General features: G+C 44.1%; 3 protein-coding genes across 4 annotated transcripts; 1 reads left to right on the forward strand and 2 right to left on the reverse strand.

The window, feature by feature from the left end:
- Window positions 1-10,751: 10,751 nt before the first annotated feature.
- On the reverse strand, window positions 10,752-31,497 carry LIN52 (lin-52 DREAM MuvB core complex component). 2 transcript variants are annotated; one of them, XR_011848922.1, is made up of 6 exons: window positions 31,308-31,497; window positions 25,924-25,998; window positions 25,779-25,816; window positions 24,855-24,921; window positions 24,632-24,780; window positions 10,752-11,628 (listed from the first exon to the last, which is right to left on the reverse strand). XR_011848922.1 is itself a non-coding variant. In XM_072116868.1 (6 exons), the coding sequence occupies exons 1-6, from the start codon at window positions 31,330-31,332 to the stop codon at window positions 11,573-11,575; spliced, it is 345 nt and encodes a 114-aa protein (XP_071972969.1). In that variant the 5' UTR covers window positions 31,333-31,454; the 3' UTR covers window positions 10,752-11,572. The 2 variants fall into 2 exon arrangements, 1 of the variants encoding a protein (XP_071972969.1); XM_072116868.1 differs by having other exon boundaries at window positions 24,632-24,715; window positions 31,308-31,454.
- On the reverse strand, window positions 18,796-20,653 carry LOC140070395 (uncharacterized). Its single transcript, XM_072116867.1, has 2 exons — window positions 20,335-20,653; window positions 18,796-19,883 (listed from the first exon to the last, which is right to left on the reverse strand). Exons 1-2 carry the CDS (start codon window positions 20,651-20,653, stop codon window positions 18,796-18,798), a joined length of 1,407 nt encoding a protein of 468 aa, XP_071972968.1.
- Window positions 31,498-31,581: 84 nt separating the features above from the next.
- On the forward strand, window positions 31,582-38,350 carry ALDH6A1 (aldehyde dehydrogenase 6 family member A1). Its single transcript, XM_072116866.1, has 12 exons — window positions 31,582-31,734; window positions 31,966-32,010; window positions 33,437-33,511; window positions 33,589-33,750; window positions 33,828-33,906; window positions 34,009-34,311; window positions 34,563-34,684; window positions 34,754-34,943; window positions 35,057-35,238; window positions 35,352-35,531; window positions 35,935-36,033; window positions 38,065-38,350. The coding sequence occupies exons 1-12, from the start codon at window positions 31,708-31,710 to the stop codon at window positions 38,167-38,169; spliced, it is 1,569 nt and encodes a 522-aa protein (XP_071972967.1). The 5' UTR covers window positions 31,582-31,707; the 3' UTR covers window positions 38,170-38,350.
- Window positions 38,351-57,272: the final 18,922 nt, after the last annotated feature.

The following is a 57,272-nucleotide window of genomic DNA, read 5'->3' on the forward strand; positions in this document are numbered from 1 at the left end:
CGTCTTCATCTATTAAGGGGAAACATTTTATGAACATTCTTCAGGATAATTTTATGGTGCAGCTGGTAGAAGATCCCACAAGAGGTGACGCATTGTTGGACCTTGTGATTTCTAACAATGAGGAGATTGTCCAAAATGTCAGTGTCAGGGAACCCCTTGGGAACAGCGATCATAATATAATTATTTTCCTCTTAAACGTTAAAAAGCCGAAACAGTTGGGAAAATCGAAAACTTTGAATTTTAAGAGGGCCAATTTCCAGAAATTCAGGGCTGCAATACAGGATATAGACTGGGATCAGATACTGTCACATGGTGATACTAATGTTAAATGGGAGAAATTCAAATCTATCCTGGGTTTTTATACTTCTAAATTTATTCCAATAGGTAACAAGTATAGACGGGCTAGATCACATCCCGCGTGGCTTACAGCTACAGTTTAAAGGGCAATTAATGAGAAAAAGAGGGCATTTAAAAAATATAAATCTGATGGGTCACCAGAGGCTTTCAATACTTACAAAAAACTTACCAAAATCTGTAAAAAAGAAATCAAATCAGCCAAAATACAAAATGAAAGACAGGTGGCTAAAGATAGCAAAACAAATCCCAAGAATTTTTTTAAGTATATCAATGCAAAAAAAAATGGGTCAGAACAGGTTGGACCCCTTTATTCTGAAAATGGGGCATCGGTGACTGGAGACCAAGAGAAGGCGGAGTTACTTAATAGGTTTTTTAGCTCCGTTTATACAATAGAAGAGAGAACTTCTGACTTGGGTGGTGCCAGTGCGGTTCATGCACCCTGTAATATACTAGACTGGCTAAATGTAGACATTATCCAATCTAAGCTCAATAAAATCAATGTGTACAAAGCTCCTGGACCAGATGGGTTACACCCCAGAGTTCTTAAAGAACTCAGTTCTGTTATTGCTGTACCACTGTCTAAAATCTTCAGGGATTCCGTAATGTCTGGTGTGGTGCCAAGTGACTGGCGCAAGGCAAATGTGGTGCCAATATATAAAAAGGGCTCTAGAACTTCGCCAGGCAATTACAGACCTGTAAGCTTAACTTCCATTGTGGGGAAAGTATTGGAAGGGTTAGTAAAAGACTACATACTGGAGTATGTGGCATCAAATAGAATAATAAGTGATAGCCAGCATGGGTTTACTAAGAATAGAAGTTGTCAAACTAACCTTATCTGCTTCTATGAAGAGGTGAGCAGATGCCTGGATGGAGGAGCAGCTGTGGATATTGTGTTCTTGGACTTTGCAAAGGCATTTGACACTGTTCCTCATAGACGCCTGATGGGTAAAATTAGGGCTATTGGTTTGGCAGAAATCATTTGCAATTGGATTGAAAACTGGCTGAAGGATCGTATCCAGAGAGTTGTGGTCAATGATTCCTACTCGGAATGGTCACCAGTTATGAGTGGTGTACCTCAGGGTTCTGTGCTTGGCCCACTACTATTTAATATATTTATTAATGATATAGAGGTAGGAATTAATAGCACTGTGTCTATTTTTGCAGATGACACCAAACTGTGTAGTGTAATACAGTCTATGGAGGATGTTCATAGGCTGCAGGGTGACTTGGACAAACTGAATGTTTGGTCATCCACTTGGCAAATGAGGTTTAATGTGGATAAATGTAAGGTTATGCACCTGGGGGCCAATAATCCAAAGGCAAAATATGTCCTTGGGGGAGTAAATCTGGGAGAGGCCCTTGTTGAGAAGGACCTGGGGGTACTAGTAGATCATAAATTGAATAACAGCATGCAATGTCAATCAGCTGCCTCTAAAGCTAGTAGGATCTTGTCGTGTATCAAAAGTGGTATGGACTCTCGTGATAGGGATGTAATATTACCCCTGTACAAGGCACTGGTTCGGCCTCACCTGGAATATGCTGTCCAGTTCTGGGCACCGGTCCATAAAAAGGATGCCCTGGAGCTGGAGAGGGTTCAACGTAGAGCCACAAAAATGATAAGGGGTATGGAGGGTCTTAGTTATGAGGAAAGATTAAAACAACTAGATTTATTTAGTCTGGAAAAGAGACGACTACGAGGGGACATGATTAATTTATTTAAATATATGAATGGCCATACAAAAAATATGGTGGTAAGTTGTTTCAGATTAGATCAAATCAAAAGACGAGGGGGCACTGTCTCCGTCTGGAGAAAACAAGGTTTAATCACCGGAGGCGACAGGGCTTTTTTACTATGAGAACTGTCACTCTGTGGAATAGCCTGCCTCAGGCGCTGGTCACAGCAGGGACAGCAGAGAGCTTTAAGAAGGGTCTAGATGCCTTTTTACACCTAAATAACATTGCTGGTTATGTTATATAGAATTGTTTCCCCTAAATCCCTTCCTCATCCAATCCCTTCCCTTCCTTGGTTGAACTTGATGGACAAGTGTCTTTTTTCAACCGTATAAACTATGAACTATATACTTGCCGTAGGTCCCAACTGTGTCTAGAAATGGGTTTACTGACCCCCCTTCCTGCAGCATGGGCAAAAGGATAGTTTGTAGCACTATCCATTCATGTCTAGTGTAACACCCCATACACAGAAGGGCAGAAGCTCCATGACAACATTTTATTATGGACAACCAAAAGGTATTTTGACATAATAAAAATGCCTTCACTGACTCATAGTGAATGAATGTTATTTTGGATACTTTTCTTGTTTTTTTTTGTGCTTTTCTTTGCGAATTTGTACAATTTATGGAAACTTTTTCATGCACATACAGGAGTTTGGCATGCACCGGTTTTGCGCCTTATTTATCTTTGTATTTTCCCCAATTCGGGACGTTGGCATAAATATGATTTAAAAAAACTTTTTTGGGTCAGTGCAAATTATGAAGATTAGTTTTTATTATGTAAAAAAAAAAAAAAAAAAAAAAGCCATAATCTAACACCCATAACTTTTTAATACATTGATTTCAGGATGCTGTGCAAAGTGTAAATTATTTTTTTTTCAGAACAGGCTGATGTTTTCATTGATACAAGAAGCCGACATGGCTCGAGTAGATTGTGCCTTCAGATTTGTGGGAACCTCTTTCCCTTGCTCCATATAGCAAGTGGCGATAGCAGTCCTCAGCCATCTTGCTATTGATGTTTTGGACGCCTTCTTCCCTTTCTTCCCCTGAAACTGAATAAACAGATTATGGTCTATGTGCCAAGTGTCTGTGGCCTGTATATAGGCTAAGATTGCACGCCTTACATCTAGAGAATGCCACGAGGATTCTCTGCTTGAAGAGGGGTTATTGCAGAAGGACAGAAGAGTGATCTTCTTGTCCTTGTGGAACTTGGACACCACCTTGGGGGGGAAACTTGGATCTAAGGCGAGAATGATCCGTTCAGACAGTATTCTTATGTAAGGTTCTCTAATCTAATAGAGATAGCCTGAAGTTCCCCCAATCTCCAAGCTGAAGTCACAGGAGTGTAGTCTTTAGAGTTAGATTTTTAATACTAGCGCCTTCCAAGGGTTCAAAGGGAGACTTAGAGGGCGTCTAGTACGTGAGATCCCAGTAGGTGAGATACCAGGTAGGAACCCACTTGAGGATCTGAGGTCTGACCCTGGATAGAGCCACAATTAATCTTTTGACTCTAGGGAGTAGTACAGATGGCATTTTGAATTTCCCCTTGTGGCAAAGAGGTAGTTTAGAGGCTTGTCCCAGATGCTGGTAAACTGACGGAAGACCTCCTGATTGAGGCACCAGTCGTTTGGTAAAACATCTCTTCTACTAAGGTAGTCTGCCTCCCTGTTTAGGACTCTCCCCAGGTGGGTGGCTGAGATGGACAGGATGTTTACTTCTGTCCAGGAGGATAAGATACTGCTGTGGTGTTGTCCGATAGGATGTGGACGTGGCGGTTTATCAGGTGAGCAGCATTCAACCTCCAGACTTTGCAGACAGCACTAAGCTCCAGGTAATTTGATGGTTTCTTGGATTGGGATAGAGTCCACCAACCTTGGGCGAAGTGAGAAGGGAAGACTGCTCCCCAACCCGTACTGCTTTCGTCAGTCATTATGGTGACACACGGAAGGCAGTGCCAAGGAACTCCCTTTCCCAGATTTTCCGTCATTTAGCCACCATTGGAGGTCTCTTTTTTACAGAGGACGGGATGAAGACTTTCTGTCTAGGCCGGAAGGACTCCTGTTCCAAGACTGGAGAATCCAGCCCTGCAGGAGACGAGAGTGGCTCTGGCTCCAAGCTACCGAAGGGAGGCAGGATGTGAGAAGGCCCAGAATCTTCATAGCTCCTCTGATCGATATGGAAGTCCTCCTCCTGAAGGATCGGATCTTTTATGTTGCCTGCTTTTCCCTGAGGGAGGAAAGACATCTGATGAGTAGAACTCAACAATACACCTAGAAAAATCTTTTGAGTGGAAGGTGTCTGATTTCTGTGTGTTGACTAACCACCCCAGGTCTGAGAGTTTTTCCAGGGTAAGCACTTTTGCAGCAGTTAGACCTGGTTTGGCCCTTCCCTGCTATTAGGAGATCGTCCAAGTAGGGGACAATGGAGCCATTCTGCAGCCACCTCTACCATAACCTTGGTAAAAACTCTTGGAGCTGAAGAAATGCCAGGGAAGGGAAGAGCACGAAACTGGAAATGAAGAATAGAGCCCTCTGGAGAGAAGACTGAAAATCAGAGATATTTTTGAGATAAGGGGTGAATTGGGACATGATAGTAGGCATCCCGAAGATCTATAGTGCACATACAGAAATTTGAGTGAATAAGTTGGGTGGCGGATCTTCCGGACTAAATACGAAATTTCTGGTAGGTGATGAAGTTGTTCCACACCTTCAGATTTATCACAAGCCAATTTGAACCACTGGGCTTCTTGAACAGGAACAGAGGAGAGTAGAGACCCGAATTCTCTTGATCTTGAGGAACTGGAACCACTTCACCCGGAGTCGATGAGGGAAGAGACTTCCTGCCATATAAGAGAGTGAGTGGAGGGGGAAGCAGAAGATAAAGGGAGGACCAACCTTGAAGGGGGGGCGGGGGGTGTCAGGTTGAATTCTATCCTGTATCCCGAATGGATAATGTTCAAAACCCAAGGATTCGATATAATACATGACCACTGGATGTGAATCCGTAGGAGTTGCCCCCCCACCCTGGTGTCACTGCTTGTTATTCCCGGAACCATCAGGTGGGTTAGCAAAGAGAAAGCCCCTTCCTCTTCCTCCCTTAGGGTAGCTCCAGAGACCCTGTTAACCTTTCCCACGAAATGAGTCCTTGGGGTTCTTGAAGGGACGAAAAGAAAGAAGTCTTCTTATAAACTACCTTGTTCTCTGGAAATCCCTTCTTTTTGTTGGAGGCCTTCTCCAGGATGGCATCCGATTCTGGACCGAATATACAAATGCTCCAGAAAAGGGGACGCAGCAGAACTTGGTTTTAGAACGAATATCACTGCCCCATTGCTTTAGCCAAAGAGCCCTTCTTGTAGCTTTGGTTAGGGCGCCTTCTTTGGACGCAAACCGAATACCTTCAGCTGCTGCATCCGCAGAAAGGCAGTGGCGGATTTCAGCAAAGGAACGCTTTCTAGAAGAGGATCCCTGGGGGTACCCTTCTGGATGTGAGACTCTAGCTCTCTTAGCCAGAAGAAGAGTGTTCTTGCTACAGACGTAGCAGAAAGATTTGACTTGAGCCTGAGCATGGAGGTTTCCCAGGCTTTCTTCAGGAGAGCGTCAGACTTCCTATCCATAGGATCCTCAAGCTGCTCTGAATCCTAAAAGGGGAGGTCCGTCTTCTTAACCACCTTAGTCACCTTGACGTCCACCTTTGGGAATGGATCCCAATCCTTGGAAACCTCTTGATCAAAGACCAGATGTCTTCTGAAATTTTTGGAAATATGATCTTTTTCTCGGGGTCCTTCCACTTCTCCATGATCAACCCCATCAAGGTACTGTTTACAGGAAACACACATTGCTTCTTGGTCGTAAGACCGCCAAACAGCTCGTCTTCCTGAGACATGGCGGGAACCTTGTCTTCAATTATTAGGGTCTCCCTCATAGCCTTCAAGAGGTTATCAATATGGAACAGGTGACGAGATATGTTTCTCTGACGAAGTTCTTGGGGATCCCGATCATCGGCATCAGCTAGTGAACAAGACGTTGCCTCTGAGTCACAATCCTCATCGTCCGAGGAAGAATCTAACACTAGTCTGGGCTTTTTCTGAAAGGGATCTGTTTGCGTGGCAGAGGGGACAGAAGAGATCACCTTTTCCTCGATAAAGGACTTTAGCTTGTCCATAAAGGACGTCTTCTCCTGCATGAAGTTCACGGTACAAGACCTGTAGATAGGTTTCTTATACAAGTCCGGCATGGAATGGAGACACGTTGCATCTTCTAGCAGTGATCTTACTCAGACATAAGATCTCAGGACCGCGGTTGCAGGGTGCGCAGGAAGGAGAGTATTGATTTTTTTTTTTTTTTACATTTTTATTTTTTTGTCTGTGATGCATATACAGTTAGGGCCAGAAATATTTGGACAGTGACACAATTTTCGCGAGTTGGGCTCTGCATGCCACCACATTGGATTTGAAATGAAACCTCTTCAACAGAATTCAAGTGCAGATTGTAACGTTTATTTTGAAGGGTTGAACAAAAATATCTGATAGAAAATGTAGGAATTGTACACATTTCTTTACAAACACTCCACATTTTAGGAGCTCAAAAGTAATTGGACAAATAAACATAACCCAAACAAAATATTTTTATTCTCAATATTTTGTTGCGAATCCTTTGGAGGCAATCACTGCCTTAAGTCTGGAACCCATGGACATCACCAAACGCCGGGTTTCCTCCTTCTTAATGCTTTGCCAGACCTTTACAGCCGCAGCCTTCAGGTCTTGCTTGTTTGTGGGTCTTTCTGGATTTGAGCAAGTGAAATGCATGCTCAATTGGGTTAAGATCTGGTGATTGACTTGGCCATTGCAGAATGTTCCACTTTTTTGCAATCATGAACTCCTGGGTAGCTTTGGCTGTATGCTTGGGGTCATTGTCCATCTGTACTATGAAGTGCCGTCCGATCAACTTTGCAGCATTTGGCTGAATCTGGGCTGAAAGTTTATCCCGGTACACTTCAGAATTCATCCGGCTACTCTTGTCTGCTGTTATGTCATCAATAAACACAAGTGACCCAGTGCCATTGAAAGCCATGCATGCCCATGCCATCACGCTGCCTCCACCATGTTTTACAGAGGATGTGGTGTGCCTTGGATCATGTGCCGTTCCCTTTCTTCTCCAAACTTTTTTCTTCCAATCATTCTGGTACAGGTTGATCTTTGTCTCATCTGTCCATAGAATACTTTTCCAGAACTGAGCTGACTTCTTGAGGTGTTTTTCGGCAAATTTAACTCTGGCCTGTCTATTTTTGGAATTGATGAATGGTTTGCATCTAGATGTGAACCCTTTGTATTTACTTTCATGGAGTCTTCTCTTTACTGTTGACTTAGAGACAGATACACCTACTTCACTGAGATGTTCTGGACTTCAGTTGATGTTGTGAATGGGTTCTTCTTCAGCAAAGAAAGTATGCGGCGATCATCCTCCACTGTTGTCATCTGTGGACGCCCAAGCCTTTTTGAGTTCCCAAGCTCACCAGTCAATTCCTTTTTTTCTCAGAATGTACCCGACTGTTGATTTTGCTACTCAAAGCATGTCTGCTATCTCTCTGATGGATTTTTAATTTTTTTTCAGCCTCAGGATGTCCTGCTTCACCGCATGTTGTCTGGTCACAGCAACAGCTTCCAAATGCAAAACCACACACCTGGAATCAACCCCAGACCTTTTAACTACTTCATTGATTACAGGTTAACGAGGGAGACGCCTTCAGAGTTAATTGAAGCCCTTAGAGTCCATTGGTCCCTTGAAAAAGAGGAGGCTATGCATTACAGAGCTATGATTCCTAAACCCTTTCTCCGATTTGGAAACTCTCATATTGCAGCTGGGAGTGTGCACTTTCAGCCCATATTATATATATATATATATATTTGTATTTCTGAACATGTTTTTTGTAAACAGCTAAAATAACAAAACTTGTGTCACTGTCCAAATATTTCTGGCCCTAACTGTATACTTCTGGGGCATGCAGGGGCTACTATATACTGCTAGGGCACATGTGGGGGCTACCCGTTTACTGCTGGGCATGTACCGAGACCCTAGGGCTACATATATACCTGAGGGCATCTGTTGGGGCTACATATATACTGCGGCGCACTGCTATCTAAATTATGATTTGCTGGTGTTAAAGGAAACCTACCATTTGATTTGATGCATTATGAAGCAAACATACCTTGAGAATGCTGTAGCTACACTGATGCAGAAACATATCTTGGTTAATCCCTGAGCTGAGTGGTTTTGCTGAAAAAAACAAACAAAATTATAACATTCAGGACCTTGGGAAAGCTGGGTCAAGCTGGCAGACATACATTACACACGGGAGCTTGTAATTACAAATGGAGGTTAATCAAGACATGACTAATCAACCTGAGCTGAATCACTCATACACAGCAGCTGGGGGATGGTGCAGCAATTGATTATTTTGCCTTCAGGCACAACCCAGGGATTACATCATCTTCTCCTGCAGAGAATAACTCACGTGCTAGGAGAAACGCTGAAGCAGCCATAGAAGCGAGCAAGCTTCATTATCATAATGTTATATCTGTTTTATCAGCAAAACCACTCAGCACAGGGATTAAACAAGATATGATCCTGCATCAGTGTAGCTACAGCAGCCTCAATGGATGTTTGCTTCATAATACATCAAATCAAATGGAAGGTTTTCTTTAAATATGAATTAATGAGGGGGAAGTATATGGTATTATCTATTATAATGTATTTAGGGGTTGCAGTTTATTATCTGTATATGCAGGGGGCGCATTGTGTGGCACTTAGCTGTTATTGACAAATATATATTTTTTAGGGAAGCAGTGTGGAGATGTTATCCAGGAGTCACAGTCACCAGGGTGGCAAATTCTGCAGTGATAAGTCATGGCCAGGAGAAGTTTCAATGATGTTTTCTACCTGATGGAGATTGGCAATGAGTTGACTACAGGAAGAGCGGGACGGACCAACATAGGAGACAGCAGCAGCCTAACAGTGATGTCTGTGTCCGAGTGCAGCCTAGATGCACAATCTATTTAATGCTGGCATATATTTATCAGTGGTTATTTACTGCAGATTTATATTTATGCTTGTGGTATACAGAAGCACGCAGGGGCATACAGAAACACGCAGCCTCCGTGCCCTCATGTGCAGCCTCTGAATGGACCAGCGGCTCCTTCACGAGGAAGAAGAAGCTACACCTCTACCCAGCACTACAGAGGAATTGATCCCATCGCCATTACGGTACCAGGTACTGTAACCCTATGGGAGACAGTGTGTGGGATACTGTATGGGGCTGTAACCCTAAGGGAGATGTGTCGGATACTGTATGGGGCTGTAACCCTAAGGGAGATGTGTGGGATATCGAAATTTTTTTTCCAAGACATACCCCGAAAGTAAGACATAGTGGGACTTTTGAGGGTAAAAAGAATGTAAGACACTGTCTTACTTTCGGGGAAACACGGTATCTATATGCTTGGTATATTCATTGCTGGAATATATTTAGATTATGTGGCATATAGATTTCAAGAGTATATATGCAGTATTTTCGCTGGAGGGACATATTAACTGTCTTGTCCCACCCCTGCTGGGACCCACTACGTAACACTATTGACCTTTTGTGAAGCTCCGGGTTAGCAGGAGACACAGGTGATGGGCGTAACACAATTACGCTATGAAAATGCAATTACATTAAGCTCTTGCTTTTTTAGTTGGTGCATAAAAGTTGCGCAGGCTGTGCTGACCTGCGCCCTGGGAGCTTCATGATATTCTTTTTCATGGATGATCAGCTGTACCCAAGCCTCGCAAAAACTGTATTCTACACCTGTAATTTTGTTTATATGATACCATATACAAAGTATGTGTGCATTTATATGTGATGTAGTGTTAGAGGTGAAGATTCATTACACATTGGAGCTTATTTACCAAGGGTCGTGGATCTTTCGGATTGTTCGCCGTTTCGGGATTTGAGCAGCATTGATAGGGGCATTTAATAGAGGTCTGCGCTGGCATTGTGTCGTAAGCAATCAGCTTTCATGCGGCAGAAATCGGGGGCGTGCCGTCAGATGATCTGACCGATTCGGACTGAGCGCAGGATTTAGTGTTCAAATTGTGTCACAAGACAATGCACCAGGAAGAAGAAGGTGAATCTAATACACAAGCCCCTCTGCAATTGATCTAATGATGGCACATAAGGTGATCCAAGAATAGCAAACTAAGAATCTCGACCTCCAGAAACCAGTTCACTAAGAGAATGGATGACACAAAGCGAGAGTATCCAGGATTAATGTGAACTGGCATCAAATGAGGGCAAATAGTCGCCGTGTGTTTATGCAACATAATTCCCTCTAATCAGCCATTATGAGAAATTATATTCATTTTTAATTCATTTTCAGACCACTAGTTGCAAATCTGGACATCTGGTCACTTAATTGAAAATATCTAATTTATGTAAATGAGGAAAGAAGGGAGGGGTTTGTGCTTGCAGATTATCAGTGAATTAGGTCACAGCAGTAAACAAGTTTTCACCATGGTGGGGACCACACTACTTGGGCTACATGAATGTCCCATTTTTTTACTGCATATCACCAGGGAAAACCGGCACAGCCAAATAAAAGTCTTTTGGGTCACAAAAACAAAGAGAATCAGCTCTGATATAAAAACATTTATTTTACATTTTGCTGTAATGGGTGACAATGTGGGACATATACAAAGTCTCACAATACACCCATGAGATTCTAGGTGATAACATTTAGCTTAATGAATAATACATTAACAAAACCTAAGCAAAATATTCACAATTAAAAAGAGTCCTAGTCATGTGACCTTTGATGCCTCCCCTGTCCCAGGATGGGCAGAGGTTTCTGGGAAAGCAGGGTGGACTTCAGGCCTGTGTGCAGGAGATTCTAGTCTTTGATCTGTTATTACTAATGCCATAATCTATATGCATATTAAAATGAGGTCTGGATGCTGGATGGAATAAGCACAGATTAGAAGATTGATGGAGATTGTCCTCCATCACCGTGCAGATTAAAGGCAACAGATGCTGGTTAGAAAGCTCTGCTAGGGGGTGCTTGGTGTTTATAAGCCCCCTGAGTTTACATTGAACAGATCAGAGCTGAGAGGTGATTAACATGAGACTCAATTAAGAAGAAAGAAACCTCCAATCACTGGCCTGGGCCTAGATATTACAAGCTGCCCACCCTCTGGCTGCTTGATGTTACAGGTGAATGCTATAAAAGGAAAAACAAACAAAAGCTTGTATGACAATTAAAAATAAAACCTTCTCATTTAGGCTTATAACTTAGAGATAGCCAAATAGTGCAGAGTAATATGGAAGTGAATAGTGAGAAAGAGCTGGTAAAATGACAAACAGTCCACTTCAAGCTGATGGCCTTTACATGATGAAGCACAACATCTGGACCTCTGACCAGGAGCATCAGGAAATACTAAACGCAACTTGGATTCATCCTACTTCTTGGGTCTTTCCAGAATGTTAAGGAATTTTCCACGGGTCATTTCTCTGGCTGCAAGATAAGACAGAAGTTTAATCCAAAGCTACTAGAGGAGACCTTCAGAAAAGGGGGTGAAGTGGTCATACTAAGCTCATCATGCCATGCCACCAATCTCTCCAAAAATACAAGAAATGTTCATAAATGGATGGTAGGCCCCAGGAGGAGCCACAGCCGTGACTCTGTCCCTTCCCGAAGCAGCTCCTCCTCAATCTCCTTCCTTCATTGCCCATCAGGATGTTTAGCGATGCTGAGCGCGCTTTTAATTTTCAAGACGTCAAACACGAAGGTAATTTATACCAACATCTGTTCATTCACACAGGCTGCTCCCAAAATCCCATCAGACAGCGGAGGCTACAATGTGTATTCTGAATATGACTCTACACACCGGCAGCAGGGTAACAATGGCTACCGAGAGTCATCATCCACTAGTGTCATCCTCGCCCAACAATGTCTTGGAGTCAGCTCCACACTGGTAATATGTACGTAGCACACAGAGAGACACACTGGAAATATGTACGTGGTAACATACATGGGTAATAAGATTACACAGGTGTATGGAAGTGGTACAGTCCGTGTACGATAGATGCCGCTTGTGTGAGAAGAATGGTAATGAGGACACCAGTAGCTTCACCTTGAGACATCCTTCAAAGGGTTAAAATATGATGCTAATTGCATTTAGATGGCTTTATTTCCTGCAGTCCTGTCAATTTAAAAATACTCACAGCCAAGAGAGGGGGTCTACAATGATCACTACACGGGTGGCATTGAGCCAACAGGATAGACATTACACCCTTTGTGACTTATAATAAAGCCTTAGGTTTACAATCCTGTATGACATTTTGTGCCATGAAATGGTTTGCGTCGAATTCACCACAAAACACGCATGTGTTACATCAGCGGTCCGCACAGGACCACTGCATTATTTAACCTTAGCTCTGAACCGGCTTCAATCAGAATTGCAGCAACTTTGCACAGTGCAAACTCCGATGTGAATCCACCCCAAAAGGTTATTAAATGGTTAAATACAAAAATACTCCAAATAGCCTGCATTCTAGGAATTACTTTAGTCCAGAGCCCCAAACCCACAACCCCAGACCAATGCGTGTGTTATAGGGGCTTCAACATTCACAGCAGTATGGTCTCCAGGTGACCTGTGGTGGTGGGGGCTTTCTGGCCATGACCCCCAGTGAGACACTGATGAGACCCATTAGCTGTTTAACTGCCTGTTCTACTGCCTCTCCCCTCCTAATCTTTACTGCATGGATTTAGCATCCATCTTCCATGAAGAGCCCCCTCTCCCTCCCAGTCATCCATCGGGCATCATGTTTGTGCTCAAAATTCAATTACCTCCTTATTGATAGTTGAGCGAGATGTTAAAGCTGCAGACACGAGGATCTGATTTCCCAGGGGGGCGAGCCCCTCTCTATTTCACTGCTCTGCTTCCCCCTGGGTGAATTCCTAAGGCGTCCATATTAATAGGTAATCAGTCACAATTCATTTATTAAACAGCCGCCTATGATTAGCCACAAGCCGCCAATGAATTCTTAATTTACTTATGGAAATGTTTGTGTTACAGAGGCCATGGCCCCAATAAAGTCCAGAGTAATGACAAGAGACCCCAGTAACAAATCTGAAAAACTCAGCAAGAGCTGAACCCCCAATATCCTTGGCTCCATCACCAGCCTGTGGCTGCACAATGTCTCATCTAGACGGCGCCACTTGTTGTCTCCTCCACTCAGGCCACTATATCCCAGTCTTCATCATCACAGCTGAAGAGCACATCACAAGTCATCTCAAGGGACAAGCACAGATGAGGCTGCCACGTGCCAGAGACCTAACTACACCCCCCCCTTCCAGCCCAGACCCCTGGCCCTCATTTCCCATTCACCCTGCATATGACAGCTGGACGGCCCCCCAGAGACTCGGCATGTAATCACAACTTCCAGCACAGCAGGCAGCAGGTGAGGCCACAAGACCCCAAGCACCAGCAGTCAGCTCATCAGCATGTCAATGTCCCCCGCCAGCCACAGGCGACCCTCCCCTGTATACATCACAGTCCTGACACCAAGCCGCTCCATAATTCCCCTGTATACATCACAGTCCCGACACCCAGCTTTCCTGAAGCTATTCTATAATCCATGTGGATTTCTCAGTTTTGTCACCAACATTTCCTGCAGCACTTTAAAACATACAAACATTTCTAGTAATTTTCAAGGTGCTGGGCTAAAACTTTCCTGTCCTGACACACAGCTTCCATTGAGTGGCCCTACAATATCACTGTATATCTCAATCCTGACAGTATATTCTGCAGCTGCTTTATAGATCCCCCTAGCGACATCAGTCTGGACACCCAGCTTTCCCGGAATTGCTCTAGTCTCCCTCTACGTATGCCAGTCATCACACCAAGCTTTGCCGCAACTCCTCTATATCCATTATGTGTCAGTCCTACAGCTGCTCTAGTTTCCCTGTATACATTACAGCTTCTACAAAATCCCCTAACCTCAGCTTTTCTGCAGTCGCCCCATCATCACCATGACACTCCACTTTCCTTTCTGTAATCCCCAGGAACAGTGGACAGAGGAGCTGACTGCTTTGGGGGGTCTGTGTTGTCTGGAGGCAGCTGACAGCAACACAATTGCCTGCACAGTCACACTTTATAGACGCCAGTTTAATCTCTGCTGTAAATCCAGGTTCTCTGCAATCCTCCAAAGCGCAGAGTGATCGGGCAGATGATGAAAAAGTTCAGGAAATTTACAACATGTCAGAAACCTCAGAGAACCAAGTAAAATTAAAGAAGTGCCGGGCAGTAAATCACAGATGATAATGAGATGTGCGGGGGATGGAGGAGATGCAGAGGTCATTACGTCTCCGCCTCTGGGTGCAAGCCGTTTACTGGGAGTTGTAGTCCATATTCCTGTTACCAGCCACCTCCTTTCTAGAAATCAAGGGTCTGACTGCAGAGATAAATCTGGGGTCCTCATAAAGCCAGGATTTACAAAGCTGTGCTATAAAATGTTGTCGATCCCCGCTCAGAACCATAGCACATAAATACTGGTTACTGTGCCAGTGCTATATTCTGTCACTGCAGCTTTACCACTACAGGGACCCCGGAAAGCAAGCAGCGCATGGACCGATGTACACCCAGGGCATCATACTGGAATCAGGAGACGGGGGGCAAACAAAAACCATCTACTGTGCTCCATCCCTGACACATGGGGAGACGAGTGTTGTCAGATTGACAACTTTGCAATACAAAGTGGGGAGAGTAAGTGTTGTCGGACTGACACCATCCAACATTGACCTCGGTAGCTTTTAAGATCGTTCGTCATTCCCCAATTCAATGAATGTATAGTTACAGGTAGCTGACATACATAATAAGATGCCCTCATGTAGTCACAGGCAAAACAGCAACAAGAAAAAAAAAATAAAAATAACCACTAATACTACCTTTTCAATGTGGCCACTAAGGGCCACATTTTTTGAATAGTGTCCGGCAGTGGTCAGGTGTCTAATATCCAAAATGTTATATATATATTAAAAAAAACCTGCAGGTCTGTTGTCATTAGACATCATAGCCTTTGTGTGGTTTTGGAGAACAGTGGCTTCCTATGGCATCAGACATCTGCCATAGCACATAAATACATTGCCGAGTGCAATACCAATATAAGTTATCCAGAAATTTAGTGCAAGGTGCTTTTTCACTTTGTAAATTAATTTAAGCTGACCAGCTGACTTTTTACATTACTCTAAACCCCCTTTCATAGCCTCATGTAATTTTACTCTTCCTTTGTGTCAGTTTCACCACCATTCCAAATGCAGGAACACCGCAGGCCAACCCTGCTGCTGCTTATAGAGGTGGGATGCAGACAATGAGGTGCAGAGACAAACGGTACAAAAGGAACTAAGAGGCTGAATTAGAACATACAGTTGTGTATTCTCTGAAAAAGGCCACGAAAACCAAAATACTGCAGGAATATGCAAACTTTTGAGCACAAGTGTAAGAAATGAGGCTCAGTAGTGTAAGTGATCTCCACGTGCCTCTAAGACCTCCCTACAACGCCTCAGCATACTCCTGATGAAGTAGTCAATGTTCTCCTGAGGGATCTCCTCCCATACCTGGAGTAAAGTATTAGTCACACCGTCAGACATAGTGTGGTGCAAAATAGCATTGGTTAATGGAACAAGACATGATGTTCAAGACGGGTTAATTGGATGGAGGTCTGAGGAACGGACAGGCCAGTCCATAGCATCAATGCCCTCATAATGCAGGAACTGCTGACACACTACAGCCACATGAGGTCTAGCTTTGTCAAGCATAAGAAAGAACCCAGGGCCGGCTGCAAATGCATACGTCTCAGAATGGCCATTCGGATCTAATCCCTATAGCCAATGGCAGTCTGGGTACCAATGGCTAGAGGATTGCACTGCAACATTACTGACAAACTGGTCATGCTGGAGGATGTTGCAGACAGCAGAATGCTCACCATGACATCTCCAGACTCGCACGTGCTCAGTGTGAATCTGCTCTCATGCGTGAAGAGCACTGGACGCAAATGTACGAAGGAGGAGGTAGCAATCCTACTACTACGTTGTTGTCCAACTACAGCCCCCACCACTTCTCCTGGTATCTTTTCCATGCTCTGGACACTGTGCTAACAGACCTTCTTGCCACAACTCTCACCAATTTTCCATCCTTAATGACCTGCACTACCCAAGCAATTTTAGGCACACCCTCAAGGTACCTAGAGGGGCAATATCAATTTACTATCATTTCTACCCATTGTCTGTTCTATTTGCCCAACAACAGGAGAAACTGATTCACAACTGGACAGGACGCTTCTACTGAAGTGTGATTGATTTGGAGTAATACCGTGTTGTTTAAGTGTTAAGGTACTGAGCAGTGCATCTCAAAGTCTGTTGTCCCATCCACTTCAGACAGATAAAAAAAGGCTAATGTTTAACTCTTTCCATACCTAGGAAATATTTCCCTTGACGATTCAACGCTCTTCAGTAAATTACAAAGTCATGAGCACTATTGATTTACACAATTTTATTGAAAGTTTGATTAAAGGGAACCCGTCACCACATTTTCACGAATACAGCTAGTGACAGGTTCCTATATAGCACTATTAACGGACACCCTACTTTTAGCTAAAAAAAAATTTTCCCTCACATCAGAGGGGGCATGTCTTGCTCGGCCAGCCACTCCCATCTACTTTGCCTTATGCCTCCTTACTATTCGGCAGTTCATCTCATATGACCAAGCTGATGTCAAAGATCTTGTACACTTTACATTTGCAAAACGTACCCCATGTAGGTTTCTGATTACATGAAATCACAGAAGCATCTGTGGAATTCTACTCCTCTCCATCCACTTTGGAGGTTTCTGTGATTTCATGTGATCTAGTTCGTACAGTATGGGGTACAGTTTGCTGATGTGATGAGGCAAAAGGACCTGAGATGAGGTCCCTCTGGTCACATGACAAATATAATCCAAGGCAGAGCATCAGTATAAAATAAGGTGATGTGGTTAACTGGCAGCCTGGGAGAGAGAAGAGTCAAAGTCAGAAGATATGAGTCAAGAAAGATAATTTGCATATCAAGAAAACGACTAATTATGGTATAGTGCCTCACTAGCGGCTAATTTTAGGGGATATAGGGAATACATGTAACCCTTTATCAGCAGGCATTGTTAGGGTGGTAAAATGCTGGTGACAGGTATTCTTTAAGCTTTAATAAAGAGTCTCACTGCGGAGAGTTACATTTGTGTGCACATGACCACTTTCATACTGGAAAAATGGTGAATTAGTACTCACCGGTAATTCGGTTTCCATCTAGTCCTCCATGACGGCCCACTTGGAGGATGCCCCTTGACCTCTGTAGGGACAGGAAGCAGAGAGGTTAAAAGCCTCCCCCCCCCGCATCCTCCCGCCAGTGTCTACCAAATAACTACACCGGAGGAAGGTAAAAGAAAAAATTTTTTTTTTATTTGTATGTTAAATATTCACATACATTTACAGTATAGCAAAACATAGGGAGGGAAAATATATAGGCCGTCATGGAGGACTAGATAGAAACCGAATTACCGGTGAGTACTAATTCACCATTTCCAAAACGTCCTCCATGACGGCCCACTTGGAGATCTACCAAATAAGTAGAAACTCTAGGGTGGGATGACTGCTTGTAGAACCTTCCTTCCAAAGGAGAGGTCCTGAGACCCCGGTAGGTCCAGACGATAATGTTTTATGAAAGTCGAAGGCGAGGCCCAGGTGGCTGCCTTGCAGATCTGCTCAAGTGATGCGCCTCTTCTTTCAGCCCAGGAGGCTGACATAGCCCTGGTAGAATGAGCCCTTAGATTGGTAGGAACCTCTTTCCCTTGTAGCGTGTAGCAGGTGGAAATAGCCAACTTCAGCCATCTTGCTATCGACGTTTTGGAGGCTTTTTTCCCCTTATTTTTCCCCTGGAATTGAATGAACAAGTTATGATCCCTGCGCCAGGGTTCTGTAGCCTGCAAATAAGCTAACACAACACGTCTTACATCCAGAAGATGCCACGAGGCTTCCTCATTAGAAGAAGGATCCTCGCAGAAGGACGGAAGGGTGATCTCCTGATCCCTGTGGAATTTGGATACCACCTTGGGAACGAAGCCAGGATCTAAGGTAAGAATAATACAGTCAGGAAGAATGCGCATATAGGGTTCCCTGATGGAAATAGCCTGAAGTTCCCCCAATCTCTTGGCTGTAGTAACAGCAATCAGAAGGGTAGTCTTTAGCGTTAAGTTTTTAATGTTGGTACTATCCAGAGGTTCAAATGGAGGTCTGGAAAGTGCATCTAAAACTAAGGTGAGATCCCACGTAGGGGTCTTCCTAAGGACTTGCGGTCTGATTCTGGAGGAGGCTACGATAAATCTTTTGACCCACCTGTGGTCTGCAAGGGGAAAATCGAAAAATGCGCCCAGGGCCGAGACCTGCACCTTCAGAGTGCTAGTGGATAGGCCCAACTCCAATCCCTTCTGCAGAAAGTCCAGGATCTGGAAAATATTTGGGTTAGGTTGAGATGGGGGATTGTCCCCACAAAAAGTCACAAATCTCTTCCAAATTTTGTGATAAATGGCAAAAGTAACTTTTTTCCTACTTGCCTTAAGTGTGGTTACCACCGCTCTGGAAAGACCCTGCGATCTTAAGAAGTCGGACTCAGGATCCAGGCCGCTAACTGAAGCTTCTCCGGGTCTGGATGCAGAATAGGACCCTGGTGCAGAAGATCCTTCCTTGGAGGCAGTATCACTGGTTGCCGGAGGGCCAGGGATGTCAGCAAGGGGTACCAGCTCTTTTTTGGCCAGTTCGGGCAGATGAGTATTACCCTTGCCTGGTCCATAAGGATCTTCCTGAGGACCCTTGCGACCAAGGGAATAGGGGGAAAGGCGTAGGAGAGAGGTTCGATCCATGGGTGACTGAAGGCGTCTAGTCGATCCTTCGGCTCCCTTGCCTCCAGAGAGAAGTATAGATGACACAATGAGTTCTCTCTTGTGGCGAAAAGGTCGATTCGCGGAGTGCCACAAAGATCTGTCAACTGGCAGAAAATTTCCTGATTTAAACACCATTCGTTGGGAGAGACCACTCTCCTGCTGAGGAAGTCTGCCTCCGTGTTCAGGACTCCTTTTAGATGAGTTGCCGAAAGAGAGAGTATGTTCTCTTCTGCCCAGGAAAAGATGGTGCGAGTCAGGGAGGAGAGAGCTATCGACCTTGTACCTCCTTGTCGCCTCAGGTAAGATACCACCGTGGTGTTGTCTGTCAGTATGTGGACATGCTGATTCTTCAGAAGAAGAGAGGGTTGGTCCTTAAGGCTTCCCAGACGGCTCGTAGTTCCCGATAATTTGATGGTTTCTTTGCTAGTGAAGGGGTCCAGGATCCCTGGGCGTAATGCGAGGGGAAGACTGCTCCCCAGCCCAGACTGCTTGCATCGGTCGTGATGGTAAGACACGGAAGGCAGTGCCAAGGAACCCCTTTTTCCAGATGCTTTACCTCCAACCACCATTGCAGATCTCTTTTTACCGAGGATGGAATGGTGATCTTTTTGTCCAATCCCGAGGTTCTCCGGTTCCAAGAACGGAGGATCCAACTCTGTAGAGTGCGACAATGGCTCTGGCTCCAGATTACGGATGGAAGGCAGGCCGTAAGAAGACCCAGGATTTTCATAGCTCCTCGGACTGTAATGGAGGTTTTTCTTCTGAAGGAGCGGATCTGAAGTCTTAGACCGTCGGCTTTTTCCTGAGGGAGAAAGGACATCATAAGAGTAGAGTTTAACATTACTCCTAGAAACTTTTTGTGCGTGGAGGGAGACAGATCTGACTTTTGGGTGTTGATTAACCACCCCAGATCTGAGAGTTTCCTCATGGTAAAATCTCTTGCGGTAATAAGATCTGATCTGTCTCTTCCTATAAATCAGAAGGTCGTCTAAATATGGAACGATAGACACCTTCTGTAGCCTCAGGAAGGCAACAACCTCCGCCATGATTTTTGTAAAAACTCTCGGAGCTGAGGAAATACCAAAGGGGAGAGCCCGAAACTGAAAGTGGAGGATAGAGCCCTCTGGAGAAAAGACTGAAAATCTGAGGAATCTTTGAGAAGAGTAGTGAATTGGAACGTGGTAGTAGGCGTCCCGAAGGTCTATTGTGCACATATTGTGGTCGGTATATATAAGCTGAGTAGCGGATCTTACCGATTCCATGTGAAATCGCCTGTAGGTGATGAAGCTGTTTAGGGATTTCAAATTTATGATCAGCCGATTCGATCCATTGGGTTTTTTGACCAGGAACAGTGGAGAGTAGAAGCCCGTCCTTTCTTGGTCTTGAGGAACTGGAACCACCACTCTCGAATGGATGAGGGATGAAACTTCCTGCCAAATAAGAGAATGGGTAGAAGAAGAGGTAGAGGGGGATGGAGAAATAAATCTTGAAGGGGGGTAGGTGCTGAATTCTATTCTGTAACCAGACCTGACAATATTCAAGACCCAAGGGTTTGAAGTAATATCTGTCCATTGAGTGGTGAATTCTAGGAGACGCCCCCCCACTCTGGCGTCACTGCTTCTTTCCCCCAGAGTTGTCTGGGGGATTAGAGAACAGGAACCCCCTACCTCTGCCTCCCTTAGGGTAGCTCCAGCGCCCCTGTTTACCTTTCCCACGAAAGGAATCTTTAGGGTTCTTGAAGGGGCGAAAGGAAGGTTTCCTGGAAGATGCTCTGTTTTCAGGAAACCCCTTCTTCTTGTCAGAGGCTTTTTCTAAGATGGCGTCCAACTCTGGACCGAAGACGAAATCATCTGTGAATGGTATGCTGCAGAGTTTGGACTTCGAGCGTATATCACCGCCCCACTGTTTGAGCCATAAGGCTCTTCTTGCTGCATTTGTTAAAGCCTTCTTTTGCAGCGAAGCAAACACCTTCGGTGGAGGCGTCCGCCAAGAACGCGGTGGCAGATCTTAAAAGTGGAATGCTGTCCAGTAGAGATGCTCTGGGAGTACCCTCTCTAATATGTGATTCCAGTTCATTCAGCCAGAAGTAGAGGGTCCTGGCAACGGATGTAGCAGATATGTTGGATTTTAAACTAAACATCGACGTCTCCCAGGCTTTTTTAAGAAGAGCGTCAGACTTCCGGTCCATGGGATCCCTGAGTTGTGCAGAATCCTCAAAGGGAAGGTCTGTTTTTTTGACCACCTTCGTCACCTGCACGTCTACCTTCGGGACTGAGTCCCAAACCCTGGAGACCTCCTGATCGAAGACAAGGCGTCTCTTAAAGCTTTTGGAAGTTAGGATCTTTCTTTCTGGGTCCTTCCATTCCTCCGTGATTAACCCTTTCAAGGTTTCGTTAACAGGAAAGACGCGTTGTTTCTTAGCCCTTAGGCCCCCGAACAATTCGTCCTCCCTAGACATACAGGGAACCTCCTCTTCAATGTTAAGTGTCTCACGGATCGCCTTCAAGAGGTTATCCAGATCTTCTATCTGAAACAGGTGACGGGAATCCAATTTCTGACTAATGTCCTGGGAATCTTGCTCCTCAGTATCCACTAGGGAACAGGACGGACCCTCAGAGTCATAGTTTTCTTCATCAGAAGAAGAGATATCCGCCAGTCTAGGTTTTTTAGGAGGGGGATCTTTTTGTGTCGCTGACGCCACTGATGCTACCACCTTATCTTCAATAAAGGATTTTAGCTCATCCATAAATGATGCTTTTTCACCCCGCATAAATTCATCAATACAGGGCCTGCATATAGGTTTTGTGTATGATTCGGGCATAACCTGGACACACATATTACATTTCCTAGCAGAGGTCCTACTCTTCATAGTACGGTCGGACTTGCTGGATTTCTCAGACCTTTCGGGTCTGTCCTCTTTGCCTTTCCCCTTAGGCCCTTGATCCTTATCCTAAGGGGGAAAGGTGAGGAAAGTAACTAACTTGGGGTTCACTATGTATCATAGATACTATAAGAACATGCCATACAGCACCACTTACGTGACCAGGAGGGTGGAGTAGGCCCAAGTCTGCCTCATCAGCCATAACAACAAAGTCTGGGACGGCAACCAACCAACAGCACGCTGTACAATCACAAACGGACGCCGAAACAGACAACCGGATGTTTTAAATACCTTATCGGGGAGCCCATCCCCCATGCAGGTGGCAATCTGCTGTTGCTGGTGGTTTCCGTGACGCTGCGGCCCCACTTCCGGTCGCGGCCGGAAGTCGTCACGGAGAGCAAAGGACGCCTGGGAACGGAACCTCCCCCAGGCGCCGCGCGTCCTCGCGTGAGCCCGAGTCGGCCGCGGGTGAAGGACGGATGCCGGATCCGCCGGGACCAGGGAGGAAGCATCCGGCTGCGGTCCCGACCCGGAGGGGAACTACAGCCTGCAATAGGCTGGCGTAACCCCAGGTAAATATAAAAATAGAAAAAAACGTCCCTCCCCCCCACTTGGAGGAGAGAGAGACCCTCTCTTGCCTGCCCTCTGTAGGGACAGGAAGACACTGGCGGGAGGATGCGGGGGGGAGGCTTTTAACCTCTCTGCTTCCTGTCCCTACAGAGGTCAAGGGGCATCCTCCAAGTGGGCCGTCATGGAGGACGTTTTGGAAACTTGGCTTTTATCCAATATGGCAGCTTTCAAGAATGTGGTAATTTTTCAGTCTTAGCCCAAAACACAGCCCCTCAGCTATTACTTGCCGGAGTATTGATTTTCCCTTTTGTTTCAGAAATAAAACAGTGCCCTTGAACCTTTGACTCAACCTGTAAGTACGTGCATGGTGTGGAGAGGGACTACAGAAGAAAGAAACCTTCTGCATGGACCAGGTAGTCTCTTGACTTTACAGATCAAATCCACCAAAGCTGCTTCAAGTTCAGTACCGAAAGTTGTCAAAGTGGAACAGTTCTCTGATGACACATACAGTAGTCATCTAATTTGTAGACATCGACAATGGGTGCCAATTATGGATTAGGGTTCCCACCCCAGGTGAATCAACAAGTAAATTAATCCAAGCACTCCTTTTGAGTTTTAGATGCCAGAAAATGGTATTTATTAACATGCAAGTGATCAGTTGGTGTGACGTTTCGGCCTGACACAGGCCTTTGTCAAACACGATCAAGATGGCTCACACCAACTGATCACTTGCATGTTAATAAATACCATTTTCTGGCATCTAAAATTCAAAAGGAGTGCTTGGATTAATTTACTTGTTGACACATACAGTAGGTTAGCTGGACTGGCTGTCTCCTCCTCCAGTGATGGATACAAATGTGGCTTTAGCACTCGTTAATATTCTCAGTTAGGCCATTAGCCCAGTAAATAAGAACCCTACAAGAAAGGAGAATTATGCAATCCAATCTAAGCACTGAACTTTCCCTCACTTGAGGATGTACAACTGGAGGAATTGAGGCCAAAGGACTCCTGGGATAGCAGCTGTGAATAAACCCAACAAAGATTATCTCTATATAGTCAGCTGGAAGAAAAGACCTAAAAAAGTTGGAACCTGGGCTAGTATCAGAGGAAAATTTAACAAACTTTGCAGTCTGAATAGAAGTCCGCTGACACCAATACAAAGTCAGAAACAAGCCAAAACTAAAAATTCTGAGGTCAGGTCTTATTCTCAAGTGGTCTTATTCTCAGGTCTTATTCTCAAAATATTGTGGGGCAGATTCATTAGACAGGATCGTTCTCTATTTTGCATGGCAGATTTATCATAGTGGCTTAAAGGGGTATTCTCGTTTGGGCACTCACATTCAGTTTCATTAATCTGTCATATGTAAACATTTCTTCAATTGGATGTTATTAAAAAAATGTTCCTGTGTGAAGATAATTTCTCATAAATGTAGCCATGTTGTCCCTTAGAAACGAGATAGCTTCCTCGGATACGGCCACCTCTACTGGAGAGATTGCATAAAGAAACAAAAAGTTTTTGTATATGAAATGTCTGGGAGTTACTACATGTCCCACAGCCGTCCTGTGGTAATGAACGCTGAATCCTGGTGGTCCGGCAGGACTCTATAGCGCAAGTCTGGCCACCGCTGCCAGAGTGTGACGTGGTCGTATCCGAGGAAGCTAAGGGCTAACATGGCTGCATTTATAGGAAATTATATTCACACAGGAACATTTCTTTTATTAACATCCAATTGAAGAAATGTTTACATAAGGCAAATGAATTTAATTAAATGTAAATGCCCTGATGGGAACACCCCTTTAAGACTGCTTGATAATTGTGGCGCTTGAAGTGCAGCGACATGCAACTTTTTTTTGTAAAAAAAGAAGCCCTATGGTACTAATAAAGTAAGTTTTCTGAAGTGAAAAGTGGATTGGAAGAAGTTACAAATTTGTCACAAATTGGAAGATGAATTGAGAGACATTTTGAAAAACCAAACCCATTTTCGGGAAGCAGCAAGGTAGGCCTAAAACAGGGTTTTTTGCCTTTTTGTATGCCGATAAGGTGTTCATACATGCATCCCAGAGGTTGTGGTGTAATATGAGTTAAGTCTGTTACTTACATTCCTCCAGTCCTAGTTGATATGCAAGATTCTGTAGCCCCCGCACCTTCTCCATCAGGTTAGCAATGGTGAGACTCCCCAACTCTGCAGACAAAGGACCGTGTCATTCAGAGGTAAACTACTAGGAAAATGAGCATAGTCCCCTGTACCTGCAGGTCATACGATACCATGGTCATCAGTTATTGAACACAAGATCCCCCCCCCCCATCACAGGACATGTTACCTTTCAGCATGTCCATGTCATCGTGCTCAAGCTCAGCCATCCACTTAGGAGGAGAACTAGCAATTGGCTGTCAAAACAAAATTGGCAAGAATTAAATAAGCAGGTATATGTAAGGGCTTATTCACATGGCCAGGTGCTCACCCGGGCCAGATCCTAGCACAGGGTCAGGAGGAGGGGCGAGTGCTCTTCACCCCTCCTCCCTCCATAGACAGGCGAACGGCTGCGCCACAAATCTGCCAGATTATAGGACAAGTCCTATACTTTGTCGTGCAGCCCCTGAGTCGGTCACGGTGAAGCACTGTATGCTTAGCACTCTGTGACTGGGAGCCATAGAAGTCTATGGGGTCCATGATCTGGAGGCAAATCATGATACCAGATCATCCCCCCCCCTCCGCCCATAGCGGCCTTTTGAATGTACCCTAAAGTACAAGGGGAACCAACCCACTGGTTAATGTAACCTAATGTGCAACACTACCTAGAATAATGCTTGGTTGAAAAACCTGTCTAAATTGTTGAAGGCGATTCTCCATTAGGAAATCACCATTAATGACAGGTGTAAACCTGTAGGCCGATGTCAGCAAAATGTCCCTTAAAAAAGCCTAGCTGCAACATATGCAGAATATCCAACAGGGGACAAAAGGTAAAAACGGTTAAAGAAATTTGAAAGCCCCTCCTTTAGAAGTCCCTGTATGAAATCAGAGCCATCTAGAGTTACAGGACAGAGCTCATGCCTGCAAAATCATCACTCTGTATGCATCACCCTCTACAGTAATGCTGGACAAAGGCAAGGCCAGGAAAATTTGATCTGTTAGCAACTCTGGGCTCAAAGGATAGACACTTATCCAGGAGCATGTTTTCTCCTGGGGATTTAGGTTTGGTAGACGGAGATCACCATTAAGCAGACAAAAGGGATAACATACTTACACTCTTAAAGGAGGCTGCAAATTCTGCAACTCCTGGAACTGTAGAAGTAAAAAAAAAATGTTAAAAAAAATTGTGAGATTGAACATTACTAGAGATGGACAGAAACATAGGTCCACTCGTCTCCAATTCCTAGTGGTACACTCACGCTGCTCAGGCCACAGGTCTGGGGATGCACGATCCAGCTTCTCAAAGCTCAACAACGATGTTTCCAGATCTACACCTGAAAATAAACATAAAAATAAAACAGGTGAGACATTAATACAGAAACAAAAATTACAGCTTCTCCATACTCTCATGATAGAGAAGAAATGGCAGAAAGAAATGCACTACAACCCGCTGACAGCTGGGATGGGCAGCTGGCGAGGAGAGGCTTTGGGGAGGCCAGAAGCATACACAGTTCTTATCAGTGGAGTGTACCAGGCACAGTATATATGGTTTAGGATTGTTGCCAATCACCAGAACAGTACAATGGCTTGGTTATTGTCATTGGTTACAGCAATGGATGGTGACTGGCACGATGTGTAGCAGGCTTAGTAGAGTAGGCACTTTGTGCTATGGGCTCAATACTGTATGTTATGTGCTTGGCCTCCAGTAGGGCTGGCACTGCACATCTCAGGATTGGCATTTGTGGGCATGGCACTGCCCTTCGGGCTCATTATTGATGTCCTGGAGCAGGGTAATTGTATTATAATTGTGCCAGCGCTTCATCTTTTGGAGCTGCGGTCAGGGAGCACTTTCAGTTTTTCAGATACAGTTTTTGAAGCGGAAAGCAGGAGGGGATTATTATAGGCTATAATGATAGACTTATAAAAGATCCAGGGCATGGGCCCCAGTGTATATACACTGCATTCTCAGTAGTATCTACTAACCTACACCCACATGTGTTCCATCACGCCAAAAACAATACCAGTTATACGAAGCTACAAAATACACAGGAGAAACCCCTACTTATTACATCTAATGCCTCGGATTGTAGTTGTTCTTGTTCCTACTCTTCTTCATCAGTTCCAGGCCACTATTTATCCTCTTCCAGCCACATATTGTACCTGTGGAGTTAACCACGCAGACATCTTATGTTTTTCACTCAACCATTATCCCCTCTAACCTAACAGTTTCATCCTGCTGCTGCTCTGCCCTTACCCCCAATACTACATGCTCTAAAAAAAAATGCTTTTTTTGTGACCCCCACACTATGAAATACACTCAATTACAATACACTCCTTATTGTGGCACCCACATTTTATAATCACTCCCCCCACCATTACTACCTCCACACATTGCACTAATTATAAACATACCAATGCACTCTCAATAAGGCATTCACACTGTATAATACCCCTATCTTGTGACACCTATGACACCTACCCTTATTCACCCCTAATTGCGGATGTCACGCTTAATAATTTCACCAACACTTACTATTGCTCATCTTTGTGTCTGAAACCCTTAAAGGGATATTCTCATGTATAGTATTTATCATATGTCCAATGCACTAGAAGATGTACCTGCATTAAAAAGTAGTCTATGAGAGCACCAAAAATGTAAGCAGATTGTTGTGTTGTTTTCAACACTCCCACAGACTCAAATAGAGAATGGCCTTGCATGTGTGGCAGCTCAGCATCAGCCTGCTGTGGGAAGGGGTCAAGAGACCCCAGTTTTTGTGATATGCATTCCACACCTTTCAAGAATTTATGACATATCCTTTGGATACTATACATAATACACCCTCAGACAAAATAAAGCCCCGCTCAATCTTCCACCCTCATGGTACAAGTAGTATTTAAAGGAAACCTACCACTTTAAAATTAGACTTACAACCCACAAATACCTTGCAACAGCTCAGGGTGAGCTGATGCTGGACCATATCTTGACTAGTAGCAGAAACCGCTGTATTCCGGATAAAGTGTATGTAGCGGTATATTCAAAACCCCCTTCGGCGCACCAGAATATCGCTGTGCGCACCATGGGCCACATTTATCACTTGTTTTTTCTGTTGTTTTTGCGCCTTTACGTTTAGGCGCACCGTTTTTGCGCCATTTTTGCGATTAAACGTCAAATTAGCCGCGCAGCTAAAATAACCACCTTTCCCTCATCTATCGTTCAATTCCAGATGTTTTACTGCGCCTAATGATATTCATCACGTGCGACTTTTGCATTTAGGCGCAAAAACACTCCAGCCCGAAGGTGGCGTTATCTGAGAAGAAAGCACTGAGCCCCTTTGCAGAAGAGCTCATTTCTAGCAGCAAAGCTCAGCCAGACACTAGAACATATAATAGATACAATTAGATACATTACAGACAGGAGCTGCAGACTCTATTTACAGTTCATCACCTTCTATTTACAAAATATTCTGCAAAACGCTGAGCTCACAGCAAGAGAAGTTTGCACAAGTTTGCAGAAGCTTGCAGAAGTTTGCAGATACTACAAACAAGTGTCCCCCATGTAATTCTGCACAGTGTCTGAGGGGGATACTGTGCAGAATTACAGGGGTGCAGCAGGAGACCAGCACTGGGGGATCCCCTCTAGGAGAAGCCCCTGCTGAGGAGATCACTGGTTGCAGGGTGTCACACACCTGGGTGCTGCTGTGAGTGTTATCTTCATTCTGGGCTGTGGGAGAAGCAGAGAGGAGCTTGTAGCAGGATCACATGTAAGTGCCCGAATCTAACATTGCGCCTAAACTGTGTTAAAGTAAAGTGATTAATAAGAGGCAGAAAATATACTTATCACAGATGGTTGTAGCTTGTGATAATTCTTGCAAAGCAGTGCGCCCGAATTTAGGCGCAACTACTACACTTAGGCGCACAAAAGTGATAAATGTGGCCCCATGTGTGCGTCCGTCCAAAGCTGCGGTTGTTGGAGCAGCCGCACTGCAAGCCGGCCGCACTCGAAGAGGCACCGTGTTGGTGCGCATGCGCTTGTGTACCCGAGAGCTCAGTGACTTCACTGGCTCTCAGGCACCTCATAATAATGCGAACGAACGGTCGCGTGCATGGTGCACACAGCAATATTGTGGTGCCCCGAAGGGGGATTTGAATATACCGCTAAAAACACTTTTTCCCGGAATACAGAGGTTTCTGCTACTAGTCAAGATATGGTCCGACATCAGCTCACCCTGAGCTGTTGCAAGGTATTTGTGGGTTATAAGTCTAATTTTAAAGTGGTAGGTTTCCTGCTCACTTTGACCACTGGTAAAATTCTCTAGATGCTGGAAATTTACTGAACTTTATCCCCAAGCCAAACATAAGCCCCAACATAAGTGCTCTTTCACACCGCCGTTTTACAAATATGCAGTTTAGAGATTTTCACTGAGCCATTAGGCGGCTCCTTGGGGGAAGTTCTGTGTCTATTTCTGGAGCTCCGCTGCCTATTCATTAAAATGGCTTTGGTCCTATTATAAACGTTCTTATGGTCTACTTTCTGTCTGGGATTTTGTTTTCAAAAAGTTCCCAAAAAAGTCCCAGCACATAGACCTTCAGGGGACTGAAGTAACTAAAAGATGTTTTGCAAAAGTCCCAAGTCATGAATCTGGCTTTGCACCATGTTGCACTGGCAGCAGTTCTATGTTTGCGCAAGATTAATGAAGACGTGGAAATGGCCCTGTGAGACTTTTTAGCAGTGAAAAAAAACAAAAAAAAACAATTGACTTTGAGACTTTTACAAAAAGCCCAGGAAAACCAATAATAAATAACCCCCATTTGTTTCTATGGGTATTTCACAATTCAGTTTTCCACTGATCAAGTTTTAAACCTGTCCTACGAATTGCAATAGAAGTTTATAGGTCTACAATAAAAAAACTACACTTTTTTTTTTCCTCAATGATGATTCAATGGAAGCAGGTACTGTATTTTCTAACCAACGTTAAACCGCTCTTTTTTTTGAAGATGTGAACAGAAGTGTAACAGTGTCACGGATACAAAAACAGATGCCTTGTCAATTGACACAACAATATGAAATCTCCCTATAAGTTATGAATGGTATCTGAAATGAAGGTTTATTGTTCATTCCTGTTTCCATGTCCTCCCAAAATTATGAAAATCCAGGTGTCACAAAGTTAAAAAATAATTTGACTTAATTACAAATTCAACTTAAGAACAAATCTACAGAACCCATCTTGTATGTAACCCAGGGTCTAAACTAACAACTACCTCTTTTCCTTTTTGATGCATTGTGCAGGATGAGGCACGATGACATCACTACATCATGTCTCCTGCCCCAGGCCACCGTATTATGCTGCTTGGAGCGCACCTCCTGCTAACACTTCCTTACCCCTGCCCAGTTTTCCTGTTTATACATCCTGACCTGCCCTTACCTCTTCCTCATAGATCCTGATGCCTACTAATACCTCCTGACCGCTGTCCATACCTGGTCACACATCCTGACCCTTGCACATACATCCTAACCTCTTCTCACATCTCCTGACCCCTGCTCACATCTCGTGACCTCTTCTCACATGCTGACACCACCAGACCCCTGCCAATACCTCCTGACTGCAATTATTGTTCACACCTACGGTTTCACCTGGCCAGCTGTCACTCATCCAGGCTTTTTCCTGTTTTCTTCTTTATGGTTCTTCCCACTACTTCTGGGTCAGACATCTTCTGCCTTCTTGCTCCCCCAGGGATGCACTTGGCAGCTGTTTCCCAATCACCCCAGCTATGACGTGGGGGCAGAGCCAGCTGAAATCATGGCTCTCTTCTGGTAATGGGAAGTCCGGCTCTTCTTAGCGAGCTGGATCATTAGGCTCCACTCACGAAGAAAAAAACATCTCTTTTGGCTCTTGAATGGCTCCCTATTAAATATATAATAGGGTGCCTTAGGCCAGTAAGTCACCCCACACCACTCTACTTTTAACCCAATTTATCAGGTTAAATGGGGCATGATGGGGCATCGGCTAACAGAGGAGAGAAGACTCCTGTCATTCACACAAAAGAGCCGGCTCATTCGCAAACGCCATCTCATCTCTATGCCATCTGCCTGTGTGGTAGAGTGCAGAGCTCACCGCCCCATAGTGGGCTTGTAGGGGTGCACGGTACGGGGTCTATGGGCTCCATTACAGCAATCCACTGTCAGACAGACTTTCTATCTGGAGATTCTGGCCTGAGCACCCGATCTTTTGACCTGGCGACGCTCCCGATTATGGGTGAGAACATATCATTGAGAGAAGCTGCTCCTCCTCTGTTTTCACTCTGCTCCTGGTTTGGACATCAAAAACTGCATCTGAAAACCTGAGCGTGTGAATGCAGCCTCAAGGTCTCCATGCAAGGCAGTAATAAGGAACCGGTGATACCGGGATAACATTGCGCCACACGCAACACCGGGGGCTGCCGCAATTCACTACAGAATAAAACAATATACAATGGGATAACCGGGGTCACAGCACAGTGTCCCTCAGCTGGAATGTAGCCACTGCTGTCGCCATAAGATGACATTAGTAATATGTTATAACATATCAGCGCTCCCCAGCTCTGTTATTTCGGTACCTCACGTCCTATCACCCACTCCTCCTCTCTCACAGCTGACGACACTCACCCTCAGCAGCAGCCGCCGCCATCATTTGAAGCAGCGCACGTCACGTGATGTATCCGCGCATTGTGGTTTGAGGAGAAGGGAGGTGGGAGGGTATTAGACCGCAGCCATGTTGCTACACCCTACTGTGGCAATAGTGGAGAAAAGAGGTGGACAAATCCCGCCTCTATCGCCATAGTAACCTAAACGCCCCTTCCGCCAGAAGTCATAATGGCGGGGTGTGAGTTGAGTGTTGAAAAGAGAAGCCGCGCATATTCTACGTGACCTGCCCCGTATGAGGGGAGTAGCCAATAGGAGAGCAGATAGAGGGGGCCGTGCCGCCTAGGGCCAGTATGAAGACGCGGGGCGGAGCCTTGTGTCTTTCTAAGGTTGTCAGTCTGTACAGTGCAGAGGAACATCCAATATGCTGCAGCTCGGGCGCATCCTGAGGGTGAGTGACCTCTGCCACAGGTGCCTGTACCTGGGGCCATCAATACTTTGGGGTTTGAGGGGTTGATCGTTATTGGACGGTAGATATACATGGGGATTGATATCTGGGGTCAGGGGTCACAGATATATGGATTCTGACTCTACTGGAGTGTTGTTCTGGTGGGGCTGGGTCTTCCTAAAGCCCTCTAATATTTTTGGTTGGCTTGCCCTCTGACCTTTCTTTCTCCCTCAGGCCTCCTCTAGGATTGGACGTGTAAATTATTCTTCTGCAGCAGCGGTGAGTTCTCTGCTCTTCATTCTGTGTCATTTTTGTCACCCCTGAAAGCGTGATGTTACTGGGGGGAAACACCCCTTTTCTTCCAGCATTCTTTTACCCTTCACGCAGAAGAAGCGGAAAACCAGGTAGAAGAGCACCAAGGTGTTTAACTGTTAATTGTTGATCTATTACCATATTACACATAGGGCTAGCCACCAGTGCTTGTACTTCTGCCTGCTAAGGCAGTTTTTGAGTAGGGTTGGGCAGCCTGCGTTAGGATTGCGCCTCAATTCTGACATTTGCTCTACATATGCTTCTGATTCTTTGTGTTATTAACCCTTTAAGGACCAGGCCTTTATTCGTTTTTGCGTTTTAATTTTTCACTCCCCTCCTTCACAAATCTTTTTTTTTTTTTTATTTTTTTTTTTTTTATTGTTCTATGTAAAGAGCTGTGTTTGAGCTTGTTTTCTGCGTAACAAATTGCAATTCATAGTGATATTTAATATTCCATGCCTATGTTTTCATTCATTTACAAAAATTAAAACCTCCTATACACCAAAAATGTTTTCTTCATTTTGCCGTCTTACGCCAATAACTTTTTCTTACTTCAGTGTACAGATCTGTGCGTGGTGTCATTTTTTGGAACTTTTGATGATGTTTTCAATGCTACCCTTACAGCCTTTTTGATCACTTTTTATTGAATTTCTTATATTTTGCAAAATGACAAAAGTGACATTTTCGACTTTGGGTGCTATTTTCCATTACAGAGTTTAACGTGGGGGAAAAATATTATATTTATATTTTGATGGTGGCACCGATCGAGGGTGTTAACGACGGGTTGAGTATGAAGAGGGCTCAGCCCATGAGCCTGCTTCCTACTACCCCTACGCAACAGGACGTTCAGGAACGTCTTTTTGTGTTAAGGGGTAACCACCTTGTACCTATTCCTTGATAGTCAAAGTGTCCCTCCTGAGGACAAACAAATTATGAAGGTAACTCTGTTACCATATTTTACCCTAACTACTAGTGACCGAAGGAAGGATATGAAGCGTCCTTCCCAGAATTCCGTCTTTTATGCAAAATCATGTTAAAAAAAAAAAAACTGATCTTAGATGAGATTCTATATATATATATATATATATATATATATATATATATATATATGAAAAAAAAACCTGTTACGAGGTACCAGCCTTTAAACATGACTATCAGACAATACATGACTCTTCCCTGCTCAATTTCACATGACTTTGGAGATTTTTTTTTTTCTTTTATAGTTAAATGGGAATATTTCACATAAGAGGGAATTCTGCAAAAGACATATCATATCCTATCTGAGGCTCCAGGGCCCCTTTAAACAGCTTCTTGCAAATATGAAATGGCTAGTTCAGCACTCAAATGTAGATACTGCTTCCAAGTACTAGGTTTTTATTTTGTCACTTTTCAGCCTCGGACCAAACTCTTTATAAATGGACAGTTTGTCGACTCTGAAACCTCAGAGTGGATCGATATTCACAACCCGGTAAGTAGTGTTGGGATACTTCTGTTTGGTGGTCACTGAAGGAATATATTCATGCCTATGTTTTATACCATCCTTAGGCAACTAATGAGGTGGTGGGACGGGTGCCACAAGCCACACAGGGTGAGATGGAAGCAGCAGTGAAGGCCTGTGAACAGGCATTCCCAGCCTGGTCAGAGACCTCCATCCTGAACAGACAACAGATCTTTCTCCGCTACCAGCAGCTCATTAAGGATAATTTGGTAATAAAGATGGTGGCACAAGCCATTAGTGGTTTTGGTTGTGTGTAAAGCAAACTTCATGGTGGTCTTCTCTACAGAAAGAGCTGGCCCGTTTGATCACATTGGAGCAGGGGAAGACTTTGGCCGATGCAGAAGGAGATGTCTTTCGTGGACTGCGTAAGAATCAGTAACTGGTTCAGATAACCCATGTGTTTGTGCAGGTCACAATACTGTTGGTTTTAGCTGAGTTGTGATTTTTTTTTTTCTTCTTCTCTGTAGAGGTGGTGGAGCATGCATGCAGTGTGACCTCACTTATGCTGGGTGAAACATTACCCTCCCTGACCAAGGACATGGACACTTATACCTTTCGTCTCCCTTTGGGTGTCTGTGCCGGCATTGCTCCATTTAATTTCCCTGCAATGATCCCTCTTTGGATGTTTCCAATGGCCATGGTTTGTGGAAACACTTACCTGATGAAACCTTCAGAGCGAGTTCCTGGAGCCACCATGCTGCTTGCCCGTTTGTTACAAGATGCTGGTGCCCCGGATGGCACCTTGAATATTATACATGGCCAGCATGCAGGTGAGAACACACAGAAATCTACAAACGTCAGCTTAGATCTATTATACTGTAACATTAAAAGTTTTGCTTTTAGCCTGGACGATTCCTTTTTAGAACTATTCAGATTTTTATTTTTATCATATTCTGCAGTAATTGCAGTAATTCTGCATATTGAATTTCCATAACCATGAATTAACTGCTTAAACATGGGCTATAATTTTATATTTAACTTCTCTTTTTTTTTTTTTTTTTCCCCCCCCCCCTCGTTAAAGCTGTGAATTTTATATGTGATCATCCAGCTATACGGGCAATCAGCTTTGTGGGTTCTAACCAAGCTGGAGAATACATCTATGAGAGGGGATCCCGAAATGGCAAGAGAGTCCAGTCCAACATGGTAAATAATTTTGTCATTGATGAACAGGCCTTATCCGATTATCCTCTAACTGCTCATTCTCTCTTGCAGGGTGCTAAAAACCACGGTGTTGTGATGCCGGATGCCAATAAAGAAAATACTTTAAACCAGCTTGTTGGAGCAGCATTTGGAGCTGCCGGACAGCGGTGTATGGCTTTGTCAACTGCTGTTCTTGTTGGGGAGGCAAAAAAATGGCTTCCTGAGTTGGTTGAGAAAGCAAAGAAGTTACGAGTCAATGCTGGTAAGAGGAAATTACAAGAATTTGGGGAAGCCTTGAATGGGGTCCATTTAAACCCTGAATATCGGCTTTAAGTCTCTTAGTTGCCTAGTGTCTAAAGCTTCTTTTTGTTTTAGGTGACCAGCCAGGGGCAGATGTGGGGCCATTAATCAGTAAAGAAGCTAAACAGCGCGTATGTGGTCTCATTGACACTGGGGTGAAAGAGGGTGCAACATTGCTGCTCGATGGCCGCAGTGTTAAAGTGAAGGGTTATGAGAATGGCAACTTTGTTGGGCCTACAATATTGTCCAATGTCACAGTAAGTGGAAGCTTCTTATAAAAGGTGATTAAAGTCGTGTGGAAATCTCTACTTTAAGTCGCCAGTATGAGGAACGAAGTAGTGACAATTCTATTGTTTCATTGTACTTGCAGCCAAACATGACCTGCTATAAGGAAGAGATATTTGGACCAGTATTGGTGGTTCTAGAAGCTGACAGTCTGGATGATGCTATTAACATTGTAAATAAAAATCCATATGGAAATGGGACTGCAATCTTTACTACAAACGGAGCCACAGCACGAAAGTACACTCACTTGGCAGATGTGGGACAGGTAGGTACATGGCAAAGAATGTATGAGAGCCTTGAAGAGCTGTTTTGCTGTCTCGGGTTTGCCCTATTTATCTTAGCAGGGCATATGTGCTTGTTTGACCCACTCTTTTTTTTTTTTTTTTTTGCGCAAATTGCACCTCTTTGATCAGAGGACTTGTGCCTTTTTATTTAAAAAAAATAAATGGCAATTTTGGCCAACTTAAATTTGTTCACTCTTTGGTTTTATTTTTAATATAGCAAAAAAAAAAAATTAAATTTATATATTTGTCTCCAAAAAGAGCTGTTCTCAATAAGCCTGTTTATGTAGCGGTTCACACTATGTAGCCCAGGATGTTTGAAAAGACTGAGACTACAGCTCTCCTGCATGTTCTCTGAAACTACTTTTTTTTTTTTCTGTCTTTTAGGTTGGTGTGAATGTGCCCATCCCGGTGCCACTGCCAATGTTTTCTTTCACTGGATCTCGGGCCTCATTCCGAGGAGACACCAACTTCTATGGCAAACAGGTGAGTGGGGTCACTGCACCTCCTGGTGTCTTCTGTATGTGAAAAAGGGGTACAGTAAAGCAACAACCTAGGTATATTTTACTGATTATTCCCCTACGGCGTAACACACGGCTGTGGGTAGGTCCATGAATCATTGACCATGCACTCGGTGGATTTCTTGGTCCAACCACAGTACAAAGGGTGGGGCTATGCATTGTTGTGATATTTGATGCAGTGTCCCTCCTTCGCTGCAAAACAGCAACACCCAACTGCAATCATGATTACATTGTGGTGCTTCAGTTTTGCCGGAAGGAAATCCTTGCATTATATATCGCTACGTTCCACAGAGTTCAATCCTCTACCTTGAAATCAGTTGAGCTTGAAGCCAGGTGTGTGAGGAGACGGACGTCAGCAGGGGGAAGCTCCAGTGGAGGTGGAAGCAGGCATGAAAAGCATGTATTTTAAAATGGTATTTTCCAACATAATCTACTACGGTCTGATACTGCTTTATTATGCCCTAAGGCGATGGGTTTCCCTAAGGCGATGGGTTTCCCTAAGGCGATGGGTTTCCCTAAGGCGATGGGATTTCCCTAAGGCGATGGGATTTCCCTAAGGCGATGGGATTTCCCTAAGGCGATGGGATTTCCCTAAGGCGATGGGATTTCCCTAAGGCGATGGGATTTCCCTAAGGCGATGGGATTTCCCTAAGGCGATGGGATTTCCCTAAGGCGATGGGATTTCCCTAAGGCGATGGGATTTCCCTAAGGCGATGGGATTTCCCTAAGGCGATGGGATTTCCCTAAGGCGATGGGATTTCCCTAAGGCGATGGGATTTCCCTAAGGCGATGGGATTTCCCTAAGGCGATGGGATTTCCCTAAGGCGATGGGATTTCCCTAAGGCGATGGGATTTCCCTAAGGCGATGGGATTTCCCTAAGGCGATGGGATTTCCCTAAGGCGATGGGATTTCCCTAAGGCGATGGGATTTCCCTAAGGCGATGGGATTTCCCTAAGGCGATGGGATTTCCCTAAGGCGATGGGATTTCCCTAAGGCGATGGGATTTCCCTAAGGCGATGGGTTTCCCTACAATGGAACCGGCCTCACAAATGCCCTCGCAGGGGGAAGTATAACAGTCTCATCAGATATATAGCCAGCTGAGCAATAAAGTGTAAGGGAGAAGGGAGAGAGAGACTCTTCAACACAAGATTGGTGTAAGTGAGGAAGTTTGCCGTGATAGAGGACTCCTATGAGCCATGAAGTTACTGATTAATCTTTCGGGTGATGGCGTCTGCCCTCTCAAGGTTTGGGGCGCCCTGCACAGCAGTCCAGGGTTTCCATATGCCTTCATACAGCTGGAAGGTGTCAGTCCTGGTTGCCTCAACTCGCCCAAACAACATCTATTTTTGACTGCTGTAAAAGACAGGTGAGGCGATTTCCATTTTGCCGCTACATGTATTCTGGTAGCCAGTGCATTGAATTGAATTAGCTGATGGTCCTTGTTTTTGACCCTCACTGGCTTATCTCCCAGCAAAAGAACTGTTGTTGCAGTACCTAATGGCGTTCGGATAAGAGTTTTGACATTGTTCCAGAGAGAGGTGACTATAGGTCGATGCTACCAGATATGGTCCATGTCGCCCAGGGCACTACAGCCTTGGAAACAAGTGTTGGGCAGATGGGGATACATACAAGCAAGTCGAATTGTAGCTCTGGCTATTATGTCCCTTGCACGTCTGTGCTTATAGTTCCTCTGGCGGATTTGGAGCAAATTAGCACATTAAGTTTTTTGGGCACAAAGGACAACACAGCCAGCTATGCCAAAGACAACATCTGCAATACGAGCGGAATCTGCCCTGAGATCTTATTCCGTAAGTAGAATTCAGGTGGTAGGTTTCCATTGGACAAAAAAATAACAGAATTTTTTTTTTTTTTTTTCCTTGAAGCTAAAATTAACATGGTGTCACTTCCTTGCCTATAGATCTTGGCGTACAAACATTATACCTTATTTGCAACATTTATGTGTATGGTTTTTTTTTTTTTTTTTCCTCTCTTCAGGGGATCTATTTTTACACCCAGTTGAAGACTGTAACTTCTCAGTGGAAAGAAGAAGATGCTACTTTAACCAGTCCAGCTGTGGTCATGCCAACCATGGGCCGATGAGCTGTCCTCCTGGAGATGAATAGTTTACTGCATTATTAACTTCCGGCTTGAGGACTCTTTTTGTTGATGGCAGCCTTTTACACCGATGAAATTATGAACAATGATTGTATTTGACTTCTTTCTTGCTTCCAAACCGAAAGATTTGCAACTTCCTTACAAGGGCAATAAAACGCTAAATTTGTTCACGTTGAATCTTTCATGCAGGGGCTGTAAACACATTTTGACCACTTACCACGCTGTTTGTCATATAAACCCATCAATCAATAAATGTAATTTGAGACCTTTGTGGAAGTTATAGCTTGAAGGTTGGGACCTGTGATTGCCTTCAGCAATCATTGAAGCTGCTGTTACTTGTTGCGTTTTTGAAAACGCATGCGTTAGACGCAAAGCAAACAGCTTAACCTGTTGGCGCTTAGCATCCCATATATCGGACGCTGAGCTCAGTGACTTGGCACTCAGTGTCCGATATATATTGGACGCAGCGCTGATGCTGGTTCAGCTCAAGATCTGAGACATGCCGGCTATAACTAATAACCGACACCCCGGTATAACACCCGCTTTGGGGGTCTTTCACCCACGATCGCCCCCCCCCCACGTTTTCCGGGGGGGGGGGGGGGGGGGTTTCGTCGATCATTGGACCTCGGAGTTGCCATAGCAATCTGGACCCAAGAGCTGCCTGAAAGATGGCGTCTGTGACGTCATTTTAAAGGCACAGGAGGGTCAGCCTATGCATGTGCTTAGGCTGACACTGCTATACCCCGCAATACATCAGTATTGCAGAGTGTTATTATGAACAAGCAATGAGATGATTGCTTATTCATGTCCCATGGCGGAAAACAATGTTTATCAATAAAAATGCCTATAAGCCCCATAACATATAAAAATACATATAATGCTAAAAAAAAAGTCTAAATCGTAACACAAACCCCCACATATAAAGTATCACCGCATCCGTAACAACCAGTAGAATAAAAGTAAATAATCACTGAACCCGCACGATGAACGCCGTTTAAAAAAAAACTTAAAACTTTACCTATTGAATCCCACAAAAAATGCAATTAAAAGTGATCAGAAAACATATGTACTCCAGAATGATACTGTTGCAAAGTACATGTCCCGCAAAAAAACAAGCCATCAACCAGCTCTGTAGCCAAAAAAGTAACAATGTTGTGCCACTTGGAAGACTGCTATCCAAAAATGATAGATTTTTTTTTTTTTTTTCCCCACGTTAGGTTTTATTTGGCAAATTTAGTAAAATGTAAGAAAAAATATTTGTCTGGTATCCTCGTAATCATACTGATCCATAGAATAAAAATAACATGATTTTTATGCTATACGGTGAACATGAAAAAAAAAAAAAAAAAAAAGTTAAAAATCCAGTACAGATCTGATGCTTTTCTACTCCTGCCCTCAAAAATATTTTCCTAATTTTTCAACAAAGCATCTCATCCCGCAAAAATATGGAATTGGTCTTATCGGTAATTCGGTTTCCACTAGTGACCAGGACGGCCCCCACCTGGAGGAAGCTCCTATATCCTGTAGGGACAGGAAGTTGCAAGAGATTAAAAGCTCCTCCCTAGCACCCAACACCAGTGTCTACCAAAGTACCACCTGGAAGGATGCAAGTGTATAGAATTTTTTTCACCCATTACCAAGAAGGGATGGAAATAATGGGGGCCGTCATGGTCACTTAGTGGAAACTGAATTACCGGTAAGACCAATTCCATATTTCCACCACGTCCCACGACGGCCCCCACCCGGAGACTTCCCAGATTATAACATTAGGATTTTTCTGCTGAACGCCAGGTCTTACTGGGAGGCAATATCCAAGCGGTAGTGTTTTGCAAAGGTCGAGGAGCTTGATCACGTTGCTGCTCGGCAAATCTGATCTAGAGATGCACCTCTTTTCTCTGCCCTTGAGGCTGCCATGGCCCTAGTGGAATGAGCTTTAATGTCTTTTGGGAGGGAGGCGTTTGCAGTTTTGTAGCAGAGAGAGATGATGGACTTTATCCATCTAGCTAAGGTTGCTTTTGAGGCTTTAGACCTCTATTTTTCCCCCCAAAGTTAATTAGTAAGTTTGAATCTTTCCTCCACCCCTCTGTGGCTTCTAGGTAGAAGAGTACCCATCTCCTGACATCTAGGGTCTGCCACTGTTTTTCACGCTCTGTTTTAGGGTCTGAACAAAAGGAGGGAAGGATGATTTCTTGTCTGCGGTGAAAGTCAGATACAACTTTGGGAAGGAAGAGTCTAGGGCAGTGGTGGCGAACCTATGGCACGGGTGCCAGAGGTGGCACTCAGAGACCTTTCTGTGGGCACTCGGGCCATCACCCCAGGACAGAGTTCACCAAACAGGACCAAATCCAACAAATCTTCCTGCAGTCCCAGGCAACCTGTAGAGAAGCTATAATTAAAGTCTGAATTTGCCCTCCTTCTTTCAACTATTTTGGTGGCCTCAGGCAGCCGATACAATTGAAAGAAGTGGAAGAACAGGTAGCATTAAGTTACTGCTTAAAATGCCACATTGGCACTTAACGGTAAATAAGTGGATTTTGGCTGTAGGTCGGGCACTCTGTCTCTAGAAGGTTCGCCATCACTGGTCTAGGGGCTCAAAGTGGGGCCCTGTGAGGAGATTTAAAACTAATGAAAGATTCCAGGGGGAATTGAGTTCTTTATGTGAGGTTTCATACTGGAACAACCTTTTGATGAATCTTTTTTTGATGCTAAGGGAAAATCAAGAAAAATGTTCAAGGCGGATATTTGGACCTTTGAACGTTGGTCTAAGGCCAAGAGAAAATCCCAATTGTAGGAAATCTAGAATTTGGCCTAAGTTTGGATTTCCCTGTAAAGGAGGATGGTTCCCACACCAAGTAGAGAGTTTCTTCCAGATTTTCAAATAGATGGAATAAGTCACTGGTTTTCTACTTGCTTGGATGGTGCTAATCACGTTGGTAGAGAGGCCTTTGGTTGTTAAGAATGCCCTCTCAGAATCCAGGCCGTGAGCTTCAGTTGTCGAACATCCTGATGACACAGTGGACCCTGCAGAAGAAGATCCTGACGGTAAGGCAGATGAACCGGATTGTCTATAGATATAGTTTCTGGATAACTGGGAACCAGCTTCTTTTTGGCCAGTAAGGTGCAATAAAGATCATTTGGACCTGTTCGGACCTCATTCTCTGTAGAATTTTGGGAATCATGGGTAAGGGAGGGAAGGCATATACTAACCCTGTTCCCCATGAGTGGCTGAAGGCATCTAGACCTGTAGGAGAGCCCCTGGGGTCTAGAGAAAAAAATTGAGACGATTTTTTTGTTTAGGTAGGTCGCAAAGAGATCTTACACTGGAGTTCCCCAGTGACAGCAGATCTCCCCGAAGACCTCCGGGTTTAGGGACCATTCGTTTGGATCTAAGGTAACCCGACAAAAGTCTGCTTGTACGTTCTCTGTACTCTTGAGGTGTATTGCTGAGAGGGAAAGAAGTTATGTTTCTGCCCATTTGAAGATCTGCTGAGATAGGGATGTCAAGCTTCTTGATTTTGTGCCCCCCTGCCTGCGAAGGTATGCTACTGTGGTTGTGTTGTCGGAAAGGACTCTGACATGTTGGTCTCTTATGGCTAGGTGGATCTGTTTGAGTGTTTCTAGAATTGGTTTTAGTTCTCAAAAGATTAGATCGAGTCTGACTGTCCCACTGATCTTGGAGATGGTGGCCTGCTAGTACTGCCCACCAACCTCTTAGACTTGCGACTGTATGGTAAGGGCTGGGGTAGGGTTCCATCAAACTCCTTTCTCTAAATTTTGGGGGTCCTTCCGCCATGATAGGGAATGCTGGACCAAGAGGGAAATTTTTACCTTGAGGTCTAGATGTAGAGGGTTCTTGTTCCAGACACGAATTGTCCAAGCCTGCATAATCCTTGTGTGGTTTTGAGCCCAAGCCACGCACTGGATTCATGACGTCAGGAGACCTAGATGACTTAGGGGTGCTCGGATGCTGCAAGAATTCTTCTTCTGAAAAAGACTTAATTTTTTAACCTTTTCTTGTGGTAAAAAGGAACTTTGTTTCGTTTTAATCTTGTCTTATTCCTAGAAACCTTTTTACTGTCTCTGGGTTTAGATCTGATTTCTCCCAGTTTACTACCCAGGCTAGGTTTTGGAGAAGCCCTATACAGACCTGAAGATGAGCCCTTAGTTCTGACTCTGATTTGGCGATTAATAGAAGAAGTAGGGTACTATCACTATGCCTATCATTCTTAGATGGGCCACTATCTCTACCATTATTTTGGTGAAAATGAGGGGCTGAAGAGATTCCAAATGGTAAGGCCCTGAATTGGTAGTGAAGGGTCTTTCCCCCGGGGGAATGGACTGCAAATCTGAGATATTTTCGGTGATCTTGGCAGATAGGGACAAGATAATACGCGTCTTTGAGGTCTATTGTACACAGAAAATAGTGCAGACCTATTATTGGGGTTGATGATCTTATTGATTCCATTTTGAAATGTTTGTGTTTGATAAACTTGTTCAGTTTTTTTAGGTTTATAATTAATCGGTCCTCAAGGGGTATCAGTTCAGCCCTGATACCCCTTGAGGACGCCAGTTTATGGCGAAACATGTCGGGGGGCTGATTGTGCAACTTATTTTTTAAGATAATTGTGTTGGAAAGTAGTGGGATGTCCAATGGTCCAAATGTGTCGGACTGCAGCGACATATGTTAGGATCTGATCAAGAACTCATACAGTTAATTGAACACTTCAGGCGACGTAGTGCTAGATCCCAAGACCTTTATCTCGTACCAATTAGGAATAATAACAGCAGCAGGATTGGAGTTAGCTACTTGCTAGCAAATTTACTAATGTGTGTATGTGAACTCTAAACCACCTCTAACAATTGAGCATGTGTGACTGCGAGCCATAGAGAGGTTGAGCAATATGTACCACCAACTGCGTGACTGCTAATTATAGAGAGGACAAGTAATACATCTCAGCAACTAGTGGTTCCCTTTGGGGACACCACTGACCGTTGGGACAATCTTAGAGGTCCATACTAGCCCAGCAGTTCCCACAACCAGAGTCGGAGAGGCATCTCCCCTCCCTGGTAGAGGCAAAAGAGTGGTCACTAACACACACTCTATCGTTACAGCACAGTACGTTCTCCCCATAAAGTGTCATAACACTTATTATCACTAACCCACCACCACCACAAAAACTTTTAAGATTGTTCGGTTCAGCACATATACCCCAGTAAAGTGATAGACACAGACTTTACTCTGTTTTTTTAAAAAACGAATACAATAAAAGTTAAATTTTATATATTTTTTCCATTTTCCCAATTTGGTCTAAAGAAATGCAAATTGAGTAAATATATTGATCTTTAACAGGTCTTGACCATAATTTAAAATTTCTGATCTTTTCTATCAGGAATTGGTTTTTAATGTTATATTTAAAGAAGATGTCTCCCATGCCCTTTTCAAAAGGCCATCCGACTTATGGTCGAGGGTGTCTTTGAGTTGGGTCTTCGAATGGGAGGTCGTTTTTTTTTTAACTACCTTAGTGAACGTCTACTTTAGGTATTGAATCCCATAATACATTTTCCTCAAACTGTAACCTGTTACGGAATTCTTTAGGAACCGAAATCCTTCTTTCTGGATCCCTGCATTCTTCTAATACTAAGTCCCTTAAAGTATCTATTACCGGAAAAACTCGTTTCTTTTTATGCTTCAGGCCTCCAAAGAGGTCATTTTGAACCGAAGTAGGTTCTGTAATGTCCTCAATCACTAAAGTACTTCTTAGGGCTTTTAACAGATTATCTAGGTCTTCAGACGTAAATAAATATTTAGTGTGCCCCTGATCTTTAGAATGTATTTCTTCTAGGTCTTCCTCTGGTCTTTCACTTACAGATCCAGAAGGAAAGTCTGAATCCTGATCTGAGGAGGAAGACTGGACATACCTAATTTTCTTTCTAGGTGGTTCAGGTAAATGAAAAACAATAGAGGAGGACACTTCCTCTTTTATTGCGGTTCTTATTTCATCCATTAAGGATGATCTTTCCTCATTTAGAATTTTAGTTAAACAGTCAGGGCATAAACTTTTGCTATATTCCTTAGACATTTTTGCATTACATAAGCCACATCTTTTAGAGGTTTTATTTAGTAGGTTTTTCTCTCTCTCGCTCTCTCTCTGTTCTTTCTCTTTGGTTCTTTTTGCTCCTTTCCCTGAGAAAGCATACATGATAACAGTCAAAATTTGGACAGATATGAAATGTATGTGAGAGAGATCAGCCAGGGTTCGTACTTATGGGTACCCGGACCTGGAATAGGTTGGATGCATCATCAGCCATGTTGCTGGAAGCACCAGAGCCGAAAAACTGGTTCCCCATAGACGCTTTTATCCATGGACTGCGTGCATGGAGGGGCTCCTCCTCCCCCTCCTTTCGGTATGACCCGGAAGTAGACAGGCTCCTACAGGCTGCGTACGGCTAGTATGCCGATTGCGATGCCCTGGGCCGTCATCGATGACGCGCCCGGCGCCTTTAGTGACACAACTCTCGGGAGACGAGTCGCATCCCAGTGACACGAGCGGCGTCCCCCGACACTTGGTGTCTATGCGCCGCCTCCCGAGTCGCGCCACAGCGCCTACCAAGAACGGCACCCTGCCCCACTGCCTGGACCCCCCTCACTGAAGTCCAACACCCGGACAGCCAAATGTCAGCCCCCAGGATGAAAGAGGGCCCGGCCGGCAGGTACCGCGTCCCTTCCTCCACCCCCAGCATTAGTCTCCCGGGACTGCTGGATGAGTCGAACGGGGTGGGGGTAAACATTCCCTTCTTTAACAAAGCGGAACCGGAACTTTTTAGAAAAAGGAAAAAAGTTTTTAGGGAAAAAAGTATCCCTTCTCTCTAAAAAACTAAAATTTTTATAGCCTACAAAAGGGGCCAATGAGGAAATTAAAATCCTGGCAACTGCAGGATGCTCCTTTCCTTCTGAGCCTCGCTGTGCGCCCATAAAACAAGTAACGGCCACATGTGGGGGGTCTCTGTACTCAGGAGAAATTGCATAACAAATTGTAAGATGAGTTTCCTCTTTTTATCTTTTGGAAATGTGTAAATATTAGGGCTAAATGAACGTATAACCGACACAATTTGACCATTCTGAATTTCACCTCCATTTTGATGTAATTACTATGAAGATCTCAAGGGGTTAAGTCTTCCTCAAAGCTGTTTCTGATAGTTTGAGGGATGCAGATTTGAAAATGGTTTGGTTATATAGGGGGTTTTGATTTTAAATATGTAAAATTTCATGCAAAACTATTTATTCCCAAAATGGTCAATTCTGAAAATACGGAAAACAGATATTCAATTTGTAATCCGCGTGACATAAAAATAAAATATCCAGACATTTAAAAAATGATGAAAATGTAAAGTAGACATTTGGGAAATGTTATTCAGCAACTTATTTAGGTGGTAAATCTATCTGTCTGAAAACACAATGATTTAGAATTCTGAAAAATGGCAAATTTTTCAAAAAAATCCATAATTTTTTTTTCTTTTTTTTTGTAAATAAACCCAAAACTTATCTCAGAATCACTTTGATAAGTTACAGTGTTCAAAAGTTATAACCATATAAAGCGACGCAAGTCAGAATCCAAAAAATGGGACTGAGCTTTAAGCTGTAAAATGGCTGCGTCCTTAAAGGGGTTCTCAGGAGGTGGAAAAACATGGCTGCAGTCTTCCAAAAACGGCACCACACCTGACCATGGGTAGTGTGTGGTATTGCAACTAAGCTCCATTCATTTCTATACAGCTGAGCTGCAGTACTGGCAGTAACCATGGTCAGGTGTGGTGCTGTTTTTGGAAGACTGCAGCCATGTTTTTCCACCTCCTGAGAACCCCTTTAAGGATTTATGCCTTATTACATTGGGTTGCTTCTGTAAACACAATGTTGAGAACAAACGCAATGTGTGACCACAGCCTTATGCTTTCAGTAAGTGGAGCCTATAACAGTGGTGGTGAACCTTTTAGAAACTGAGCACCCAAACTACAACCAAAAACCCACTTAATTACTAGTTGGCACTTTGCAATAAATAACTGTTAATGTATTGCTCAGGATTGTGGAGTTGGAATTGGTGACATCTTGGAGGAGTTGTGGTAAAATATCACACAAACATAATAAATTTATAACCGATTTGGAAATGTCTATTAAATGTCTTTTTGATTAAAAAAAAAAACAACTTTCTTTTTTGTTTTTGTTTTTTTACATAACACAAATCCCCACCCCTCCCTCCCCCCTGACCCATAACATTCCGGTGCAGTTGCATAGTAACAATATCATTACAGGGTTCCGATAGCACATGGATGGATACATAGCTAGAACATAATTGACATTAACAATTACAAAGTTGCATACCTATCACAATAAAGATGTCTTACATGAAAGCTGAAAAAGGAATGTCGCCGCAGATGTACTGAGGGAAGTCCTGGTGAGTCCAGCCATGGGCCACAAATTCGTTCAAATTTTGCATTCGCTTTATGTTTATAATAAACACTTTTTTTCTAACCTTATGATGTTGTTCAGTTTATTAACCCCTATGAGACTCTGCCTATTTTTTGGCCTTTAGGACGCAGTCCCATTTTTCAAATCTGGCCTGTGTCACTATAAGTGGTTATAGCTTTGGAACATTTGTTTTCTCGTGACACACTGTACTTCTAATTAGTTTAAAAATTTGGATGAAATAATTTGTCTTTAGCTATGAAAAAAACAAACAAAATTTGGCAAAATTTTTTAAAAATTCTTTATTTTCAACATTCTAAATTCTCTACTTTTGATGCAGATAGTCATAGCACCCAAAAAAATCATAACTTACATTTCCCAAATGTCTGCTTTATGTTAGATGGTTTTTTAAGATTCCACATATTTTACTAGAATGTTATGAGGCTCAGAAATTAGGTATCATTTTTTGTAAAATCACCAAAACTCGTATTTAGATGGACCTGCTCAACTTCTAATTGACTGTGAGAGGCCTAAATAATAGTGAGACTCATAAATTACCCCATTGTGGAAACTACACCCCTCAACGTATGAAAAGCCATTTTTAAGACGTTTGTTAACCCTTTAGGTGTATTATAGGGGTTAAAACAAAATGGAGGTGCAGTCAACAAATTGTAATATTTTTGACAATACATTCATTTTGGGTGGAAAATTAAACATTTACAATGGATTAAATGAAAAAAAATGCTCCACAAAATTTGATACCCAATTTCTCCCGAGTACACTGATACCCCATATGTGGTGGTCTCCTGCTGTATGGGCGCACGGCGGGCATAGAAGGGAAGGACGCGCCATGCAGAGCAGATTTGCTATGTCACATTGTACAGGCTATAATTTTTTTTCTATTTTTTTATGTGGACCTATAGGGGCTTATTTTTTTACCACATGAGATGCACTTTTCTGGTACGTAATTTTGGGGCATCTATAGCTAATTGGCGAAATTTTATTAACTCTTTATTGGTGGAGGAAATGAAAATCATTAATTTTTAGGAAAATTTTTATGTGTTTTCTTTTGGCCGTTAACCATACCATAAAAATAGTATATTATTTTTATTTTATGGGTCGCCACAATTACGAAAATACCTAATTTATATAGATTTTTATATTTTTCCCTATTTTTACTGAATAAAAAGTACCGTATATACTCGAGTATAAGCCGACCCGAGTATAAGCTGAGACCCCTAATTTTACCACCAAGAACTGGGAAAAACTATTGACTCGAGTATAAGCCGAGGGTGGGAAATGCATTGGTCACAGACCCCCCCCCCCCCCAGTATATAGCCAACCAGCCCCCTATAGTATACAGCTTGCTCCCAGCATTAAAAAAAAAATAAACTTATATACTCACCCTCTGGTGGCCCCGATGTGCAGCGCTGCTCCCCCAATGTCCGCGCCGCTTGTCTTCAGGCGTCCGCGCCCGTCTTCTTTCTTCTGCTGGGCGCTGCCAGTGTTCTCTCCCGGCTGGCGCCTAGTATGACGCCATACTAGGCGCCGCCCGGGGGAAAGACATGGCGGCGCCCAGCAGAAGAAAGAAGACGGGCGCGGAAGCCTGAAGACATGCGGCGCGGACATCGGGGGAGCAGCGCTGCATATCGGGGCCACCAGAGGGTGAGTATATAAGTTTATTATTTTTAAAGTATTTTTTACCCTTTATCTCTTGTATTGACTCGTGTATAAGCCGAGGGGACGTTTTTCAGCACATTTTTTCATACACGAGGATATATGGTAATTTGGCAAAAATGTTGTTAATTTTAGCATCACCGTCTTTCATATGCACTATTTTTTTTTTTGCCTCACAAATCTGTTTAAGGGCTTATTTTTTGCAAGAAGGATTGTTCTTTTTAGTGTTCTTATTTTAGAGTGCAAAAATTTTTTTAATCACTTTTTAGAGCATTTTTTTTAATAGGGTATTAATTAAAAATTATCTTTTTTGGGTTTTTTTTTTACGGGGATCTAATAATGAGTCTGTTTTATTATGCAGATTGATACGGACGCAGCGATACCAAATATGTTGGGGTATTTTTTATGTTTTGTGTATTTTATTCAATTGTACTGAATAAAAACTAATTTGGAGAAAATCTTGTTCATTTTAGCATCACCATATTTTCATATGCATAACTTTTTTATCTTTTGGCTGACAAATCTGGTTAGGATCTTATATTTTGCGAGAAAAGTTGTTCTTTTTAGTGGGCTTATTTTAGAGTGCATAACATTTTTGAAATCAATTTTTAGAGCATTTTTTTAATAGGGTATTACCGTATACAGGCAGTCCCCATACAAGATAGGGTCTGTAGGTTTGTTCTTAAGTTGAAGTTGTATGTAAGTCGGAACTGTATATTTTATCATTGTAATCCCAACCAGAACTTTTTTGGTCTCTGTGACAATTGGATTTTAAAAATGTTGGGTTGTCTTCATTACAGACATCTGTGATAACTGTTATAGCTGTTTATGTAGCCTAGGACTAAAGTACAATAAATTACCAATATCCAGTGGTCCGTTTGTAACTAGGGGTCGTCTGTAAGTCGAGTGTTCTTAAGTAGGGGACTGCCTGTATACTCGAGTATAAGCCGACCCTAGTATAAGCCGAGGCCCCTAATTTTACCACAAAAACATGGTAAAACCTACATTTTTTTTATTCGAGTATAAGCAGAGTTTGGGGTTTCAGCACATTTTCTTATGCTGAAAAACTAGGCTTATACTCTAGTATATATGGTAATTAAAAATTATCTTTTTGGAGAATTTTTTTTTCTTTTACGGGGTTCACTTTGGGGATATAATAACGATTCTGTTTTATTATGCAGATTGATACGGACGCAGGGATACCAAATATGTGGGGGGTTTGTGTATTTTATTCAATTGTACTGAAATACTAATTTGGAGAAAATCTTGTTCATTTTAGAATCACCATCTTTTCATATGCATTACTTTTTTTATTTTTCGGCTGACAAATCTGGTTAGGGGCTTATTTATTGCAAGAAGAGTTGTTCTTTTTAGTGTGCTTATTTTACAGTGCGGAACATTTTTTAAATCACTTTTTAGAGCATTTTTTAAAAAGTATTAATTAAAAATGGTCTTTTTTCGGAACATTTTTTGTGTTTTTTTTTCCTTCCAGTGTTTACTGTTCGGGCCCAGTAACGATTCTGTTTTATTATACAGATTGTTACGGACTCGGCAATACCAGATATGTGGTTTTTTTGTGTTTTTTATAGTTTATTAAGTGTTTTTATGGGAAAGTGTCATTTTAGGGGCTTATATTTTTATGTATTTATTCTAATGTGTTAACTTTAGTGTTTTTAACTTTTTTTTTTTTAGCAATTATACACAATAGTTAGCCCTTTTAGGACTGCCAAGGCTATTTAACACCTTAAATTATAAATCTGTCCTGAGACAGAATGATGCCTTCTCGGTCAGGCCTAAAACTTAACTTTTAATACCATATACACTCGAGTATAAGCCGACCCGAGTATAAGCCGAGGCCCCTAATTTTAACACAAAATACTGGGAAAGCCTATTGACTCGAGTATAAGCCGAGGGTGGGAAATGCATTGGTCACAGCCTCCCCAGTATATAGCCTGCCAGACCCTGCCCCAGTGTATATAGCCTGCCAGACCCTGCCCCAGTGTATATAGCCTGCCAGACCCTGCCCCAGTGTATATAGCCTGCCACACCCTGCCCCAGTGTATATAGCCTGCTGCAGCTGGCGGACAGATCGCACAGAAGATATGCAGGGGTATTTATTTTTTTGACTCGAGTATAAGCCGAGTTTGGGTTTTTCAGCACATTTTTTGTGCTGAAAAACTAGGCTTATACTCGAGTATATAAGGTAAGTCCAAAGTAAAATATATAAATTGACTATGTTCACACACATTTTAAAACTGCAAGTTTGGGCTGCTATTATAACACTGTATCGCCTGAATGTGAGTGTCTACTCAAGGTATACTTTTAATTTTTTGATCCCTGCAGTGATCATACTCATTTGCAACCACAAACATGACACTTAAAACACACACTCTAGCCCCCCCGACATGTTTCGCTGGTCAAACCAGCGTCATCAGGGGATTGGGGCTACTGTAGCCTTGGGTCGATACAGTAGCCCCAATCCCTACAGGGTTTGAGTGCTCATACTTTATACTGTACTATATACAATGACGTCACCGGGGGATGGCGGCGATCGGTAGGCAGGTTAGTTGAGTGCAACCTCGGCACTTAACAGGTAAACTGCCACGATTGGTGCTAGCACCAACCCTGGTAGTAAGCGGCGGGTGTCAGCTGTATTATACAGCTTACACCTGCTGTGTATGGAGAGCTCAGCATGTGAGCTCACTTTATATACCCCTGCAGCACCAGGACGTAATAGTACATTCTGGTGCATAAAGGGAGACCCCAGAGCAGGGGCAAGTAATAAATAAATTCTCTCCTTTCCAGGCACCTCTTCTCCCTGCACCACATAGCAGCTTATTTTCTTCTCCATTTTTCTGTTCTGTGGTGGCATGAGGACCTGAAGAGCTGCACCAGGAGCAGTAGAGTACAGCTAACAAGTACTTACCACTCCTGGGTCCTCTCCTGTGAGCGCTCTGCTTCTTGACCTTGATGCATAAAACGAGGCAAGACACAGAGCGGAGCTACAGGAGATGACCCGGGAGCAGTGAGAATTTCTTTAGCTGCACCTTTACCAATGAAAGCTTCCATAAGTTATGATACAACAGTCAGCAGGGTGTGGACTGCAACTCATGGTCAGCACGGTTTATGTACCCTTGATACCCCTTTTAGTTAAGATGAATGTGATTTGCCCTTTACGTACATGTTCAGGAGTGAAGCTCATCTGCTATAGTTTAGAGCAGTGATGGCGAACCTTTAAGAGACCGAGTGCCCAAACTGCAAACCCAAGCCGACGTTTCTATTGCAAGGTGCCAACACAGCAATTTAGCCCAATAGTGCCACAATACCACTATACAAGAGACAAATAACACTTTGACATCATGAGGCCACCATTACAACCACATAAATAGCATAATTCTGGTTATAAAGATCACTATAGAAAGGCCAACATTACCAATAATAACTAATATAGTGATGAATACTGTATTACTGCCATTAGTGTCGGACTGGTGTACCTTGGGCCCACCAGAGAAAATTTTTGGGGGGTGGGGTGCCCACCCTTCATGTAATAAGAAAGACTACCAGACTACTCCTAATTGAAGTGTAAAACACGTTCTATCAAACATTAGATACAGAGCCAAAATCAAGGTCCATACATAACTGTAGCATTCAGCCAAGGTTGCAGCCATATATGGGTCCCCACAATTGCAGTGTGAATGCACACTAGCTGTGTCCAATCATTGCTGGGAAAACATCTTATTATATTACAGTGTACTGCGGCTGTAGCTCCATGTATGGCTGTGTACTGCGCCTGTAGCTCCATGTATGACTGTGTATTATGGCTGTAGGTCCATGTATGACTGTGTACTGCGGCTGTAGCTCCATGTATGGCTGTGTACTGCGGCTGTAGCTCCATGTATGGATGTGTACTGCTGTAGTTCCATGTATAGTTGTGTACTGCGCCTGTAGCTCCATGTATGACTGTGTATTATGGCTGTAGGTTCATGTATGACTGTGTACTGCGGCTGTAGCTCCATGTATGACTGTGTACTGCAGCTGTAGCTCCATGTATGGCTGTGTATTATGGCTGTAGGTTCATGTATGACTGTGTACTGCGGCTGTAGCTCCATGTATGACTGTGTACTGCAGCTGTAGCTCCATGTATGGCTGTGTACTGTGGCTGCAGCTCCATGCATGGCTGTGTACTGCGGCTGTAGCTCCATGTATGGCTGTGTACTGCGGCTGTAGCTCCATGTATGACTGTGTACTGTGGCTGTAGCTCCATGTATAACTGTGTACTGTGGCTGTAGCTCCATGTATGGCTGTGTATTATGGCTGTAGCTCCATGTATGACTGTGTACTGCGGCTGCAGCTCCATGTATGACTGTGTACTGCGGCTGCAGCTCCATGTATGGCTGTGTAATGCGGCTGTAGCTCCATGTATGACTGTGTACTGCGGCTGCAGCTCCATGTATGACTGTGTACTGCGGCTGCAGCTCCATGTATGACTGTGTACTGCGGCTGCAGCTCCGTGTATGACTGTGTACTGCGGCTGCAGCTCCGTGTATGGCTGTGTACTGCGGCTGTAGCTCCGTGTATGGCTGTGTACTGCTCCTGTAGCTCCATGTATGGCTGTGTACTGCTCCTGTAGCTCCATGTATGGCTGTGTACTGCGGCTGTAGCTCCGTGTATGGCTGTGTAGTGCGGCTGTCGCTCTTTAAGTAAAAGTTTAATTTTTTCCGAAAATGACATACACAACACAGGAGAAATGCTGCAGCATTGTGAGTTTAGGGGTAATACCCAGTCCCTCCAGTAGCAAGTATAGAGACAGGGCCTCACCCCCACCCCACTATAGAGACAGGGCCCCCCCCCCACCTCACTATAGAGACAGGGCCTCACCCCCCACCCCAGGATAGAAATAGGGCCTCCCCCCACCCCAGTATAGACACACACACACACAGAGGACCTTACCAAGTGCAGTAGCCCAAACACGCCATCTCAAGTTCCGGCGAGGATGCGGTGACGTTACTGCCGGAGCACAGGAGCAGGCAGCAGGCATCAGGCGCCGGGACCCCGCAGGCAGCGGGACGCCGGGGCCGCGCAGACGTCGGCGCGCCATGAACAAGCAGGAAGCGGGACGCCGGGGCCGTGCAGGCATCAGAGCGCCGGAGACGCTCGGGGAGCGAAGCGCCGGGGCCGCACAGGCAACAGAGCGCTGGGACCCGGCAGGCATCGGAGGGCACCAGGGCCGCGCAGGTATCGGAGCACAGGGACCCAGCAGGCGTCGGGGCCCAATTTCATGAGACTGGGGAGATGGTACGCGTGCCTGCAGTGGTTTAAAGGAATGGCATCGGGAATGAATGCCCACATTTATCTCAGCACTGCCAATGACCAGAGTCGTGACCCTTTTGGTGAAGGTGGAGTCGGAGTTGAAGTTTGGGAAATTGAGAAGTCAGAGGTTTGGCTTACCAACTCCACAGCCCTGCGATTGCTCCCTTCTCTACCCCAGCTCTCAATCGTATGGGGTCTTGAGGACACCAATATCATTAGAAAAAGGATTTATTGCTGAATTGTTATAAAATGTTAAATTCAACTCTTTGAAATGGGAAGGAGAGGAAATTTGGAATATCATTGTAGCTTCCTTCCTTGAACAGAAAGACTCATGTGGCCTGGAGTGGGAGGTCCGATGACAATCTAGTGCTGTCCACACTAACTGCAGTCCCAGGGAACCCAGTATGTGTTTCTTTATAAAGGCACTGAGCCCAGCACCACCCCTGGGTTGCTTGGGACTGCAGGGTGATGCCTTGAGTCATTCAAAATGTCTGGCAAACTCTTTACTGGGGTAATGGCCAGGGTGCCACCACTGGCCTGGACCTGTTTGTTAGGCTACATTCACATGTAAGGTGCGCTCGCACGGCGAGCGCGCTGGAGAGGAGGAGGGATGAGCAGTGCTCATCCCTTCCCTCTCCATAGCAAAGCACAGAGCCAGACCATTAACACGGGGAAACATAGAGAATGCTCGCGGGTGCATTTAGTCGCCTATGAGGATGTATGTCTGGCCCCGATTTTTTGTCCCTGTACGGCTAGTGTGAAAGGGGCCTTAAGCAGATTTTCTTTCCCTGGTAACTAGCTGATAGCTGTCCTTGTGTCAGGGGACAAAACAGGGAGAGAAGTCCCCTGGAAAACAAATCTCCTGTGGTGTGAGGAGGCCGCCCATTGTCCCAGTAGTCCCACAGCAGGGTAAGTATATATTTTGTTGGGCTTTTTAATGGAATAACCCTTTGAGTGTTTTATATACTTTTTGCCCTTTGCCTACTATGGAGTTGTGACTTAATGGGGGACATGTATCATTATTTCTGCTAGTCAAATTGTCTCATTTTTGCGCCTTTTGACATATTTGCGACTTCTCACTTGTCGTTTTTCAAGTACGCCTTGGTCTGCACCTTGTGCAGTGCCTTCCTTATGTATCTTAGTTTCCCAGATGTTCCGTGCGACTTTTCACTTATGTATCACTTTTTTTTGCTTATTTTTGCGAGTTTTTAGGCACAAATCTGCACCTAGTCCAGGGCAGATGCAAAAGAAGGATTTTTTTCATAGACCCTATTTTAACATGTAAATTGGAATAATTTCACATGCTTTAAATGTTTAAAATTTTGCACACTATCCTTTTTTTATTGAAAATTCAGAATTTTTAGCATTTACATTGTTTTTTAAATTTATTGGTAACTTCTTAGGGTGAGGTCACACGTAGCGTTTAAATTGAGCTTTAATTGCATTTTGAAACCTATTACAACAGCTGAGGAGAGGTGATTTGGTGGCATGAGGACCTGAAGAGCTGCACCAGGAGCAGTAGAGTACAGCTAACAAGTACTTACCACTCCTGGGTCCTCTCCTGTGAGCGCTCTGCTTCTTGACCTTGATGCATAAAACGAGGCAAGACACAGAGCGGAGCTACAGGAGATGACCCGGGAGCAGTGAGAATTTCTTTAGCTGCACCTTTACCAATGAAAGCTTCCATAAGTTATGATACAACAGTCAGCAGGGTGTGGACTGCAACTCATGGTCAGCACGGTTTATGTACCCTTGATACCCCTTTTAGTTAAGATGAATGTGATTTGCCCTTTACGTACATGTTCAGGAGTGAAGCTCATCTGCTATAGTTTAGAGCAGTGATGGCGAACCTTTAAGAGACCGAGTGCCCAAACTGCAAACCCAAGCCGACGTTTCTATTGCAAGGTGCCAACACAGCAATTTAGCCCAATAGTGCCACAATACCACTATACAAGAGACAAATAACACTTTGACATCATGAGGCCACCATTACAACCACATAAATAGCATAATTCTGGTTATAAAGATCACTATAGAAAGGCCAACATTACCAATAATAACTAATATAGTGATGAATACTGTATTACTGCCATTAGTGTCGGACTGGTGTACCTTGGGCCCACCAGAGAAAATTTTTGGGGGGTGGGGTGCCCACCCTTCATGTAATAAGAAAGACTACCAGACTACTCCTAATTGAAGTGTAAAACACGTTCTATCAAACATTAGATACAGAGCCAAAATCAAGGTCCATACATAACTGTAGCATTCAGCCAAGGTTGCAGCCATATATGGGTCCCCACAATGGCAGTGTGAATGCACACTAGCTGTGTCCAATCATTGCTGGGAAAACATCTTATTATATTACAGTGTACTGCGGCTGTAGCTCCATGTATGGCTGTGTACTGCGCCTGTAGCTCCATGTATGACTGTGTATTATGGCTGTAGGTCCATGCATGACTGTGTACTGCGGCTGTAGCTCCATGTATGGCTGTGTACTGCGGCTGTAGCTCCATGTATGGATGTGTACTGTTGTAGTTCCATGTATAGTTGTGTACTGCGCCTGTAGGTTCATGTATGACTGTGTACTGCGGCTGTAGCTCCATGTATGACTGTGTACTGCGGCTGTAGCTCCATGTATGACTGTGTACTGCAGCTGTAGCTCCATGTATGGCTGTGTATTATGGCTGTAGGTTCATGTATGACTGTGTACTGCAGCTGTAGCTCCATGTATGGCTGTGTACTGTGGCTGCAGCTCCATGCATGGCTGTGTACTGCGGCTGTAGCTCCATGTATGGCTGTGTACTGCGGCTGTAGCTCCATGTATGACTGTGTACTGTGGCTGTAGCTCCATGTATAACTGTGTACTGTGGCTGTAGCTCCATGTATGGCTGTGTATTATGGCTGTAGCTCCATGTATGACTGTGTACTGCGGCTGCAGCTCCATGTATGACTGTGTACTGCGGCTGCAGCTCCATGTATGACTGTGTACTGCGGCTGCAGCTCCATGTATGACTGTGTACTGCGGCTGCAGCTCCGTGTATGGCTGTGTACTGCGGCTGTAGCTCCGTGTATGGCTGTGTACTGCTCCTGTAGCTCCATGTATGGCTGTGTACTGCTCCTGTAGCTCCATGTATGGCTGTGTACTGCGGCTGTAGCTCCGTGTATGGCTGTGTAGTGCGGCTGTCGCTCTTTAAGTAAAAGTTTAATTTTTTCCGAAAATGACATACACAACACAGGAGAAATGCTGCAGCATTGTGAGTTTAGGGGTAATACCCAGTCCCTCCAGTAGCAAGTATAGAGACAGGGCCTCACCCCCACCCCACTATAGAGACAGGGCCCCCCCCCCACCTCACTATAGAGACAGGGCCTCACCCCCCACCCCAGGATAGAAATAGGGCCTCCCCCCACCCCAGTATAGACACACACACACACAGAGGACCTTACCAAGTGCAGTAGCCCAAACACGCCATCTCAAGTTCCGGCGAGGATGCGGTGACGTTACTGCCGGAGCACAGGAGCAGGCAGCAGGCATCAGGCGCCGGGACCCCGCAGGCAGCGGGACGCCGGGGCCGCGCAGACGTCGGCGCGCCATGAACAAGCAGGAAGCGGGACGCCGGGGCCGTGCAGGCATCAGAGCGCCGGA

The sequence above is a fragment of the Engystomops pustulosus genome, chromosome 7, assembly GCF_040894005.1.
Source record: "Engystomops pustulosus chromosome 7, aEngPut4.maternal, whole genome shotgun sequence".
NCBI lineage: Eukaryota > Metazoa > Chordata > Amphibia > Anura > Leptodactylidae > Engystomops > Engystomops pustulosus.

Excerpts from the sequence above, each read along its gene's own strand:
- LOC140070395 (XM_072116867.1), bottom strand. The coding sequence starts at position 20,653 with ATGGACAGATATTACTTCAAACCCTTGGGTCTTGAATATTGTCAGGTC. Across the intron at positions 19,884-20,334 it reads GGCGATTTCACATGGAATCG|GAAAAAGCCGACGGTCTAAG; the intron begins GTAAGATCCGCT and ends TTTCTCCCTCAG.
- LIN52 (XM_072116868.1), bottom strand. The coding sequence starts at position 31,332 with ATGATGGCGGCGGCTGCTGCTGAGG. Across the intron at positions 25,817-25,923 it reads AGACCTGTGGCCTGAGCAGC|TTCCAGGAGTTGCAGAATTT; the intron begins GTGAGTGTACCA and ends TTACTTCTACAG. Across the intron at positions 24,716-24,854 it reads TGACATGGACATGCTGAAAG|AGTTGGGGAGTCTCACCATT; the intron begins GTAACATGTCCT and ends CTTTGTCTGCAG.
- ALDH6A1 (XM_072116866.1), top strand. The coding sequence starts at position 31,708 with ATGCTGCAGCTCGGGCGCATCCTGAGG. Across the intron at positions 34,944-35,056 it reads GAAGTTACGAGTCAATGCTG|GTGACCAGCCAGGGGCAGAT; the intron begins GTAAGAGGAAAT and ends TTTTTGTTTTAG. Across the intron at positions 35,239-35,351 it reads CAATATTGTCCAATGTCACA|CCAAACATGACCTGCTATAA; the intron begins GTAAGTGGAAGC and ends TTGTACTTGCAG.